Genomic DNA, 72,089 nt, shown 5'->3' on the forward strand with positions numbered 1-72,089 from the left:
TTCACAGGTGGTAGTTGAAGCCATGGGCATGGTCAAGATTGTCCTAGGGAAGACATATAGAGTAAGAAGGAAAGTGAGTCAAGGACTGACCTCTGAGTAACCCTAAAATCAAAGGGGCTAATGAAGGAAGAAGAGTTAATGAAAAAGATTAGGAGAAATTAGTCGAGGAGAGTCAGCAAGAGACATGGAAGCAAACTCTCTATTTAAGCCATGGGGTGTGTCTTCCATAAGTCACCATCACTTGCTCCAGAGTCAAATTCAAGTCCATGATTCCTTTAAGACCTCTCTTGACCTCATTAACCAGGGTCAGGTAAGGTCATAGAAAGTAATTAACTCTACATAGTAGACATTTTCAGAGAGGCTAGAATATTCATTTATCTCTCAATTTATGTCCCCCAAAGCAATCTGAGCTTTGTAAGAATTCCTATTAATGGTTCTAGATAAGACAACAAGAGATTTTAAGCCCCAGAGTTAAAAAGCCTGATCTCACACATTGTAAAATTAAAAATAGAATACAAACATTTCATTAAAATATGACCAGATGCAGATTTATCAACATTACAGAAACAACTGATATGATATGATCAAGAAATGCAACAAAAAAGTAACTTCGAAATAAATAAAAAATTGCTCCTTATCTATATACTTTCAATTTCTTGCATGAGTGAGACATCTGCTCAGCTGGGGAAAAAAAAAAAAACAGAATCAGCTGAGCCTAGCTTTCTTTATTCTTTTTCACTAAATCTGAAATTTAAAAGCTATCACTGGTTAACCTTGCCTGCCCCCAAAATAAAATAAAGCTTCTTAAAAAAATATCATACGATAGAACAGGAATAATGTTAATACAACATGTAGAGACTTAAACATCTTAAAACATCTTTTTTCTCAAGTGGGAGCAAAGCTTTCTTGGGTGAATGTTTTTAGTGACTAACAAGTCTTGATAAGATGTTTCTACAAGGTGTATTAACAACCGATAGGCTCTGAGAATAGTGAATAACAATTTAATAATACACAGTGTCATGCTTTCAACAATTCTATAAGATGCAGGATTTTCTGGAATTTTCAACATAAGGAGATCAGTCTCGCCTTTGGTAAATATTCCTTCTCTGGGGATTTTTTTTTCTTCGTCAGTTATTCTTCTGAAAGGAGAAACTGCTGGCGACACTTAAAGGAAGAAGCATGGAAATTTCTTTATTCTTGTCAGTTCAGGACAAGTGAAATTATTGCATGTGTTAGATTGCCCATATATGAGAATCAGCCATCATCCCCATTGTATAACACTTGACACAGTCAAGTTGTCTAGACAACAGGAAAAAAAAACATCTCAGACATGTAAGGGCTTAGAAAACACACTCGTATAATCTGCCTGGGGAAAAAATTACTTCAGGGTATAGTCCATCTGATTGGAAGATTAATTTAAGTTATGAGCACAGAAATAGGGCAGTCTAGTGGAAAAAAGCTGGAAGTATAGGAAGAAGTTAAAATGCTTCTATATAATATGATGAAAAACATGACCGTGAGATGAAACCAACAGAAATATTGATGAAAAGGGTGGCTGGATGGCTCAGGTGGTAAGGCATGCAACTCTCGATCTTGGAGTTGTGAGTTCGAGCTCCACAGTGGTTGTAGAGATTACTTAAATAAATAAATATATCTTAAAAAATATTCATGAAAGATAAAACATATACTATGAACAGTACAATCTAATAATGATTATCTGGGTCCTAAATCCCAAAATGATCTCAGATGAAAATTCTAATCCCCCCAAGAGGTTAGCTAGCCCTTTGTTCCTTCACCCATAGCTACCCAATATTTCCCAGATCTCCGAGTTATGCAACAGTGTTTGACCAATAAAATGGGTACAGAGATATGCACTCCACCTCCAGACCTGGTGCATAAAACCTACCCTTCAACTCTCTTCTATCTCTCTTCTGGCCTCCCTCCCTCCCTTGGGTTGTCTTTTCCTATCTTCCTCCATCTGTCTTTCTCCTATACCCAGGATGGAAGTGAACACCCATGGCGGCTTTGAAAGTCACATGTTGAGAAGAGCAGGGCCTTCGTTTGTCTGGATTTTTAAGTGACTTAATGTAGCAGAATCCACTCTACCCAAACCCTCCCCACCTCAACTCCATTCCCCATCTCTCAACAAACTCTACATGAGTGAAACATAAACTTCTTTTTGTGTTAAGCTACTCAGGCATTAGATTTCATTTGCTACAATAGCTAGCTTTACCTTAACTAATATAATATCCTACTCAAAACCTGCAAAAATAAGTCTCTTTGTTAAGAACACCACTACACTTGGGGAGTTTCAGGGAAAAATTCTGACCCATGGACCATGCAGATTTATGATCAGCTCTCCTACAGACTCTCAAAGGTTACATTAATATCACAATCCATAACTGTCCCCTCGTCCTTTATCCTCTGTATTACAGCATAGGCATGGGAGGGTGGGAGGAATGGCAAGAATCATATCAGGTTGATAAAAGAAAAAGAAAAGCAATTTATTAACTCCTTCCTAAAAAAAAATATCAGACATGTCTACATGGAGATTGAATCCACAAAGGGGTGGTAAAGAGGAGAAAGGAACATGATTTAATTTATTTTCAGCCAACAGGAAACTAAAATCCATATGGCTTTCATCTCTCCTGCAATCAAGATGGGTTGCAGTGCCACATCTGTGAGAAATATGCTTCATGTCAGACTGGTTAGGAGAGTCAATATTAGACATGACCTCCTTCTCTTTAAGGGTAAGCAAACTCCATCATCCATTTATTTCTCTGGTGGGGCTTAAAGGGAGGCCTTAATCAACTTGCCTTATAACCTGAAGGCATTTGGAAGAAAAATCTATATTTGTTTCCTTAGTCAGATTGCTGAAGCATGAAATGGGATGTCTTGTCCTGCTGCCTTTGATGGAAATGCCATATATTCTGTTTATTTATTTGGATGGGGGTAGGAAGAGACTTATTGAAAAGTTTTATATATTGCCCACTGACTTTGAGTGATGTGGTTCAAACTGTTAGAGAAAGATGGGCAGATGCTTTCAGTGGAGAAGACTTATAAAACAACTTTCTTCTAAAACTCAGGAAAACGTAATCATCATATTGCCATCAACCTGAGAATAATAAAAAAACTTCTTAAATTATTTCCTTTTCACCCAACTTTTTTGAGTTAACTGGCAATATTATAAACATAAATTCTAAACATCTCCTAAAAGGATCTGGTGGTGAGCCAACAAAGGGGAACGCAGGCTGGTGGAGGGGCTGTGCAGGACCCCAGTCCCCAGACTGGGGACCTACAGGCAATGTGATAGAGATGAAGAGGAAGGAGGAGGATGCTTCCCCTGACTTGGGTCTTAGATAGGCTGGACATGGAGGCAAAATTGCTCATCATGGTAGGACTTCTCCCTAAGCAAGCTCCCTCTCGAGGCAGGTACCTTTTCTCAGTGCCTTGTGTATAGCTCACAAACTGCCAGGATGACAGGAGAAGCAAGTTTGGAAAACAGATCAGAGCTTGCATTGAACCCAGGATGGCAAAGCCTGCCCTGATGCCTCTACTGATCATACATGCTGGACACTGACCCCGGTGGTACTACTGCCATTAGTAAAATGGGTTCTTTACTGTGTACCACTAACTAGGTTCCTATTAAAAGTTGTGGGTGAATGCATTTGACTAATGCAATCTGAGTCTCATGAGATGTCCTAACTACTTGCCAGGGATTGGAAAGTATCTGACCCTTGGACATTTACAGTGGAAGGAAACTGCCTCCAAATAAGATTCCAACTAGGGAATTTCCAACACATAAGAAGGAGGTCCTGAGCAACAGTCGAAAGAATGACAAGACCTCCCACAAGGGGAATATTCACTTTGTCCAACTAAACTGAGAGAAGCATGTGGCAGGAAAAAGGAAACAAAGTGAAGGTGACAGAGAAAGTTCTAGACTGACTCAGAAATAACTTTTTTTGGAGAGATTCAGAGAAAAGATGAACTTATAAATCATGTAATTTAAATTTTAACTGCAGGAATAAGTCATATTTGAACATAAATACTGATAATTAATAGAGGTTATTATGGGAATATAAATGTTTTTATTTTTAAAAGCATTTAAACTATTAGTGGAATACGAATTTCAAAATCCCTATTACAGAGTAAATTTGGGGATCTATGTTAGAAATCTATTGTAAGAATCCTTCGGAATCTGAACAAGTCATACAGCTCTCCAGACCTGCAAGTCTATATGCTTATATACAGGAATAGAAGATTATCTCAGCATGAGAAGAAATTCTAGATTCTAGATTCTCTCTTCCAATCACTGGAAGACAGCAGAAATCTGCCCATTATATACCAGTCTGGACCCACATTGAATCAGCATAAATCTAAGCCAATATTTGGGTATTCCCTTCATTCACCCAAGTAGAGCTAAAAATTGGAAATTGAAGATTAATAAATTAGGAAATAAACACAAAAGTCAAATGAGATTTCCAAGTCCACGAGAACAAGCTACATTTCTTTTGTATGTGGGACTATTCGGGGCAGGGGTATACTCTGATTGTTATCCACAAATTTTTCAAGGCAAATTGTTTTTTTTTTTTTAGTTTATCTTTTAATTATAAAAATGAAGCAGACTTGTTGGAATAATTCAAAAAAATACCAAAAAGAATGAGAAAGAAGCAAATGATCTGAATTATTCCCCCAAAGAAGGACAAAATACAAATAATAGTTGCTTCTTTCTTATTCTTCCATTTGCTTACATGGAAAATCACTCACCCTGCCAATTTGTCCTACCAGTGGAAGCTAAATGCCAGGTGCCAACACATTTCTGATCATCCTGGCTAATGGCAGCTCCAAACCTTCTATTGAACACCAGATTCAATTACTTCTGAGAGAATTGGGCAGGAGAATCATGTGGCTCTGCCAAGGAAGGGAGATAAATTACTACCGACCTTTACCAGACTATTGTGGTGGCCTAATATACCCCCAAGCAGCAGGTATATACTTCACAGTGCACGGGCTTCAATCTGGTAAGAGCTTTCCCATACTTGGAAAGACTTTGCAGGTTATACAGGAGCTGCCCAAGACAATAGCCCTCTCTGCCAGCTCATATACACTATGTAGGGCTGGTCTAAGTGCCCTGATTTGTAATTATTTGTTGTCTGCTATACGTCAGTATCCAGTGACTCCATGTGTTTCTTCATAACTACAGCATTTTTTTCTTTATCCTGGATTAGCAGAATATTAATGCATATTTACAATTTAAGATTTTTAACTGGTCCCAAGTTATGATATACTATACTTATATAGAAAAATTATGTGCTTTCTCCTACAAGATCACTTTAAAATCAATATCAATGTTATACTATAAAAATGACTTATGTATTTCCAAAAATAGTTCCTTATGTAATGGAGAGGGAATTCACCATTTCAACATTAAGACTAGGAACATACCAAAGACATTCTCTGTTATCACTCCCATTCAATATCTTATACAAAGTCCAAGACAGTGTGATAAGAATATAAAATGAAATACAGATTAGAAAAGAGGAAGTAAAACTATCTCTATTTAGGGGCACCTGGATGGCTCAGTTGGTTAAGTGTCTGCCTTTGGCGGAGGTCATGCATGATTCAAGGTCTTGGGATTGATTCCTGAGTTGGGCTCCCTGCTCAGCAAGGAGTCTCTTGTCCCTCTCCCTCCGCCAGCCACTCACCCCTGGGCTAGAGCTCTCTCTCTTGCTCTCTGTCTCTGTCTCTCTCTTTCAAATAAATAAAGAAATAAAATAGTTTTTAAAAAACTATATTTACAGAAAACATGATTGATTATCTTCCCAAATAATCTTCTAAAATGCTTCTGGTACTAATACATTAGTTTAACAAGGTTTAAGAATTATAAAAATCAATCATTTTCTAGATAACAGAAATTAACAATTGGATTTTGAAATTTAAGAGATGTGGCACCTGCTTGGCAACCACTGGGTGGCTCAGTGGTTGAGCGTCTACCTTCGGCTCAGGTCGTGATCCATCATGATCCCGAAGTCCTGGGATCAAGTCCCGCATCAGGCTCCCTGCAGAGAACCTGCTTCTCCCTCTGCCTGTGTCTCTGCCTCTCTCTCATGAAGAATAATTATATATAATATAAATAATATTTATAAATAAATAAAATCTTTAAAAAAAAGAAATATAAAAGACAATATCATTCATAATAGCATACTCCCACACAAACACCCCAATGAAATACTTATATTTAAATCTAACAAAATAAGCTCAGGAGCTATATTCAAAAACTATAAAATACTGATGAAATAAAGAAAGATCTAAAGTAACATATTCCTGGATTGGAATACTCAACATGGTAAAGATGTAAGTTTTTCTGAAAATCCTAGCAAGCTTTTTTGTGTAGGTATCAATAAGCTAACTCTAAAATTTATATGGCAAGGCAAAAAGTACTAGAACAACAAAACAATTCTGGAAGAGAACAAAATCAGAGGATTTATGCTACCCAGTTTCAAGACTTACTAAAAAGGTATAAAGACAGTGGCAAAAGGCTAGACATGAAGATCAATAGAACAGAATAGCCCCAAAATAGACCCACATGAATATAGTCAATTGATTTTTTTTTTGGGGGGGGCAGGGGCAGACAGATAGGGAGATAGTGAATTTTAAGCAGATTCCATGCCCAGTGAAGAGTCCCACACATCTCATTTGGGGCTTGATCTCACAACTCTGAGATCATGACCCGACCCAAAATCAAGAGTCAGGCACCTAACTGACTGAGCCACCCAGGTGCCCAGTCCTTGTTTATTATTAAGGGTGTAGAAAGATGAGTCTGTGCAGAGTTTTAGTGGTCAGCTCTATCCCACTCCTTCCCAAGTTGCAATGAGCTTCCACCAGAGCCCTATCTGCAAGTCTCAATAACCTTCCAGATGAATTCTTTTATTCTGGGGTAATGAGCCTGGGTGTCTTTCACAGTAGCTACTGCTTTTTCTCCTCCCCACAGTTGAGGAGGTAATAGGGAGCTTCCATCAACTTCTACTTTATCTTCCCTGTGAGTTCCTGGAGGAAAGGCCATTGAAAAGGTGAGAACACCTGTAGGTCTTTTGCCCCTAAGGGCTGCATACTTTTACTCTAGCCCATGCTAAGTATTTTTTTTTAAGATTTTATTTATTTATTTATTCATGAGAGACACAGAGAGAGAGGCAGAGATATAGGTAGAGCGAGAAGCAGGCTCCCTGTGGGGAGCCGATGCAGGACTTGATCCCACATGCCCTGAGCCAAAGGCAGACATTCAACCACCGAGCCACCTAGGCTTCCTCCATGCTAAAGATTTAATAGTTTGCTTAAAATTTCTAGTTTAATCTCCTTATCAGTTCATGTAGCAGCTGGCTTTCCAGGTAAAAGCTTTGCTCAGGGGGTATTTCTCTCTGTAGGCACCTGTATCTGTACGAAGTTCAATTTTAGTTGTCTACTTTGTGATCTCAGTTCTCTGATAGTTTCAAGAAAAAGTTGCTGATTTTTCGTTTGGCCATCTCTTTCTTGTTGTAGGATTGGAGCAATGTTCCTTCCAGCTGTGGATTCAGTTCTGACCATCTCTGAACTAAAACTGGATGCCTGGTCAACTGACTTTTGACACAGGCACAAAGGCAATTCAATGAAGAAAAGATAGGCTTTTCAATAAACAGGGCTGGGAGAATTGGATACTTATATGCAAAATTAGAGCCTTGAGGCATACCTCACACTTTTACAGAAATTCACTAAAAGTAGATCAAAGATATAAAGGTAAAACGTAAGACTATAAAATTTATATGAGAAAATACAGGTGAAAATCTACGTGTCTTTTGTTTTTGACAATGAGCACTTAGATAGGATGCCAAAAACATGATCTATACCTATATCTACACACATATATATATCTATGTGTGTGTATAAGTGTAAACATATATATATACACATATATACACACATATATACATCTATATATATATATAGAGAGAGAGAGAGAAATTGAACTTTATCAAAATAAAATACTTTGTGGGATGCCTGGGTGGCTCAGTCAGAGTCAGTTAAGTATCTGCCTTCAGCTCAGGTCAATGATTCTGGGGTCCTGGGATTGAGCCCCACGTTGGGCTCCCTGCTCAGTGGGGAGCCTGCTTCTCCCTCTCCCTCTGCTGCTCCCCCTGCTATGCTCTCTCTCTCTCTCTCTCTCTCTGTTGGATAAAGAGACAAAATCTTTAAAAAAAATAAATATTTTGCTCCACAAAAGATAGCATTATAAGAATGAAAAGACAACCCACACAATAGACAAAATATTTCCAAGTCACCTATCTGACAAATGACTGGCAAATCAACTATATATTAAGAACTCAAACTTTAACAGTAGGAAAACAGAGATCCCAGTTTAAAATGGGCAAAAGACCCAAACGGACACTTGACTGAAGACGTAACAGAAGACAAATACTTGAAAAGATGCCCAACATCTTAGGCACAAGAAAAGTGAAACTTAAAACAACAATGAGATAGCAATACAAACGTACCAGAAATACGAAGATAAAGATAATTGACACTAGCAAGTGTTAAGGAGGATACGGAGCCTCTCATTCATTGCTGAGGGAAACATCAAATAATACAGCCACACTGGAAAAGAATTTGGCAGTTTTCTATAAAGTTAAACATATACTTGCCATATAACCCAGCATTGGCTTTCCTAGGTATTTACTCAAGTGAAGTGAAAACATATTCGGACTATAATCTGCACACAAATATTTATAGTGAGTTTATTTATAATCACTAAAAATTGAATACAACCCAGATGCCCTTCAACAGGTTAGTGAATAAATAAATACTGGTACATCTATTGAATAATAAAAAAAGAATGAACTATTGATACACATAATAACTTGAAAGAACCATAAAAACAGGAATCCCTAGGTGGCTCAGTGGTTTAGCGCCTGCCTTCGGCCCAGGGCTCCCTGCATGGAGCCTGTTTTTCCCTCTGTCTGTGTCTCTGCCTCTCTCTCTATGTGTCTCTCATGAATAAATAAATAAAATCTTAAAAAAAAAAAAAACAACAACATAAAAACATTCTGCTAAGTCAAAGAAGCCAGATTCGGGTGCCTGGGTGGCTCAGTTGGTTAAGTGTCTACCTTCAGCTCAGATCATGGATCAAGTCCTGCACTGGGTTCCCCGCTCAGGGAGGAGTCTGTTTCTCCCTCTCCCATTGCCCCTCCTCTCTGCTTGTGCTCTCTTGTGCTCTCTCTTTCTTAAATAAATAAATAAAATCTAAAAAAAAACAAAAAGCCAGATTCAAAAGCGATTCCATTTATATGATACTGTGAAAAAGGCAGAATTATTGGTATGGGAAGCAGGACAGTGGTTGACAACCATGAAATGAGACACAAGTTGTCTACAAATGGCCCACACAAGGGAATTTTTAGGGAGATGGCACTGTTAACATTTGGGGAAGCTGGGTGATGAGTACATGGAGAAATCTCTGAACTATTCACAATTCTTTGGTAAATTGAAAATTTCTTTTTTTAAGATTTGAAAAGAAGTCTTAGATGTCAATGTAAGTCTTCACTGAGTAACTGATGAAAAATGAAATAGGAAAATTTTTTTCTCCTGCCAGACTGGGTTATAAGATGGAAAATCCAGAGGTTGGATAGCTTACCTAACTTATTATTATTATTATTTTTTACAAATTACAGAATACATACAGTATTAACTGCCAGCTTTTAAAATCTCATAATAATTGATGACCTATTCTAATAATAGGAGGAAATAGAGAATAAAATTTCCATCTTTTGAAAAATAGAATAAAAGGGAACATGGAAACGTGGATATTTATTCTATAGACAGAAAACTGTTGTTTTTCATTAAAAGGGAAAACTCAGGGCTCTTGTCGGGTTAAGCATCTGCCTTCGGCTCAGGTCATGATCCTGGGATCCTGGGATTGAGCCCTGCTCAGCGGGGAGTCTGCTTCTCTCTCTGCAGCTCCCTCTGCTGTTTCTCTGCTTGTGCTTTCTCTTTCATTCTCGCTCTCGCTCTCGCTCTCACTCTGTCAAGTAAATAAATACAATCTTTATAAAGGGGGAGGAAACTAATTTATATATAAGTTTACTTCAAATGGTATACAACTCTAAAGAATTTAAAACGACCTGATTTGTGTTTATAAATTAATAAAAATCATTGAGTGCTCTGAAAAAAATAAATTTATACACCTGTACCCATTGACAAATATGCTATTTTATTTTTTAGTCAGTGTATCTCATTCAACCAGTTTAAGAAACAAAATGAAGTCAGTTTATATTCTTTTTGAATTATTAATGATTTTTTTACTCAAATAATACAAGAATACAATTATCTTGTTTTCCAGTTTAATTGAGATATAACTTGACAAATAAACATTGCATTTGAGGCATGCAATATGATATTTTGATGTGCATAGACATTGTGAAATGGTTGTCATAATCAAGCTAATTAACATATCATAGTTACCTCATAGTTACAATTTTTTTTTTCATAGTTACAATTTTTAAGAACACACAACAGGGAGAAGATAGTCTCTTCAACAAATGGTGTTGAGAAAACAAGATATCCACCTGAAGAATGAGAAATTGGATTTATATCATATACAAAAAAATTCTTTGAACATTCAAATGACATACTCCCTGCAGCTTACTGGATCCCATCCAACTTGTTGAGAGAAAATCTTGACACTCTAGAGTCTTTACCAACATAATAACTCCCAGTCCTTTAGCCTTGCCCTATCTCAAGTCTTGGTTCCCACAACTTCAAGAAGACAGAACCAAACATCCTGCCCCATTAGACCAGGAGTTGCTTGATTTTCTGCCCTAGTTGCTCTTCTTGTCAATCAATGTCCTTCTTGAAGTAGGCAGCCCAACCACTCCCATGCCACTCTTGTCCTCTTATTAACAAATGAAATCAGCAGTTCTCAGTGTGTGGTCCCCTGACCAGCAGCATCACCACCTCCTGGAATTTTGTTGAACGCATTTTCTTAGGCCCCCTCCTAGACCTACTGAATCAAAAACTCCCTCACAGAGCCAATCAACTGTATTTCAACCAGCCCTCTAGTGATGCTGATGCAGGGCACACTAAAGTCTAAGAACCACTCATGTCTGGTGGTTCACACACAAAACATGAAAGATTCAGAAGCTAGGTGTGGTGTGATCCCTGCCCACTGAAGGAAAGGCCTTCATTGATCAGGGTTTCCCCTGAACTGCCGCTTTATCACTGCACTGTCTCTGGCTATGACGACAAAAGAGAAAACTGCTCTCTCCTTTCAAGTCGGGTTCAATCATGGCAGCTCCAAGTCATGGTAGCCATGTACTTGCCATTGGTTGGCTCTTTTGTTATATGCCCACACCAGTAACTTCCTGCAAGAATACTCATGGAGACAGGGTCAAGTAATTTAGAGGGGTTTTTATTTTAAAACACACTTTGTGGGCAGCCTAGGTGGCTCGGCGGTTTAGTACCACCTTCAGCCTGGGGCATGATCCTGGGGACCCGGGATCAAGTCCCACATCAGGCTCCCTGCATGAAGCCTGCTTCTCTCTCTGCCTGTGTCTCTGCCTCTCTCTGTGTGTCTCTCATGAATAAACAAATAAAATATTTAAAAATAAATAAAAAAAAAAAACACACTTTATATCTAGAGCTCTCTTCCTCAACCTCATCATCCAAGTTGCCAAGGTTAGATGCAGTAATTCTAAGTCCCAAGGCTCTAATTTTCTTTCCCAGACAAGGTAGTCCTAAGCTGAAAATTCTCATTTGCACATATGTATTTGTTTTAATACATATTTTTTCTTACAATTTAGAAAAATAGCAATAAGAAATTTGGCACTGTTCTATGGCCACTAAGATGTTGCTGTCTGGTGATGTTTGAGAAGATGCAACATGGGGACAGCTTTGTGATTTCATCCTGAAATTCTGAAATATGAATTCAGCTCATCACATGGAACCAGATGGGCCACCTGTGAACTGTGGCGTCACGGCTCATAACTCATCACCACTCCACAGCAAAGGCAAAGCAATCGGCCACAGCAGGTGTCCTCAGTTTTTTTTTGTGGCAAAAAGCTATGGGAGCCTCCCCTATGCCTCTGGTTCTGGGCAGATTGAGCACCCTGGAGGGGATTATGGGGAATGAATGGGAACTGGAGGGATACTGTGCTTCCAGGGAAGCTTCCTTGGCTAGCTCCCAAGAGCCCATCTTGTTACTTAGAACTATAGCCATTCAGACCTCAGCAGCTACACACCAAATTCCTATATTCTGGAATTTCAGGGAGTAGGACAGTACTGTGCCAGCTGCCTTCCAGCTCACTGTATTCTTTTGAATTGGGAATGTAGCACTGATCCACCACGGCACAGATCACATCTGTGTGGTTCATTGTTGCATCCCCAGCCTCTAGGCTGGCGACCAGCACACACCAGATTATAATTTGAATGGATGATTTAATGAGCTGAGCTCAGGTCCCCATCCACTCCTGTTTGGAATCAGCCAAATGTAAAAACATCTTGCACAGCCCAGCATGTTAAGACTTAGCACATCCCTTTGCCAAGTCCAGTCCAAAGGACAGTGAGCCAGAATGTCTGAGCTCAACACCTAGCTTCCTGCTTGTATTTGCTAACTCAAATCATTCAAATCTCTCTCACTGTTTCTTTGTTAAATGAGAGTGGTGACACCTACATGGCCAGGCCATGGTGAGGATAAATGAATACCATATAAGGATATCTGTTGGGAGCCGTGAGGGGCTATATAGATATAAGAATTGATTGCAGCTCCTCAAGAGCAAGAGGGGAGCTGGCTAGGTCCCCTCCTGCCCAGATTCCCATTGACTGGGGTGTTCAGAGGCCCTAACCCCATATTGTTCACATTTCCCTGGAGACTCTCCTATAATTTGGCCTCCTGGGAGGCTACTGCTCTCATCTGAAAGATCTGTGCTGAAATGGGTTCACTGATGCTTATTCTAGAATTGATTGCAATCTCCTCTCCTCTTTCAGTCTTTGAGCTGAAAGTATATTTATTTTCACTTCACCCCCAGCCCAGGACTCCTAGCACTGCCCCTCTCTAGCAATTATTTCACTGTCCTTCCCCCAGATGCTTACAGCCTCCATGTGCCAGAGCACAGCCTTCACTCTGCACCCATCAGAATTTAACAAGATGCAGGAGCAGAGAGCCACCACCTTGTTACTTGCTGGCCATTTGCTGTGAGATTGAGCAGAAGATGACAAGACAGTGGCTTAAACTGCCTCTCCCTGCATTTCCAACCCGGTCACCTTCTCCAAACTGTTCTTAGCTCTCTGAAGCCTGTGGAAAGCCAGGGAGCAGAATAGAGGATTAAACACTTAGAATTATACCTTCTAATCTCTGCATATCAGTTAAATCCCTCTGTGCCTCTCGACCACTGATGCAGCCTCTCTGTGTTTTGGTCTCCAAAACTGTGATTAGAGATAATGTCACCAACGGATGTTCTGGAGACTTTGTGAGATAGAACTTATAAAATGCATTCTTTAATGTCTAGAATCTTAGGAGATTTAGAAATTAGGCCCTTGGAATTTGTAACTTGCTGACTTAAAATTTACTGAGCATTTTACTTGTACAACAACAACAAAAAATGAAATGTTTTCACTCTTACATCAAAATCTTAAGCTTTCTTCCTTTTTAATTTTCTGAAAGCATTTGATTTGTAGGGTGAGATGATATTTACCTGATCATTTATGAAGATGAAGTCATATTTATCTGAACATATTTGTAAGGAGCCATGATGCCATATTTCTGTAAATATTCAATTATTTACATATCTCAGTGTGGCTACTCAGGGTTCAGAGATAAATAGGAAACATCCACAGTACATGAAGAACTGACCATATAGTGGTATGAACAGGTGAGTATAGACTGTGTCCTCCTCAAATTCATATTCGGGAGCCCTAACCCTCTTTGTGATTGTATTTGGAAGTGGGGTCATTGGGAGGTGATTTGGTTTAGATGAATTCCTGAAGATGAGGCCCTCATGATGGGAAGAGTCCAGAGGGAACTCCCTCTCTGCCATAGAGAGGCGATGGCTGCCTACAAGCCATGAAGGGTCCTCATCAGAACCCAATCATGCTGCCATCTTGATCTTGAACATCTAGCCTCCAGGACTCTCCAGAATGGTGAAAAATAACTCTCTGTTGATTGAGCCCCCTAGTCTATAGCATTTCATTTCAGCAGCCCAAGCAGCCTAAAAGTCAAGTATATAAAATTCCATATATTCAGGTATCATGGCTCTACCACTGATATAGCCAGGTACAGTGGGAACACAGGAGAAGGAGCAACTTTCTTGCCTGGAGGAGGTAGTTTCATCAAGAAGGCAATATTTCAACCGAAGCTCAAATTCATTTGTTTATTAAATATTTGTTCCTCCCATGTTTATGAAAAGTGAAGACATAATGCATTCAGTTATGCCAGCGATAAGACGACTCCGGTCACCTGGAGCATCAGACATCTAAGAGTATGCCAAGGGACAAGGTATTAGGGCAAGGAATGGCCGGACGGGTAATGGCCTTACTTCAGGCCCATGAGGTGTATTTCCCTGACTATCAATATACAAAGGATGCACTTGCTAGATGCTGTTTAGGTTTAAAACTCTATGGTTATGGCTGCAACAACCTTTTCCACATAGAAATTCCTTTGGGAAGGTAATTGTATCTGTAAGTCTGAAACTCTATGCCGGCTCCTTTTTATTCAGTAAGCCATTGTTAGAAATGTTACAGCTGTGGAGTTTATTAAGAGTGCATCAGCACAGAACAGGGTACATTGCTGTGTGCATGAATCTATCTGAGGGCTAAGCGAGCTGAGAGGCCTGCCAGTCATTCCCCAGCCTGTTTCCCTCCCAGACTGTGAGCCTGAGAGCAGAGATTATTTTCTAAGTTTATCACTGTATTCCAGGCGTGTGGCCTGATGCCTGGCATATAGTAGTTGCTCAACAATTAGCATGCCATATTAGAAAGTCTGACATTTCCATTGTAAATGCTAATTATTCACTTCAATAGAGCTACTTAATTGTATTAATTTTAAATACACTAAAGGGGTTCCATAAATCATTTAAAGAAGCCTTCTATTTTCAAGAGAATTACATAAAAACAAACCCTCTGATCTTCGGAGGATTTATTCATTTCATACATGGCCTTCTCTTCCCAGCATATAGGGAGATCTGTCCATGAGAACTATAGAGGTCCCAGGGGGGAGATTTTAAGCTGACAATCAAGATTTCAGAATCCAATTTTTTTTTTTAAAAGGTAAAACTGAATCTCAAATAATACACACTAAACAATTGTGTAAACTAAAGCACTCCTTTAAAAAGTGGTTTGTAATGCACATTTGCAACGCAGCCCCGGGCAGCTCAGACCTGACCATGGGTCACTTTTGCAGAAACACAGATCAACCATGAAAATGCTGCCAGACATTCCTTCCATCTTTGGGTGGATCTGTAAGGAGACCTGGAGAATGAGCACAGCAACTCCGCTCGCTCCGCTGCTGCCTGTTACATCTTACTCCTCATATCTGTATCTTCCATGGGTCATCTCCAAGTTTCCCTGCCTCTTTTTCCCAAGCTCCCCAGAGATTCCGTCTCTGGGCCCCCTCATTCATTCCTCTACAATTGTGTTGCCCTCCCCTTGCAGCTTTCCTCCCACTTTCATTTATTTTTTATTTTCCCACAAGTAATTGTCAGTTCTTTCCAGAGCAACTTCTAGCATTGCTTTTCTGACTTTAGGTTTTTTCCACCATTGTTCTGATTCAGCTCAACCAAAGCCCAGGGGCCAGGCTGCAGGTCTCCTCATCACCCAGGGCAGATGCAGAGGGACAGGAGCTCTGAAGCCAAAGCAGGATTCTCCCCATTGTGCAGGAAAGAGGGAAAGAGGTAAATGGTATGGCAAATGTTTTCCTTTATCTATATCGCATACTCAGAGTTGCTTTACTTGTTGAAACTGTTTTCAGTTTCTATAGCAAAAGGAGGGAAAAATCCAGAAATATCTTTAAAATTATATAAATATATTTACATATTTAATATATTTACATATATATTCAATATATATGTGTATATATAATATTACATATATATATATATATATAGTCACTCCATAAAGATACCTCCCCAAGTGAGACATAATGAAACAGAATCCAGAAACCAAAACTGAGGTGAGATCAAATGACCATGGTTAGGGAAATTCTGGGTTGGAGCAGGGAAGTCAGGGAAGAGAAAACAGATGGAATAAAACAGGGCCCCAAGGTGAGAAAGACCCAGGTTCAAATTCTGTACTAACTTAATAGCTGCGGGACTCTGGGCAGGTTATTTCATGCTTCTAAAGTTCTGTGTCCTTGCTGGAAAAATAATAAGACTGATTTTAAACTGTTAAAAGGTTAGCACTGAGTTCGATACAAAATAAATACTCTTTAAATGTCAGTTATTACAATGATTATTTTTATTACTGTCAAACCTCAACTCCTGGCCCATTTATTTTCAGGGCATTAGGTTTTGTGTGGATTAACTTCATAGAGTGTTTCATATTTTTTGTGAGATCCACAGTTTTTATAGAATTCTTTGCTTTCTCCATTCTTTTATACTTAAATATCATATATTATTCTACAACATGTCCTTGGGGTTTTCACTAAGCCTTAAAACACCTTAGAGAATTTCAAGATTCAGGCCTGATGGACTATCACAGGTGAAGTCACTGCGATATAAGCACACACACGTGTGTCCGTACACATGCAGAGATACATATATGTGTGGATGATGATGTACGGACGTATGCTTTTGTAACCTTACCTGGCATTATTATTTCAGTGGCCAACTATAGCCAGTTCTCTAATAGTGTCAGCAGGACAGGTAGGCTTGACTGAGAGCCTTCTAAACATGTGCTGAAGTTTTTCATATACATTTTCCCATTTATCAAATCATACCGAAATAATAATCTATACTCCGGGCAGCCTACAGCCACCTTATGAAATTGTTATGATTTGTTTCTGAGATACAGTACAAATTCCATGACAATCTTTCCTGAATTTTAATAAGGGTGAAAGGAAGACTTAAAGAGTTCTTTGTGGCTTTAAAAAAAGAGAAAAAACAACCATAGCCATCTGCAGGCACTTCCTCATGGCGTCTTATCACTATGGTGCAGAGTGACCAATGTAAAAGCTGTGTAAACTGAATGCTTAATGATAAAAAATTGGTTTTTTAAAATGAGGGTACATCTCAGTGAAGGAATGCTTGCCATGCAATTGTGAGAAATGATTTTGAAGAAGAACATATGTGACCGTGCAAATACATCCACAGTGTGTTAAGCGAAAAGAAAAAAGCCACAGGCATAGCATGATCTACGTTTGCTCAAAACACAGATAAAAAATGTTAATATTATGGGCCATTTTCAGTTCTTTTCCTTATCTGCATATCCTGCATTATCTACAACAAATAGGTATTACTTTGTAATTATGCAAAAAATCTTTAAGATATAAGCTATGGCCTGGTTGTAAAGAAGATGGAATAGAACACTACCCTGTCTCTCCTGTTGAATGAGCCTACAGAGTTTGAACAGCGCTCGAGGAGGAGGTTCCGAGAATTCTAACCATAGATGGTAACAGGTGGACAGAAAACAAGATCAGACTTTAAAGTCCCACTGAACCAGTGGTGAATTTATCATTTTCCCTCTAATATTCAGCCAGGAATCAAAGGCAGCCTGAACCCTGGAAATACATACCAGGGATGGACAGAAAGAGCATCAAGAGAACTCTTCCCTTTCTTGTATGTGGGGTGAAAAAAGGTCAAAGCAATTAAGGAGAATCCCTGAGTCTTTTTGTCTCTGCTTTCCATGGCAATCTCCAAGTAATTCCTTTGCAAGAGCTAGTTGGTAGCGTGGTGACAGCAATGGTAGTGGCCAGGCACCTAAAACTCTGAGGAAAGGAAACCATCTCTCTGATCAAAGAGACTGTGGTCCCAAGAGTGTGAGGTGAACACTTGCAGCTCTATATTCCTTGACCCTTTTTCTTCCCACCACTTGGCCTTGGACATTGGCATAGTTGCAGGAAGTTCATGGAACAGTAAGGAAACTGAAGCCCCAGATTTCTAGTCAGAGAACTGGGAAGAATAATCCCAGAAAAATAAAGTGTTAGTGGAATTGCAGAAAGGATCAGCAGAGCGATTCCATAAAGTTGAGTATGAACTGAGTACACTTCCAACCTGCGTAGGTGCACAGCTAGCATACCACAGGCTTTGAGAACTGAGCACAGGGTCACAAACCAGCCACCACAACTGATCTGAGTAGCACCAAAAATACTTTAAAAACAGAACTGTGTGGAAACCAGAACACAGAGAAAGCAAGTCAGAATTTATGTCCCAAACCTCATCTGGTGATTGCTTACCAAAGCAATGCCAACAATAACTACAAAGCCAACCTTCTCTATAGAATTTAAACAAGACCCAAGGCCTCAGAGCATCATAATTGAAATGTCCAGTCTATAATCCAAAATTAACCGGCATACAAAGAACTAGGAAAGCCTTAATTCACACTGGAAAAGATAATTAACAGATGTCAGTCCTGAGGTCACACAGATGTTGGAATTTAGAACTTAAGGCAGCTATTCTAACCATCCTCCCCAAAGTATATGGCCTAAACATGCCAAATAGTAGATGGCGAATGTCAGGATACCTAAAAAGAAAAAAAAAAAAAAACACTCAAATACTGTCTTCAAGAGACCCTCTTTATACAAGTAGGTTAAAGGTGAGTGGGTGGGCAAAGATATATCTTACATATATGAATCTAAAGAAAGCTGGAGTGTCTATTAATGTTAGACAAAGTAGATTTCAGAACAAGAGCAATTACCTGGGCTGAAGAGGACATAACATACTGGTGAAAAGGTCAATTCATTAAGACTTGTAATAATTGAAATATGTATGCACCTAACACCACAGCCTCAAGATATATGAAGCAAAAACTGATAAGCGTGGAAAGAAGAATGGACAAATTCACAATTATAAATGGAAAGTTTAACACTCCTTCAGTCATCAATCAAACAAGCAGATGGAACATCAGCATGGATATAGGAAAACTGAATATCCCCGTAAACTCAGTGCATCTAATTAAAATTACTAGAACATTCCACCCAAAGATAACATAACACACATTCTTTTCAAGTACACATGGAATATTCATCAAGAGAGACTATTATTGGGTCATAAAACAAATGTTGAAAAAATTTTTTTAAATTTAATAGAGTATATTCTCTGACCATAATAGAATTAAGCTAGAAATATCCAAGAGAAATATATTGATGGCTCAGGGATAGTATTTTCAACAAATGGTTTTGGAATCAATAAATGTTTATATGAAAAACCTAAAACTTTGCCTAAACTTCATGCCATAAAAAAGTTAATTCAGGATAGATTTTAAATCTAAATATAAAACATAATATAAATATAACATAAATCTAAGTGTGAAGTATAAAACATTTAGAAGAAAACATAGGACAAAATCTACATGACCTGGAGTTAAGCAGAGACACCTTAAAATACCTAGGTTAAAAGCATAACCTATAGAAGAAAAGTTATCAATAAGTTAGATTTTATCAAAAATAAGCATTTTATGGGGCACCTGGGTGGTGTGGTTGGTTAAGCTCCAGACTCTGGGTTTTGGCTCAGCTCCCATTGGATTCCTTGCTCAGCAGAGAGTCTGCTTGAGATTATCCTGTCCCTCCCCCAACCCCTTCTCTCCCCTAAAATAAATAAATCTTTAAAAAATAAAAACAAACAATGATAAACATTTTGCGCTATGTAAAATACCATAAAGAGAATAAAAAGATACCTACACAATAGCAAAAACATTTCCAAATCACACATCCAACAAAAGGCTCATAATCAGAATATTTTTTTTTCAAAACTCTCAAAACTCAACAGCAAGAATAGAAACAACCCAATATAAAACACAGGAAAAAGATGAACAGAGCTCTCACCAAAGAGCATTTAAGTATGATAAATAAACACATGAAGAGATGCTCAGCATCATTTGCCATTAGGATAATGCAAATTAAAAACATGATTAGAAATCACTACACTCACAAAAAAAAGAAAAAAGAAAAAAAGAAATCACTACACATCTTATAGAATGTATAACACATTTTTTAAAACACTGACAAAATCAAGTGCTGGTGAGGATATGGAGCAACCTGAACTCTCACTTGTTGCTCGTGAGGATACAAAATGGTACAGCCGCTCTGCAAAAATTGTTTGGCATTTTCTTATAAAGGGAGGAGAATTTGACATCCCAACAAAGGTCAATCTTCTGTATGATAATTTTTTAAAAAATCTTTTTAATATAAGCTCTACAGATGTCCAAAAGACAAATTTGGTAACACTGGGTTTTTTGTTTTTAAAGATTTTATTTATTTATTCATGAGAGACACAGATAGAGAGGCAGAGACATAGGCAGAGGGAGAAGCAGGCTTCCTGCTGAGTAGGGAGCCTGATGCATGACTCAATCTCAGGACCCTGGGATCACAACCTGGGCTGAAGGCAGATGCTCAACTGCTGAGTCACCTAGGTTCGCCAGTAACACTGTTTTTATTTCATTGACCACTCATAACATAAGACACTAGTTAATTCACATTTTTCCAATTTTTCTGAGAATGCCAATCAGGTGTTCTCACTTTTTGTTCTTTGGCTGAAATACTCAACGGCATCTTTTAGTATCAGATAGTTAGGTATAGACAAGATATATTTTTTGTGATTTATCAAAACAGCAGAAATATAAAAATAAAGGGCTAGTGACTTCCTATATTAGAAGTCTAAGCCCCAGAAAGTTGCTCTCCCATAGGAGACACAACATGCCCCTTATCATTGCAGACCAGACTTTTCACAGAAAGGAAGTTATCGACTGGTAGAACTGATTCATGATCATTGTTCTGTATAGCAACAGGCCATTACTATGTTATCAAGACATCACTATGTCTACGTGAAGGACATCTCAAGCAGAGGGGAGACTTTAAGTAGAAGGAAGCAAATCTAGTTGAGGTGGTTAAAAAGGCCAAAGGTTGGAGCAAAGAGATGAAGGGCAAGGTGGGGAAGATATGGACAGAGGTCAGATCATAGAAGGCCCGATCAACTCAGCTAATGATTCTTGTTTTGTTTTTTAAGATTTTATTTATTTATCCATAAGAGAGAGACAGAGACATAGGCAGAGAGAGAAGCAGCCTCCTCGCAGGGAGCCCGACTGGGGACCTGATCCCAGGTCACCAGGATCACATCCTGGGCCAAAGGCAGACACCAAATCACTGAGCCACCCAGGCATCACTTCTAGCTTTATTCTGAGAAGGAATACTTTGATGGACTTTCAAGTAACATGATCAAATCTGCACCCCCCCACACATGTTTTCTTTTAGTTGCAGTAAAATATGATATATAAAATTTACCATTTTAACCATTTTTACATGTACAGTTCAGCAGTAGTAGGCTCAGAGGCAGTATCACTACTATCCATCTCCAGAACTTTGTTCATCTTCCTAAAGTAAAATTCCATATCCAGTGAACACTAATTTCCCACTCTCCTCTTCCCGAAACCCCTGGCAACTGTTACTCTGCTTGTTGTCTCTATGCATTTGACTACTCTAGTAACTCATATAAATGGAATTATAAATATTTTTTCTTTTATAATTGGCTTATTATAGTTAGCATGTCTTCAGAGTTCATCCATGTTGAAGCACATGTCAGAATTTCCTTATTTAAGACAGAATAATATTGCATGGTATGTACTATAACACATTGTTTATCTATCCATCAATGGATAGTTGGATTACTTCCACTTTTTGACTGTTGTAAAAAATGCCACTACAAACATGGTTGTACAAATATTTGTCCAAATTCCTGCTTTTGATTCTTTTGGATATCTACCCAGAAGTGGAATTGCTGGATCATATGGTAACTCTGTGTTTAATTTTTGGGGACATCTCAACACTGTTTTCCGTTGTGGCCAGATTTGTTTTTCAGAGATCATTCTGCCTATAGTTCAACAGAGATGAATGGGTCTAGAATATTTATGAGGGGATCAGTTAGGAAGTGATTGCAGGAACCCAGATGAGAGTTGACAGTGGCTTGAACAAGGGTGTTGGTGATAAATTAGACAGAAGAAGACAGACATGAGAGATATTCAGGTACAATTGACAAGAGTTTGCAAAGGATGCATTTTAACTGCCTGGAGATAAAGATGCAGGTGTCTGCCTCATGGAAGTCACTAACCTAGACATCATAAGCCACATGTCTTCATCTGGGTCAAAGAGTGAGGCCCGGTGACCATGTGGGTAGGGCATACATGATATTGGGAGAGTCCCTGGTTGCTGGGTGACCATCTAGTCTATGGTTAGCAGCCTGGCATTTACAATAAATGGAGTTTTCTTCTTTGGAAGATTATAATTCAGTTCAAAAGGTAAAAAAAAATGGTCTTTGCAAAAGTGCTGTGATATGAGCAAAAGGCAAAATAAGAAGGAACTGACTTTCTTTTAGAAAACCTACAAATAGTTTCCACTTCACCTTGCACTGCTGCAGCTACTCTGTGTTATAAGATGGGGTTGGACCCTGTCCATAGCTATTCTCTGTTTCAGGGGCCTCAGACCCACATACCACAGACCACTTCTCAGAAAGAGGTTCCAACCACAAAGAAAAATAATTCTCAGAAAGGTATGAGGATATACATATTACTGATAAAGTGGGCTGGGTTGCCAAATATGGTCAGTTCCACGTTTTTGTTCCCCATTTCGGTGTGTAAGAACATCACCATCTTGCTGCAGCTAGGATGGAGAAAGCGGAACACCTGCCACAGAGTGTGGCTCCCTGCTGCCTTCCTGCACACAGACTCTTGATAACAAACAAACCTGAGAGTGCAGCCAGATAGCCACACAAGGCCAGGCCAAGCCCTGCAAGGTGTATGCATATTAGTTTATTAATCTCCACAAAAACCATGCGACATTCCGATAGCTCACTTCCATCATTATACATGTGAGACGAGTAGAAATTTGGAGATACTGAGTTATGGTTCCAAGTCACATACCCAGTAGGCAAAGAACCAGGTCTCCATTCCTCTCTTCATTATGCTACTCTGCCAGATGTGTGATACTGTGAATAGACACTCTGAAGGTGAGTATGTTAAAAGACTACCTGGATAGGCAGTGTCCTGGGATATAACAGGAGTAGGATTTGGATAATATCTTGAATGAAAGGATTTTCACTGGGAGGGCTAAGGAATTGAATGAGTAGAAGACAGGGTTGGGAGTACCCAGTGATGGAGGGGAGTGAAGGACAAAGAATGCCTGAGCAGTGCCTCCACACATCCCAGGTTAGGTGGGGAATTCAGAATGAATTCTCAACAGTGGGGGGGGGCCACTGAAGGGTTTTGAGCAGGGGAGTGAAATGAACCAAATACTTATAACCTTAAGAAATACAACAAGGATGATAGTCTTTGTTTCAGCTCAGGCCTAATGATATCAGATGCCACAACCCAAAGTGAAGTGTAAGAGCACCTACCTATTTTTTAAAAATCTCTTTATATATCTTTTTTCAGCTTTATTAAGATATAATTGACATACAAAAGAGTGTAAGTTTAAAGTGTACAACATGATGATTTGATACACATATAAATTGCAAGAAGATTACGACAATCAGGAGAGAACGGTTTCATCATCTTACATAATTATCACTTATGTGTGTGTGTGTGTTGAGAACATTAAGGCTCTACCATCTTACCACTTTCAAGAATAAAATTCAGTATTATTAAATATAGTCACTAGGCTGTACATTAGAGCCCCCCAAATTATTCGTCTTATAACTGGAAGTTTGTACACTTAACCACCATTTCCTCATTTCCTCCATTCCCCAGCCCTGACAACAGCCATTTTACTGAAAACACCTCTTTGCATGATTTACAAAGATAGTGGTCAAAACTAGGTTTGTGCCTATTAATGCCTATCCCCCTACCTGGGTCATAATGGGGTCAGGAGAGGATTGCTATTTTTAGGAAAGAGTTGTCAGCCCTTAAAATGAGGTTGAGGTGTGAGGTTGTCAGGGCCAGTGAGCCGGATGTGGCTTCGGGAAGACATCTAACTGGGTCCTCTTAATTCTACCCAAGAGAGCTGCCTTCAGTGGAAAAAGGACTCCTGGAAGCCCAGATGCCCAGAGGCTGAGGAAGGGATCATGGCCCAATGCCTAGAAGCTGGAGGCTGCATCAGGGAATTACATACGAGACATCTCATTGATGGGGATTCTCTGAGGATCAACAGCCAGTTTTAACCACTTGCCAAGCCCAGAAAATATTAGTCAAGTAAGAATTTATGCCCCTTATCTTCCCCTCCCTTCCTCACACTGAGTCAGAAACAGCCTAGTGAGTTGGGGAGAAGGTATAACAGATCAACCTCTTCCTAATGCAGCCGAACAGCTTGCAGTGGCTTCAGATCAGGAGAGGAAAAAAATTTCAGTTTTGTATGAAGATCGATATTTTGTTACTGTGACAGTTAATTTTATGCGTCAACTTGGCTAGGTCACAGTACCCAGATATTTGGTATGACACCAGTCCAGATGTCATTGTGAAGGTGTTTGTTTTTTTTTAGATGAAATTAGCGTTTAAATCAGTAGACTTTGAGTAAAGCAGATTAGCCTTTATGATGTGGGTGGGTCTTATCCAATCAGTTGAAGGTCTTAAAAGAACAAGATTGCTTCAGAGTCAGCTGTAGCATCAACTCCTCTGAGGGTCTCTAATCTGCTGGCCTACCATGTATATTTTGGATTTGCCATCCTCCACTATCACAATTACATGAGCCAATTCCAGATAGATAGTAGATAAAGAGAAAGACATTTATGTATATAACTAAAGTTATTAGAGTTGTCTGTGCAATAATTATATAAAAGAGACTATTTGTGACAGGAAGTGACGTAAGGGTCTTTAATTATCCAAGAATATGATGACAGGCTATGAAGTCTGCCTGAAATTTCATCCAAGGGGTGGGGAAGAATGAACACCATGGGCTAGATTTGAATGGATAGAGAAATGGGTTTTTCTGAATCCCAACAATTGATATACCAATCACACAAGCAAAATACAATCCAATAAAATGAACTATAGAGGATAGGAGGGAAAGATCCCATTTAGGGGGCTGCTATACTAGTCCATATAGAGGGCAATTGAGATTTTAGCTCACAAGTGATAGCAAAAACGTAAAAGGGTATTAAATGGGGGAAGTGTCAGGAAGAATACTTGCGAGGGTAAGACGGATTAGGTGAAAGTCAGGCAGTAAAAAAAGTTGGGTAGAGAGAGAGAAGTGGTGGTATCTAAGAGGTAAACTGAAGCCAAAAGGCTCTAATGAGCCAGAGAGATAAGAAAGTAATCAGTCAGGGGACGACCAGGAGACAATATTTAACTGGCCTTCATGAACTCAAAACTAAAGGCTTGCAAAGGAAAAGCAAGCCTCAGAATTATGAGGAAGGTGTTACAGGGGGAGAGCCACAAACTGTTGAGCAACGCAGAAGGGAAGGGACGAAGGATATAGATCCAGAGCTCAAGGGGCTCACAGCTTTTAAAATTGAGGATGCCATCTTTAAGAAAAAGAATACATGCAAACACAAAATTGACTACAAATATGAACATTTACTTAAAACCAAAACAAGTTATATATTTTTAAAGAGTTGACGAGTACTATCTATGCCACTATATACTAAAAAAAAAAAAAGGCATAATATATTAGGTTGAACTTTCTTTCTTCTTTTCAAGATTTTTTTTTTTTAATTTGAGAGAGAGAGAGGGAATGGGAGAGAGGAGAGGTAGAGGGGAAGCAGACTCCACTGAGTAGGGAGCCCAACGTGGGGCTCTATTCCAGGACCCCGGGATCACGACTTGAGCCGGAGGCAGCTGCTTAACTGACTGAGCCACCCTGGGAGCCCTAGGTTGAACTTTCTGATACACTTTTTTCCTACAGCCTTGGCTACACAATCGCAGATCACCTCTCCATGAAATGACAATTTCATAAAAATATCATTTTCTGTTGGTAGAATAAAAAGCTAATTCAGTCTTGGAAGATGGTTGATAAATATTTGTTTAGCTATTGATAGTTTAGCTTCATCACTGGTTGTCATTGTGGTAATGTCAAGCTCAGTCATTGACATGCACGAAACCTTGACTTATACCTCAGAGGTTGTCTCTAGTGGCAGAACCACTGCAGGGGTACGCCCTGCAAATACAGGGATTCTGAGAAATTCTCTTCTGCTCCACTCCCATCAAAAACATTTAAAACAATAGTATGCTTCATGTTTTAAGTATATCCTCAAGAGGCAAGAGTATCTCTTTGACTAGTCAAATTGTACACATCTGATGATAAGGATTTTCCACAAATAAGCTCCTAATATAGTAAATTACAAACCATGCTTCTTCTCTGGTATCCACATGACTTATATACCAGGTGCCTTGGGATACACTCATGTCGCCATAGGACATCCAGTGAGACAGCTTTGTGTCATGAGACCAGATGAATCAGAGTGGGTGGGAATTGCCGTCCCCTTATCGGGTCGGCTAACCACAACTTAACTGTCCATAGAAATGACTGCAAACCCTACAAATCAACCCTTCCACACTCAACTACTCAACTTTCCATTCATTGAATCCCAAAAGTGCCCATGCTCACTCTACCATCAGCCAACAAGAGAGAAAGTGGAAGGGAAGAGGTCTGTATTTTGCAAATATTACAACATCATATGACCAAGTGAACATGTTTCCAGGCTCCTCTTAGGGTCTGGGAAGGAGTATACACAATGAGGGGCCCTGAAGTTTAAGCTCCATTAGTTTCATGGTAAATCTGTATCTCATTAGGATAGAACCTGGAGGGGCAGCCATCCTTGGGAAATGAGAGGCATAAAAATTACCACAATTAAATTCTAATTTAGGATAATTGGGGTTTTTTTCATGTGGGTTTACAAGGCAGTTTTTCCATTTATTTATTTCGTTTAATTTATTTTTATTTACATATCAGCCATTCATTGACCTTTTGCTAGGCATGGAGGGTATACAAATAAATGTGACTCTTGGATCTGGTTAAAACTAGCTGTGTGAACAACCGCACTACAGTGTATTCAATGATGAGAGCCCCAAGCAGAGAGCAACCGGCTTGCTGGGGCTGGGGGTGCCTTGGAGGCCCAAAGCAGGGTTCCTAAGCCGGTGCCCACCTTGAGCATTGAAGGGCCACGCAAGTTTGCCAGGTGAATGAGGAGGGCAGATGTTTTCCAAGAAGAGGAAGCTGGGTGCACATGAACCAAGGCAAAATACAGCAGAGAGTCCAGAGAAAAGCAGTTGGTGGGCTGAGGGTGAATGGCAGGGTGGAACTAGAAAGAATGCCAGTGCAGAAGGAAAATCATGGCAGAAAGTTCTGGGCAGAGGACAGGCAGCAGCAGTGAGCCCACAAGCTAAATGTCCAGAGAAGACAAGAGAACTGGCTGAAACTGTGTATGTTTTAATGGCTATGTTGGGAGTTGATGGTAATTGACTGGATATTGAATTTGAGAAAGAAAGAGAATTTCTAATATGAAGATTCAGACTTTGTGCGACTATAACAAACTGATGTTTTAAAAGATTTTATTTATTTATTTGAGAGAGAGTGTGCACAAGTGGGATGGGGGAGGGTCTGGAGGAGAGGGAGAAGCAGGCTCCCCAGGGCTCATCCCAGGACTGGAGATCATGACCTGAGCTGAACCTTTAACAGACTGAGCCACCCAGGTGCCCCTTAATACCCAGTTTTAAATCCCACCCATCCCACAGGAGCCAGGGCGCACATAGAGCTTTCCTGGGCACTGCAATAGAAAGGACCTTCTCTCTGCAGGAAGCTCCAAGGCTATTCCCTGTCTTGCTTAGTTCGATTCATATCTAAAATGGATTTTCTTTTCTTTTTCTTTTTCTTTTTAAGGATTACATTTATTTATTTGAGAGAGAGAAAGGGAGAACACAAGCAGTAGGGAGGGGGAGAGCAAGAGGGAGAAGCAGACTCCCCGCTGAGTAGGGAGCCCAATTCTGGACTCCGTCCCAAGACCTCGAGATCATGACCTGAGCCAAAGGCAAATGCTTAACCGACTAAGTCACCCAGGTGCCCCTAAACTCATTTTATTAGAGAAACTTTTAAGTACAAAGTAGAAGCTGGAGAGCCCCCATGGTAAACCCTCACATACATATTACCCGGCTTCAATTAAAATAATCAGTATTTTGCCAATCTTGTATAAATACCATTCAAGAGATTAATTCATAACATTTATTATAGAACTCCAGTAATTATAAAAGTACAGCAATAATGTATGAATTGATACATTTTGGGTGGTATCTCAGATAAGTGAGGAGAAAAGAATACTCAGTAAATGGTATGAGGCAGCTAATTAACCATTTGGGAAAATAAATAAGTTGCATTCAAGCTTCACACTGTATATAAAAGATGTGATGTGTGAAAAATTTTTAAATGCCATAAAAATGAGAATAAAACATAGCTGTATATTTATCTAATTGTAAGGTTGGAAAGAAAGTTCTAAGCATAAATTTAACAGAAAAATAATTACAAAAGGAAAGATACTTAGTTTTCACCAAAAGTGTTTCTGGAACACCTCCTGCAAGTCAATGAGGGTGAAAAATAGATTGAAAAAAAGAATGATGAGATCAAAAAAAGACAAACATTACAAAGAGTTCACATTTCTTTACATTCTGAAGTGCCCTTACAAGTTAACAGGAGAGAAACAAATGTCAATAAAAAAATTAGCAGAGAATTTGAACAGACAATCCTGAACAGAAAAGAAGTTAAATCACATAACCATATAAAGGAAGAAAATAATTCTTGCTAATCAAATAAATTACAGTGAAACTGAAAGTACACTTTGGCTTATCAAAAGTGGCAACATTAATTTTTAAAGAACATGTTTTGTATTTATGGAAGTACTGGAAATTGTATGCCTTCTGTACCCATAATGGAATGTAAACCACTACAATCTTTCTAGAGAGTTGACAGTTTCTTTTCTTTTCTTTTTTTTTTTTTGTAATTTATGTATTTATGAGAGAGAGAGTGAGAGCAGAGGGAGGGGTACAGGGAGACAAGCAGACTTCCTGCCTACTTGGGAGCCCAGTGCAGGGCTCAATCCCATGACCCCAAGATCATGACCTGAGCTGAAATCAAGAGTCAGACCCCTAACTGACTGAATCACCCAGGCACCCCTGACAGACAATTTCTATTAAGAAGTTCACAAATGAAAGAAAGAAAGAAAGAAAGAAAGAAAGAAAGAAAGAAAGAAAGAAAGAAAGAAAGAAATTCACAAATTAGAGGCATTGACCCACTAATTTCACTCTTTGTAATAATCTTAAATCATCAAAGACGCATACAGAGGTATTTGCACAAGGATGTTGATTATAGCACTGGATAATGTTGGCAATGTTATAAATATTCAATGGGCAAATATTGAACTTTATTGTGATTGTGGTAAATTCATGCATGGAATATGATGTGGCCATTAAAAAATCACATTTTCAAGTTCTTTAATTACATAGAGCATTGCTCTTAATGTATTATCTATTGTGAAAATTGTATGACCCGATTTTAATTAATTTATTTTTTAATAAAAGATTTTATTTATTTATTCATGAGAAACAGAGTGACAGAAAGGTAGAGACATAGGCAGAGGGAGAAGCAGGCTCCATGCAGAGGGAGCCCAACGTGGGATTCGACGAGGGACTCGACCTGGGACTCAACCCTGCGTCTTCAGGATCATGCCCTGGGCCGAAGGTGGCGCTAAACCGCTGAGCCACCCAGGCTGCCCCCAATTTTAATTTAAAAAGAGATGTGTGTATGCATAGTTGTTATATATGTAAACTACATAGACATATATATACATGCATATGATAATACATAGCAAAAAGCCTAGCATTAAATACACTAAAACGTTAGCATGATTGTCTCTTAGAAATAGGAATCTGGGTGACTGTTTTTATTTTACATACTCTTCTGTATTTTCTACCATGAACATGCATTACATTTATAATCATAAAAAGAATGTACTTTTGTTTATGGAAGTTCATTTGTTTGCATTCTGTTCCTAAAATGATTTCAATATTGAAAAAGGAATAGACTCATTACTGCACAGATATGAAGAGCAACATCAAAATCCATAATGTGAATATTTGTTTGCCTGTGGGGCAAACTTTCCAAATTAAGAACTGCACAAATGAATAAAGAATGCAGCATATTTGGAGACTGGCAGTGCACTTTGATTTCATGCATAATATTGAGACATGTATAGCTATCTCCAAAATATGATGTTAGTGCCCAGTTTCATGAAACAGTGTGCTTTTCTAGTTTATGTTTTGCCTTGCATATGTATTGAAGCATGTCTGACTCCTCAGAAAGGGAAACCCACTGTGCTGGGCAAACTTACATATTTCTAGCCTGAAATGGTCACTTTTAGAGACAGGAAACATTTCTTTCTGGGCTAATGTTTCCCAGTTTTAAATAATTGTGCAAGAGATCATAGGTAAAATCTGACTGCCTGAAAATTTCTCTCCTTGGTGCTACCCTTCCGAAACTGAAGGTGAGCGCGTTTCCATTTACCTCCAAGCTTCTTCTCTCCATTTGGGACAACCTTAGTTCCTTAAACTTTACCTAGAGTGCAATTTCTCAAACTCTTCCCTCTGCTGATATGGTTATAGTGCCCTCCTCCATCGTCTGGAAAGGTGATATCAATGAGTGCATGGTGTTCAGATGTGGTTTGACCTGCGCAGAGTGCAGGGGCCCTGTCCTCTGCCTGGGTGGAAATAAACAAGAGCAATGCAGGCCAAAGTTGCTCTAGTTGTTCTGGAGTTCCACCTGGCAGTACTCATGCATTAAAGTAGGGTCAACAAAATAAAACAAATTTAAAAAATCACCCCAAGTGCTTTTCATATAAAGCTTTTGTATTATAAGCTCAGGTGCCATAGCAAAATATCAGAAAACAGGTGGCTTACCCAATACAGATTTATTTTCTCACAGTTCTGGAGGCTGAAAGCCCAAGGTTAAGGTACTACCCCACTCAGTTCCTTGTAAGAGCCCTCTTCCAGGCTTGCATATGGCCACGTTCCTACTGTGTCCTCACATGGCTTTTTCTCTATGTGTGTGAGGAAAGGGAGTGTGTACTCTTTTTCTTCTTAAAAGGACAATAATCCTATCAGATTAGGGCCCTAATCTTAATTACTAAGTTAAAGGCTCCATCGCCAAACACAATCACATTGGAGGTCAGGACTTCAACCTATGAATTTGAGGGGGACACAATTTAGTCCATAGCCCTTTTGTACAAAAGTCAAGAGAAATTCATCTAAATGCTTCCACTCTTGTCCACCCACAATTAAGGCCCCACAGAGCAACCAGAATGATCATCTTTTAAAAACACAAGTCAAATCAAGTCACTGCTATGCTCCAAACTCCCCCCAAGATATTCCCTTTATACCAAAATAAAATCCAGATTCCTTACAGTCCCCTACCTGGTTTATATAATTTAGTCTTGCTCATCTTCTCTAGTACCCCTTTTCCCTCCAACTCTATCTCACTGCACTTCCCAGACTGGCCTTCCATCCATCCTGCATCCCCATCCACCCTGTCCCAGGCTCTGATGCTTCCTTCAGTCTTCCCCCAGAGACTCTTGCTTGCCTTGCTCCCTACATCCACTTTAGACCTCCACTCAATTATCACTTCCCTGGCCCCTCCATGTAGCCAAGCCTTTTATCTTGCTTTACTTGTTTTAACACAGAGATACATATCACTACCTGAAATTATAGTTCACATTAATTTGCTTACTGTGTGTCTCTTCCACCTTTTTTCTTTGTTTGTGGGGTTTTTGTTTTGTTTTGTTTTCATCTTATTTAGCATTGTACTTCCACAGTCTGCAAAAGTGCCTGGCACATGAAAGGTGCTTGAACAATGGGTTGGATAAATGGATCCTTGTGAAGAATTTTGAATTTTTTTCCCTCCTACGTATAGGATTTTATTTTCATCTAGTTAAGTTTTATTCCTAATTGTTTATTGTTCTGCTCACCATTTTACCTGCCAATATTGTTTTAAATGTGATTCTGTCATTCATCATATTAGATATTTCTCTCAGATATTTCAACTCATGTAAAATATCAAGTATTTTTTCTATTCTTCCCTATAGTTATATCAAAAATTTTAAAATACATGCAAGTTCCTTACAGGCTATAACATATCAAGCAAGGATTAGTTACAAAGTTTATGTAATTTGTATGATATATGTGGTTATTATGTACATACTATGTACAACTATGTGATTATTATGTATTATGGACTATATATGATCTCAGCAGTCCTCCCCTTATCCAAGGGGCATGTTCTAAGATTCCCAGTGGATGCCCGACACCTCAAAGCCATCTAATTTGTCACAGAAGAGTAGATGATGTTACACCCAGTCCAGGGGTGTGGCAAATGACACTCATAGGAGCTAAATGCCTTTATCCTTCCAACCAAAAGGAAGGATGAAAATAGGGGAAAAAATTGATTTAACACAAGGGACTTTACTTTTGTTAGCTTCTTTAATCTTCAAAACAACACTCAATTTTACTGAATTTTACCAAAAAAAAGTAAAGCTCAGAGGAGTTTTGTCACATACCAAGCTAGAATGTGACAAAGCCACAAATCCATCTGACTCTTAAACTCTTGCTCTTTCCAATATACCCATTGTCTCCTCCTATTTTTTTAGATGAGTACTTTTACTCTAGCACCCATAAGTGATCCACCTGGAGGACTTTTAAAGGAGTAAGAGGCAATTCTCACTGAGCATGTTTGTGAAGACATTCTGCTCAGTGCTGTGAATAACACAGACATAAACATCTCAAGGAGCTTAGAATTTAATGCAAGAAAACCCTTTTCAAAGTTGGATTGCACTTATGTTTTTGAAAGGCTGATTTGTCATACTACTATTTATCTCTGAAATATTTCCCTTCAACTTCTCTCTCTCTCTCTCTCCCTCTCCACACACACACACACACACACACACACACACACACACATACACACACACACACACCGTATACCTCTCTCACTTCCCTCACACAATGGCACTCACTGGCCAGAGGCTCATCTGCTAGGATAGATTTAATAGCAATTAAAACATAAATAGTGTTAATATATGTTTCTCTCATGTTTTAACTGCTATTAAACCTATCCAAGCAGATGAGCCCCTGGCCAATGACTGCCATTTCCCTAACTTGAGAGATTGCTAAAACCATTTAGTTTATTGTGCAGTGGCCTCTCTTTCTGATATTTATTTGGGGTTCTGATAAAGAGTCTTGACCCCTAATGGCTGATAGAATGTGATTAAAAATGATAGAACCTGGGAAGGAATGAGTGGGGGAAATATATATGTATATTATTTATATATGTATATAAAGCATATCATACAGCATGTCAAAATATTCATTTCATAGTGATTCAAGATACCTCCAAAAATTGATTTACAGGGACACCTAAGTGGCTCAGTGGTTGAGCATCTACCTGTGGCTCAGGTTGTGATCCTGAGGTCCTGGGATCGAGTTCCACTTCAGGATCTCCATGGGGAACCTGCTTCTCCCTCTGCCTATGTCTCTGCCTCTCTGTGTATCTCTCATGAATAAATAAATAAATAAAATTTTTCTAAAAAGGAATTGATTTACAAAAGATTATAGGAAATTAAGAGTTGGTGAGGGTCCTTTGCCTTTATAAAGCACAGTGTTATACATCACTGGTGCCCATTAAGATTAAACAAAATTCAGATGAATGGCAACCAGAATAAATCTTGGTAGGAGGCATATTAAGAGTCCAGGAGAAGATGTGAAGAGAATGGAAGGGCACTTTCCAGCATTAGCTGCCAGAAAACACAACTCCATAGAGGCCTATTGTTTAAGGACTTCATGTAGCACTAAATGTTCAGCACTCCCAATTCAGGTAGAATGCATCACACAGACTAAACATGGGTAGTGTGTGTGTGTGTGTGTGTGTGTGTGTGTAACCATACAGGCAATATTTGGAAAAACACTCATTATAATATCAGGAAAAACACAAATCTGGAGATATTTGACTCTATAGTATGATCTTAACTATCAAAAACGAAAGTACAAAACTATGCAAATAAAACAGACAAAGAAGAAATACACAAATCTGTTAACAGTTATTGTCTTGGCTGCTACAACTGGAGTAGAGTTTTCTTCCTTCTCTCCTTTTTCCAAATTTTCTGGACTCATTATGTGCTTCTACAATAGAAAAAATATTTTTTACAAGATGGAATTTACTTTGTTTTCTTTCTTTTTTTCTGGAAAGGGCACTATTTTTTCTTATGAGCTGCCTCAGCTGCTGTTTTTCCTGGCACCCTATTAACCATCACCCAGATTGGCACACAAGGTTGAGCAGATGAAGAAAATATGATATTGCAAGGTGATGCTTAGATTTAGGGAATCTGAATGACTAGAAAGCAATTAATACTCAATCGCTTACTCTGCCCTGACAAACTCTAGGAGACCCAGCAACTGCCAACATAATGCCTACTTTTAACATTATTTCAAATTTTTACAACTGAGAAGCATCACGGAAACCATTCTCTTCAACATGAAACTCAGGGCACTCTAACCAACAAAGGATTTGTTCCCAGGGAATCCCAGGATTCCCTCTGGGAATAAGTGCTCTCTGGAATTTACATATACCTAATGAGTGACATTTAGGGAACATGTGGATGGTTCATGGGGAAATAGGACAAGTGTAGAAATCAAAATGGTTATAGAACACTATTGTATTTTATAATTGTACTTAAAAGGCTAGACTGACACTGAATGTAGCTGTTCGTTGATTTAATTTTTTTTTATCTACATTACTTGCAAAAATAACAGGTATCAATAGCAGTTGCAGCAAAATGGCATTGAGCTTGAGCGTGTGATGCAGGAATCAGAGTGCCTAAACTCAAATCCAAATTCCCTGAAGTCTATGACCATGTGCAACTTATTAAACTCTTCAAGTCACATTTCGGATGTTTGGAATGATTAAATAACATAATTAATGTAAAGCACTTACGTATTATCTGGCCCATATGAATATTAATAAATGTTAGTCATCATTGTTATCATCCATAATATCAAAAAATACCAACAGAACCTAGTCCTAAGCTTTTAAATCAGTCCCTGGCTATGAGAGCCACAAGATATTTTCATCTGACCTTACCTGAGATGTACTGCCAGGAAGCCATGTTTATCTGCAGGAAGCCAGCATGTGTTGTAGCAGGCAGATAAAACTTAGAATTCTAAGATGCTAACCATATTTAAGAACGTCTTGTGCACTCAGTTTTCAATGAAGGGAAAAGCAGCTTGAACATTTTGGGAATGTTAAGTACAGAACATGAATTTTCCAGCTCTGTGTCCTTTGGAATACAAGCTGCTACTTGCTGTCAGTGTTGGAAGGGAGATTCATTTTGGCCAGGATAAGATTATCTCCCTTTTGGATTTTTCAGAATTTAACATGCTGGACACTAAGGAGCTCAGTTGTCCATGCAAAAGCACTAGAAATGCATCTGGTGGATCTCCATATCTTTTCCAAGTGACTCATCTACCCTCCCTCACTAGCTAAAATTCTTTTCTAGAATAGAGTCTAAATGAAATTTTTTGGCTCTTCCAAAGATTTTAGTCTCCATGGTGTGCAAACACCAATGTTGAGAGCTCAACATAAAAAGTGCTTATGTAATGGGAAACTCCCATGGTATCTGGAACAAGCAAGTGTAGAACCATACTTTAGCAAAACTTCCTCAAATAAGATTGCCTTTAATTTCCACAGAATTAATAATTCTTCCCACTGAAAGTAAACTTATAATGAAAAATTAGAAAACACATAAGAAAACAAACCACCAAGAAGATTATAGGCACAATATTAGAAAAATAGGCACCCCAAGAATCCAAATTCATAGAACAATAAGAGATTACTTAAATATGTGTGTTTAAAATTATTAAAGAGATAAAAGAAGGAAAAATCACAATGAAAGAAAATAAAAATGGTGAGGCATATTTGAGAATGAAACAAGTGTAGTTTCTAGAAATGAAATCATAGTTACTGAGATTATTTAGCTCAGTAGAGAATCACATATTAGACACAGCTGAAGAGAAGATTATAGCACTGGAAGCTAGATTTGGGAAGAAAATAAAAAGAACAGGACATGTGAAAGTTTTAGAAAGACATGAAAGATAGAATGAAAATTTTCATTTCCATAGAATGTAAAATATCTTAAAATAGTAACAGAAAGCAAGAAAATATAGAAAAGATAAAAGTAATGTTGGACGGTCATACCTTAAAATTTTCCACAGTAGATGAAAGATATGAACTCAGTTTGATAAAGCACATTGACTCCCACAAAGGATGAAAAAAATTAAAAATCATTATCTAGACACAGAATAGTGAAATTGCAGAGCCTCAACATAACAGTATAATCTTAAAATAACCAAAGGGAAAGACAGTTTCTCCAAAAGTGCTACAATTAGAATAGCAACTCTCAACAGTGATAATAAAGGCCAGAAGCCAAAATAATAATAATAATAATAATCTTTTTAAGATGCTGAAAGTCAAAGAGCAATCTTTTATCACCTAAGAATTCTATGCTCAAAATTCCACACTCTGTTAAATAATTTTTTAATAATTAAGATGAAATGAAAATATCTCCAGGCACATTTTAATAAAGCTTACCATTGACAGGTCCTTACTGACAGAACTCTAACTTAAGTATATATTGGGGGCAGAAAAAGTTAAACTAAGTTAGGAGTAGTATGCAGGAAACAGTAATAAACAACAACAAAAATAAATATATAAGTACATCTAAGTAAGTATGGGAAGTTAATAATACTAATAACAATATTGTGATGAATTTGGATGAGGTTTTATTAAAAAAAAAATTTACTAAACTATGAGAAAGGTCATGACCTTGGTTCTGGGGCTAGTTTTACCTACTACATGAACTTTGAACAAATCGTTTCTCCCATTTCTAAAATGGATTTCAGATAAGGTGAATATTAAGCTTTCTTGAAATCTAACATTCTTTGCTTTTACTATACTGCCTGCTGATCACGGTCCCCTCAAGAAAAGAATACAAGAATCATTTCAATGGAACCAAGGAAATATGCCCCTTTGGAGCAAATGTCTAGCTATTGAGCTACACACATATGTGATGCTTTCCACAGAACATGTGTAGTTTAAGTGAACATCCCTTGATATCCCTACACTGATCTATAAGATTTCTATCAAAATTATGACAGAGGAAAATGCCCTTTTGATGTTGTTTGTATTGAACATGTAGTGAACACTGCAGCATGCTGATGTTGCACAGAGTACAAGCTGCCCTCCCATCATTTAACATGGTACATTAATCAATCCTGGGGTGAAATTCTCCTGGGGCCTGGTGAGAGCCAGAGATGTTTCCTACACTCTCTAGAAAATCTTCAAAATGAAAAAGAAGTTGGAAACAAAGTCTAGTCATCCTACTTATACTGTATTAGCAGGGGAGAGGGGAGCCCAATGGAGGACTCGATCCCAGGACCCCAGGATCATGTTCTGGGCTGAAGACATTCAACTACTGAGCCACCCAGGCATACCCTGACAGTTACTATCATTAAAGAGGTACTACATTTTCTCAAATATTTTTTTCTGGATCTATTGGAATTATTATTTGGGGTTGTCGTTTTTTTTCTAAGGTTAATATGGTAAATTATGTGGATTAATTTTTTAATTAAAAAAAACTTACATTCCTTGGACATATCCTCCTCTTTAATCATGATGTTTTATCCATTCTGTATTCTATAAGATTTGATTTGCTTATATTTCCATCAGAATTTTTGTGCATATATCCATAAAGGATATTGGTCTGCAATTTTCTTATTTTGTAATGTCCTTGTCTGCTTTTGGTATAAAAGTTTTGCAGGCTTCATCAAATGAGTTGGGAAATGTTCTCTCCTCTTCTGTTTATATATATGTTTTAAGTTTCTGAAACTTTGGTATTATTTCTTCCTTAAATGTTTGCTACAACACATCAGCTTAAAACATTTGGCATGAATTTTTCTTTCTGGGAAGGTTTTTTATTAAAACTTTAATTTCTGGGGCAGCCCGGGTAGCTCAGTGATTTAATGCCTACTTTAGTCCAGGGCATGATCATGGAGACCCTGGATCAAGTCCCACGTCGGGGTCCCTGCATGGAGCCTGCTTCTACCTCTGCCTGTGTCTCTGCCCCTCTCTCTCTCTCTCTCCGTGTGTCTCTAATGAATAAATAAATAAAATCTTCAAAAAATTTTTAATTTCTATAATAATAGTTGTTATGGAGCTATTCAAATTCTCTGTTAACACTTGTATCTGTTCTGGTAATTTTCGTTTTTTAAAAAGTTTGTCAATTTCACCTGTGTTTAATTTACTGGTTTAAATCAATTCTTGTTACATGCTTAATATCTGTGGAATCTGTAGTGGTATCCTCACCCTCACTGGTGTTTTTTCAATTTTTCGCTAGGATTTATCAATTTTCTTAATCTTTACAAAGAAATAACTTGTGCCTTTGTTAGTTTTTTTCTATTGTTTATTTCTTATTTTGTTTATTTCTGTTTATCTTCTTTTTAATCTCTTTCTTTCTTTGGGTTTGACTTGCTCATTTTTTCAAAGTTTCTTAAATGAAAATTAGGTCATTTATTTTAAAACTTTCTTAGTTTCTAACATAAGCATTTAAAACTATAAACTTCCTTCTTAGTGCTGCTTTGTCCCCATCCTTCAATTACATATATTTTATCTTCATTCTCATTCCATACAAATGGAATGTTTTTAATGTTCTTTTTACTTTAATCTATAAGTTATTTTAAAATACAGTATTTAATTTCCAAACATCAATTTCATTCTTGGTTTTTATAGTTTTGCTTTTTCTGCTGAAGTTCCCCATCTATGCACTCATTATAACAGTCTTACCCTTTAGGTCCTTAAATATATTTATACAACCTATAATAATGTACATCACCTTGATTTCTGTTCTTTTTGGCTGCTTTGACTCTTGACTATGAGTCACAATTTTCAGTTTCTTTGAATAGATAGCTTTCTCTAATTATTATTGTCCACTGTATATTATGGAAGATATGTCCATCTAGCCAGAAGTTACTGTGTGATAACTTTGAACTTGTGAGGTTTAGTATTATATTTTCTATGGTGAATCCACTTAGGATTCATCCTCATTCTTAGAATCCTTAGAGCTGGGAAATAGCATTCACTCTTAGAGAATTTTTCTTCTGGGTTTCAGTGGGAACAGTTAAGTGCTTACCAACTCCTTTACTTAGAGGGATCCAAACTTCAAAATGTCTCCTCAACAATGGGCAGCAGTTGAAATCTCTCCTCTGGTTTTAAACTTCCAGCTTTTTCTTTCCTTTCTGCTATGTGAAGCTTCCCCATACATATACAGGTAAAGATTTGGTGGAAATTTATATACTTAGGGATTTTACTCTCTAAAGATCTCTCCTTTTGCCTCCTAATTTATAGCTGTCCTCTCAGTTTTGAATTTGATTCCTTCAAACAGCAAATCCATAAAACTATACCTTTCTACTTGAGTTCTAGCTACCCCCATGCCATAAGGATTGGTGTGTGCCTTCCTGGAAAAACTATGTAATGGAGATTTCATCTAGTTTTGTTTACTTCTTCCAAGTGTTTGATTCCCTCAAGTTTCTGCCTCCTTTTGGTTGTCTTAGCACTTTCAAATATTTTGGGGCTTTTTAATTTTATCCAGAGTTTCTCATCGTTTTGGGGATTGTAAGGGGATTGATCCACTCAAGTTACCCTGCCATTACTGCTGCTGAAAAGCCTGCAATATCCTTTTTGTTTTCTGTTTAAATGAGATGCATTGATTCAATACAAAATATTGTAACTAGCACCAGTACTGATAATTAAGATCGATACAAACTATCTAGTTATATCCAAGTGTTTATATCTTTAAAATCCAATTCTGCTAAGTATTACCTTTTGAAAATACTTAGACCTTTTAAACACCACTTTTTTAAAACATTTTTTGAAAATGCATGAGCAAATGTTATTTCATGGCAACTTATCCTTTTTTGTGTGTGCCAGTATTGTCAAACTGATTTTAAAATGATAACAGGAACACTATTTTTCTGATGGGGTTGCATTAGTTAGGATTTTTGGTGACAAGTTGCAGAAAATCATCTTGGGCTCAGATTGACAAAAAAGATCACTTGGCTCTCAAGATCCCAGGTATAATGGAAGAATTAAATTGTGGTATGGGTGCTGAGGTGTCCCTGGATGAATCAGTTGGTTGGGCAGCTGCTTTCCGCTCAGGTCATGATCTCAGGGTCCTGGGATTGAGCCCTGTGCCTGGCCCCCTGCTCAGCAGGGAGCCTGCTTTTCCCTCTCCCTCTGCCATTGCTACTACCATCCCCACTCATTCTTTTGCTCTCCCCCTCCGTCTCTCAAATAAATAAATAAAATCTTTAAAAAATTAAAATTAAAAACATAAGTTGTGGTAAGAGGAGGGATGAATTGGGCCTTCAACACAATTGAAGCCTGGATAATCAAGAGTTTGGGACTCTGCTATTTCCCTGTATCTGCTTCTGACCATTGCCTTCATTCATTCTCTTACCATCTGAACAAAGTTGGCTACCAATAGCTGCTGACTTTTACATAACAAAAGTTCAAGAAGAAAAGAGACATTCTCTTTCTTTGATGTAGTTACAAAAATCCTGTGGGTAGACTCTGATTAACTCACTTAGATCTTCCCTGTATCATTCACTGAGACAAAAAGGAAAGTTGATGCAAAACCATCTCAAACAGACATGTAACAGTAGTGGTTGGGGAGGATTCCTTCCAGGAAAGGGAGGAGGCAAGAAAAATCCCTTAAATTTTCCCCTCAGATATCATTTATAAAGGTGGAGTAAATGTAGGAAAAAAGAACTTGGAGTGAAAAATGATTTGGAAAATTAGGTCAATTTTCTATTTTTAAAAAAGTACTTTTTGAGTGGTTAGTATAAGGGCTGTATTATCTATGCTTAAAAATCTCTAATGAACAAAACCTGCCTGAGTAAATATGAAGTAAAATAAATAGCATGGGCTTTCAGTACAAAAGACTGGGTTTAAATTAGAGCTGGTAGATTATAATTATTAACTCTTTTAACTGTGAGCAATCTATGTAATCTCTATCCCTCCATTTCCTTCATTCTCTAAAGAAGTCTAACAAAAATTACTTAGTAAGTTTGTGGGGACTAAATAAAAAGACAATATACTAGAGGTACTAAAAATTCCTAACTATTTTAACACATCAAGAGTCAAAGCCTGTTTCCTTTTATAATACTGACAACTTTATTTTCTTTCTGAGGCTTTAAAAAATAAAACCCATATATATGATTTATTTGTACTCAAGAGAGAATAACATAGAATGAGAACCAAAAAAAAGTAAATCTCTGCTGGCTATTTTGCAATTACAAATCCAGGGCAAATGCATTAAAATAGATTCCAATAAACATTCAGAAAAGGGCTTTGATAGCACTTTTATTACATTATTTATTAAGCATTTAATGGTAGGGTTTCACATAATTCTCAATCTCCTCCCTTCTTCTCTTCTTCTGCTTTTCCTCCAGCTACTTCCCCTCCTTTCTCCCCTACTCATCCAACCTAAAAGTCACCTAAAGGCAAAATTAACTTGGGATACTCACCATAATGGTTTGAGAATGTTGCAACAAAAGCCCCGCTCCTGGACCTTTAAGCAAATTCATTTCAGGGCACCTGGGTGGCTCAGTCAATTAAGCGTCTGTCTGTCTTCGACTCAGGTCATGGAATCAAGCTCTACCTTGGGCTTCTTGATCAGTGGGGAGCCTGCTTCTCCCTCTCCCTCTGCCCTGCCACTCTCCCCGCTTGTGTTCTATCTGTCAAATAAATGAATAAAATATTTTTTAAAAAAACATCAGACTTTTGGTTTCAGCTCAGGTCATGATCTCAGAGTTGTGAGTTTGAGCCCTGCATCAGGCTCCATACTCAGCACAGAGTTGGCTTGGAGTTCTTTCCCCTCTACCCCCTAATCTGCTCATATTCTTTCTAAAATAAATAAAATAAAACAAATAAAATATTCTAAAAATTTTTGGCTTCATCATAATACATTATTTATCCCAAGCTTAGGAGAATATTTTGACTTATCCTGTTTAGGAGAAAAATGTGCTTTACAACATTCAAAGGAAGTAAGTTGAAATACATAATGCAAAGAAAAAGATAGATTGTTAGTCCTGACTGGTATGAACACTACAGTTGTATTAGAAATGGAACAAGCACACTCATGTTAGTGCATATTTTTCTAGGGCATGCCGTCAGTAATGTGAGAGTGGGTGGCAAATGAATGACATCATTCATTCCATCAAGGCCCTTTATTTCACCTTTATTTCTTTTCAAATTTTTATTGAAGTATAATTGACAAATAACATTATATTGATTTCAAAGTACAAAATAGTGATTCCATATTTGTATACATTGTGAAGTGATCACCACAATAAATCTAGTTACTATTTGTTTCCTGTACAATGTTAATTTTTAGGATTTACTTTCCTGACAACTTCCAAGTATGCACTACTATATTATTGACTATAGTCATCATGCTGTATAATACATCTCCATGACTAATTTATTTTATAATATTAATTTTATAACTTTTGAACCCCTTCACCTATTTCATCCATTCCCCACCCCCTTTTTCCTCTGGCAACCACCATTCTGTTCTCTATTTTTACCAGTTTTGTTTTGTTTTGTAGTATTTTGTTGTTCATTTGTTTGTATTTTGGATTCCACATGTAAGTAAAATGAATTGGTATTTGTCTTTCTCTGACTTATTTCATTAGCATAATTCCCTGAAGTTTGATCCATGTTGTCCCAATTTTTTTAGTTTTTTGAAAGATTGAGGATTTCATTAAAGATTAAGATTTCATTTATATGTACACATATACACATATTTATATATAGAATATAATTCAATACAGTGCCATACAAATTTAAAGAATGTTCTATTTCTGTGAAAACTGCCACTGGAGTTTTGACAAGGGTTGCACTGAATCTGTATAATGCTCTGGGTAATATAGACATTTTAACAATAATAAATTTAACAATCAATGAGCATACATAGCTTTCCATTTATTTGTGTCTTTTTCAATTTTTTCCATCACTATCTATTAGCTTTCAGTATACAGATCTTTTATCTCCTTGGTTAAATTTATTCCTTGATATTTTATTCTTTTTGATGCAATTGTAACTGGGGCTGTTTTCTTAATTTCTTTTTTGATAGTTCCTTGTTAGTGTTTAGAAATGCAACCAATTTTTGTATATTTGCTTTGTTCCTTGTACTTTATTTAATGTGTTATATTTTTTCATCCCCCTCCTTTCAATTTGTGTGTATATGTACATCGTAAGTGAGTCTCTTTTAGGCAGCATATAGATGAGTCTTTTATTTTAATCCATTTAGCCACTATACATTTTTTTATTGGAAATTTAGTCCATTTACATTTACAGTGATTATTGATAGGTATGAACTTAACGACATTCTGTTCATTCTTTTCTGGCTGTTTTGTAGTTGCTTTCTGTTCCTTTCTTCTCTTCTTCTCTTCCCATATGGCTTGATGATTTTCTTTAGTGTTATGTTTAGATTTCCTTCTTTTTATCTTTGTGAATTTATTTTATGGTTACAATGAGGTTCACATACATCATAATATATATAACATCTATTTGAAGTTGGTAGCAACTTAAATTTCAATGCAATCTAAAACTACATTTTTACACCCCCCCATTTTTTTTATTCTTGATTTCTCATTTTAAATATTTTCATTGTGTATGCTCTTTAATTATTTTAGATAATTTTACTACTTTTGTATTTTAATCTTCAACTAATTTATAAGTGATTAATCTGCTCCTTTTACTATATAGTTAATTAAGCATTAAGATTTTTACTTTCATATATTTTCTTGTTACTAATCAGTGCCCCTCCTCCTTTTTCAACTTAAAAATGTCCCTTTAACATTTCTTGTAATGGTGATTTGGTAGTAATGAACTCCTTTATCTTTTGCGTATCTGAAAAACTAATTTCACCTTCAATTCTAAATGATAACCTTATCAGGTAGCATATCCTTAGTTGGAAATTTTTTCCTTTCAGCTCTTTAAATGTATCCTGCCATTCTTCCCTTGGCTTGCAAGGTTTCTGCTGAAAAATTTGCTGACTGTCTTATTAGAGTTCCAATATATATGAAACTTTGATTTTCTCTTGCTGATTTTAACATTTTAATTTTATTTTTAACTTTTGACATTTAATTATAAAGTGTCTTGGTGTAGAATTCTTTGAGTTCATTTGATATGGAATTCTCTGGGTCTCCTGGACCTGGATGTCTGTTCCTTTTCCAGGTTAGGGAAGTTTTCTGTAATTGTTTCTTCAAATAAATTTTCCACCCTTTTCTTTCTCTCTTCTCCTTCTAGGATCCTTATACTGTGAATATTATTGCTCTTGATGTTGAGCTATGGGTTCTTTAAGCTATTTTCACTGTTTAAATTTTTTTTTTTGCTGCTCTGTTTTGGTGAGCTCCACTGTTCTGTATTCTAGATTCTGAATTTGCTCTTCTACTTCATCTAGTCTGTGGAGTTTTTCAGTTCATTATTGTATTCTTCAGCTCTGTGACTTATGTTTGGTACTTTCTTATATTTTCTATTTCTTTGTTTAAGTTCTCACTGTGTTCTTCCATTCTTATCCTGAGTTTGGTGAGCATCTTTAGGTCTATTATTTTAAATTCTTTACCTGGTAGCTTGCTTATCTCTATTTCATTGAGCTATTTTTCTGAGGTTTTTATCTTATTTTTGTTGTTGTTGTTGTTGTTTGGAACATATTCCTTTGATTCCTTATTTTGCTTGACTCTGTGTTTCTATGTATCAGGCAAAACAGCTACTTTTCCAGTCTTGAGGAATTTGCCTTGTGTAGGTGATGAACTTTATTGTTTAACCTTATCCCGGCTCTTCAGATAGATCTCAAACCTTTATGATTGTCTAAGCAATCTAATTTATTCTTGATAGGTCTCTGTTGTTGAAGATGTACCATGGTCTGTCTCTGTTCCAACGGGAATGATCTCAGTTAGCACCTAGTTGCAAGCTGATTGGAAGCCAGACCTTTAGAAGACAGATTTTAAAGTATATAAATATATATATAATCCTGTGGGGCCACAATCATAAACCCTGCAGGCTTCCAGACCAGGATATCTGGAGATGTCCCCTAGGGGATTCTTGCAAAACCCAGGGCTCCAGAGGGTGTACAGGTTCTTCTCTGTGAGGTATCAGTGAGCTGTAACAAGGCCAGGGAAGAGTGCAAGGATGGTGTCTCCCTGCCTATGTTCTCTGAGAGCTCCTTCCTAGTCTTTAGATGTGTGGCAGACCTGAGCCTGTCTCTAAGGATGAAACTCCAGGACAAGTAAATAGGCCTTTTTAACAGGAAAACTGTGGATATGTTTCAGTCTACTGTCTGTGCAGTGCCATGAGGGTGATCATCTGCCAAGAACTGTCTTTCTGATTGTTGCAGTCCCATGAAGCCCATGAATGCAACCCCCCATGCCTACTAGGGCCAGACAATCAAGGGGCATCCTTTGTGTGGAGTGCACATACCTGCAGGCTTTAGCTATGCAAATGGAGAATGCAAGAGGCAGCCATGCCCACCAGCCTTAGCAAGTTGAGAATGCCTTGGCTGTGTGCATTCATTAGCTCTTGCAAGGTAGTAGAAAAGTGCCATATCTGCATGCACCCATCAGCTCCACAAAGTCAGCAAGAGAATGCTGTATTATTTGTACACTTCAGCCCCAGCAAATCAGTGGGAGACTGCTGTGTCTGCACATGCCTTTTTGCACTAGAAGGAGAGTGCACAAATGCTACTAGCCAATGCCTCCATCTCTGGAGAGAGTTCTAACTGCCCTCTGCCCCTTCAGCAGATGCTTTAAGATTAGCCAATGAATCTCCTACATATAGTCTAAATACTCTTCAAATGGGTTGAACTGCTTTTGCTCTAGGTTTTATGGCAAGTAAGACCACACACAAGTCCTTTAAAAAGTGTATTTAAATTCCCTACCACTTTTTAGATCCTTTGGATGTAAATATTATTGGTTTTCTAAGCCAGGCATTTGAGAGCTTATTGATCCTCCATAGGTCCCAAGGGATGGGGTACCTAATGTAGGGCACAAACCCCTTGCTCCTTTAGGACAAAGTTCAGACTTGTGAGGTCTCTCTCTATTATGGGTCACCACACCAGGGATGGGGTTTTTGGTGAGACCACATCTCTACTTTTCCTACTCATCTCAGTGTGGTCGTTTTATTCATTGTTGTAGAGGAGCATCAGGTATTTCAAGTTCTTTTTCAGAGGATATTGTTCCACATATAGCTATAGATTTGGTATGCCTATGGGAGGAGGTGAGCTCAAGATCTTCCTATGCTACCATCTCCCTATCTCCCCTCCCACACTGGTGACTAGATTTGTGAATCATAAATCTTACTGACAAAATTGGGCCTCCTCCAAAACTGGGACTAATATTGTTTATATATTCATTGGTCCTACTGTTCTTCTTGTCTTACATCTTCAAAATGTGGCATACAAGCCCTTCACCATCTGGCATCTAAATGCATCTCCAGCCCTTTCTTAAACTGCATTACTTTAGAACCCTACACTTCACCAATCATCCCTCTCTAGAGCTTTCCCTGATTCCTCCAAACAGAAGGCATTCCTGAATGGGCCTGCCTCTACACATTGCCAAAGTACTCTATAACTGAGCTGAATATGTGCATGATAATAAGATATTTATCTCTCTATTGCTTTACAATGAGTAACTTGAGAGCAGAGCCTTTTATGTAATTTTTTTTCTTTTTTAAAGATTTTATTTATTTATTCCTGAGAGACACAGAGAGAGGCAGAGACACAGGTAGAGGGAGAAGCAGGCTCCATGCAGGGAGCCCAATGTGGGACTCGATCCCGGTACTCAGAGATCATACCCTGAGCCAAAGGCAGACGTGCTTAACTGCTGAGCCACCCAAGTGTCCCTTTTTAATTGTTTTCATTGTGATATACTTAACATACCTACATAGTTAAAGCATACAGTAAGATAAGCAGAAAAGAAGAATAAAAGACTATGTTACATCTTCAGTGGATCATCCCACCACAAATGACATTGGATAAGACTACATTCCTAAGTCATACCTGGTTCTATTCGGATTTTATCTGTGTAACTGGTAGCATCAAGGAACGCTTACAACTAAGCCAGTGACAAAATAAAGACAGGAGCATCCACCCTCCAGGGAACGGTCTTCACTACTTAGATTCACCAACAGTTCCCACTAGAATCAGTTTCACTTACCAGAAAACAGAAACTCAGAGCCCATGGCAAACAAAATATACATAAGCCCCCAGAATGAGCAGCAAATTAAATTCTTCAACTGTCACTGACTAGGAACTTAATTTGTGTCTGGAGCTAAGGCATGGAGAGATTAGTGACTGGTAAAGTTGAGAAGGACGTGCCTTCTTAACATAAAACCATGCACTCGGAAAAGAAGGAGAATAAAATATACATTAATTCTTTGTCTCTCCTCTGGCATCTAGTGATAGATGTTCTTTTCAGGTGTCCATCTCAGCTCCACAGCCAGCTCTGTATGTACCTGCTCATCAATTTTGATAGTTACCTGGAACTATGGGATTTCTTAATAGCAAGACAGTGTATTGACTGTTAAGTTAATAATGCTTAGGATTGTTTTAGGCTTCTTTTCCAGCGATTTCATTGTAAATTGAGGGTTTAGAAGCTCCATTTCTGTCAGTACACCCCTGATTAAACACAGTCAGCCCATAGCATACCAGGTCATGGCTAGTACATAAAAACAGCCCAATGGTCCCCAATCAGTCCTGCTTACACTAGACGTACTGCTTTTTCTCAAAAATCATCAATTTCATTCCTCTGATTTTGGTACTTGTACACTCAGTTTTGGAGAGCTTTTCAGGCTTTATTTTTTTAGGGAAGACAATTCTGATTCCAATTCAACCACTGTTCAGTTGAGTATACTTTTGAAAGTCACTTTACCACCTTTTATGCCAGCATTTCTCAACACAAGCTGCTCATTAGAGTACCAGTATCTGGGATCTGCTCTCAGAAATTCCAATTCAGTTGCTCCCCAGTTAGGACATCATCCTTAAATGATTAAGAAACACAAAACCAATGGTTCTTAATCACCTGGAAGGTGGTTAAAATGCATTTTTCTAGCCCTGCCCCTGACTCACCCACACATACCTGCTGCCTTTAGAGAGTCTGATTTAGAATGCTTGATCAGAGACTAAGGATTTTCAATTTTAATGAAACTAAAACTCTCCCTGGTGGTCCAGGGAGAAATATTTGAGAAACACTGATTTAAAAAAAAAGGGCTATACTATATGACCTTTGGGTCTGTCTCAGGGCTAATGTTCTATAATTTGGAATTGCTGCCTTTCAGAAGGAGTGAATGATCCCAACACTTTGTTCTGTAGAGTCTTAGGAATTGCTATCTTTTTTAAAAATATTTTATTTATTTATTAATAAGAGACACAGGGAGAGAGGCAGAGACATAGGCAGAGGGAGAAGCAGGCTCTCTGCGAGGAGCCTGATGTGGGACTTGATCCCAGGACCCCAGGATCACAACCTGAGCCAAAGGCAAGTGCTCAACTACTGAACCACCCACATGCTGCAAGAATGATTATCTTAAGATAAAGAATCTATCTGTCCCTTCTCAGACTGTCTTTCTTGACCCAAAACTGGGCAATTGATCTCAATATGTGCCTCATGTTCCTACACTCTTCTGCTCTCAAGGTTTTGAAACAAGCACTATTGACGATAAGATTTAAGAAACACAGAACATTCTGGACTAATTCCCAGATCTGATTACTAGATTTCTATCCTTACCACATGAAATCAAGCCTTGCCACCTTGGACCTTAATCCCGTAACAGACCACTATGTTGCAGCCTGTGCCTGAAACATTGTCTTGAAAACTAAGATGAAAGCCAGGCCATCTTGCTCCCTTCCCTATCCTTTTTGCCATATAAAGTAACATTCATAGATTCTAGGGATTAGGTCATGAACATCTTTGGGGGTCATTATTGTGTCTATTACAAACAATGACTAAAATGTAGGACAATCAAAGACAGAGAAGAAGGATGAAAAGTATTAGGACAGGTTCAGATGACAGTGACAGAAAGTCAACTGAAATTAACTTAAGCCACTGAGGGAAATTTGAAATTAACTTAGGGCACACATAAGCAAATTTCCAAAAGGGAAGGACTGGGGACAATTAACCCCAGGATAACTGGATCCAGACTCCAGTACTAATAATTCTTTGACTTTCATCTTTTGTCTCATTTTCCTGCATATTATTGCCAGTCAGGTGATAAAGAGTTAGTTACCAAAATATATAAGAAACTCAACCTTAAAAATGAAGGAAAACCCATCATTTGCAACATATACATAGATTTGGAGAGCATCGTGGTAAGTAAAATAAGGCAGACACAGAGAGACAAATATTTTATGATCCCACTTCTATGTGGAATCTAAAACAGCAAATTCCAAGAAGCAGAGAGTAGAATGGCCGTTGCCAGGGGCTGTGGGGAGGGGAAATGGGAAAGTTTCAGTTATGCAAGGTAAATAAAATCTGGAGATCTGCTGTAGAGCATGGCTTAGAATGGTATTTCTCTGAATTTCCAATTAATGAGAAGAGGGCATTGGAATTTTTATCTCGACAGCCCCTCTGCTCACAAACCCTATGACACTGGGATTTTTTTCACTGTATGAATTGGCTCTACATTTCAAGTCCATGTTCTTAGATCTTAGGTGATAGTTTGTCGATGTTGTTTGATTCTTTAAAATTAATGCCAACGGAATTGCTTGACTTTTCTCTTTATATGTCATAAATGAAGATGCCAGGAACTGCTCATAGATTTCTCACCTTCTGGCTGAGCAGAGAGTGCTATGGCCAGAGAGATTAAGCCAAAAAGAATCTTGAAAGTGTAAATTCTCAGTTTTTCATTTCCAGTTAAAATGAAAACAGGCCAGTGTCACTGTTTTGTCAATATTAGGCAAGTAGCTCCCATATCCACTTCTTTGGAACATTCTCTCCGTCAACAGTGATAAGAAAGGAATCTTTACTTCCAGATTACTGAGAGCTGCTGTTTGATCATGCATTTATAACAGCTGCTGGAATAATTTCCCATTCACATGAACTTTAAAAGAGAAGTAAAATTAAAGTACCTAATTTTTAAACCTAATCTTCCAAACTAGCCACTTTTCTGATGCCAACTATGGCAATATGCTGATGAAAAGTTAAACCTGGTGAGAAGGAATTATTTTTCCCATCTTTAGTCCTCTCTTGAGACAAAATAACAGCTAAAACTCTGGCAATACTAAATCCTAAAAGTTATGTACCGGGAAGGTCAATCTGGGAAGATAGGACACTTTTGACCTAGAGCTCCTAAAGTACTCCCACATGGTTTTCTTTTTATTCATACACATTTTATACTCCTTTCTGCAATTTTTTTCAAGACCACATCAAAGGGAAGGAAAGAGAAAGGGATTTAAGAAGCAGGATTGTTACTAAAAAAAAAAAAAAAATACTTCTCACTCTTAACTATAGAGAACAAAGTGAGGGTTGCTGGAGGGAAGAAGGGTGCAGGATGCGCTAAATGGGTGATGGGTATTAAGGAATGCACTTGTTGGGATGAGCACTGGGTGTTGTATATAAATGATGAATCACTAAATTCTACTCCTGAAAGCAATACTATATTAACTAATTTGAATTTAAATTTTTTTAAAAAGAGTATTTCTCTGCTTCTGCCTTTCTTCCATATTGAAGAAACAAAATCTCCCAAATAATTTGGGGAATCCTGGAATGTCTGGCTTGAGTTCAATCACCCTGTATCCATCATTTTTCTCCTTTCCTCTGCCTATGTGGCCCTGCTCTCTTTCTCTCTCTCTTCCTCTCTTTCCCCCTCCTTCCCCCCAACCCCCAGGTTTAGGTTCATCTGGCTTTCTGGCTAGGCCAATATCTCTATCAACATGTGTTTCAACAGTATCACTCCAAGTGTGAAAATTACATTTCTACCCCTACCAGGAACCCTTTTTGCCAGAAAATGCCTCTGAATGTCCCACATGGATCCCACTAAATTCTCTCTTTTATTACTTACTCCATATAATTATGTTCCTTTCTCCAAGGATTTGAGGTTTGGCTCATGAGGACTAGGTCACACAGTTTTTGAAATAATAAGCACTGAGCTGTGCTCAGAATCACTCTTCCTCTCTGACTTAGCCAGTTTTCCTCAGAATAAATGTGTAATTCTTCTTTTGTCATACTTTCTTTTCCAGAAATATCTAGTATCTACTTATTTGGTGTTCTAGACATACCCTGGTTGGTCTGAATCTTAGGGTGAACACAATAAACGTACTCCTGATACATAAATATCTCCCAAAGTTCCTGGAACTTGCTGTTTCATAAAGAAAATTAAAATCCCCTAATTATTGGCTCACAGTTGCTATATTTTCATCACCAATATATATAGAACACCTTCTAGGTGCCAGATACTAGGCAAGAAATGGGAACATGGTATTGAACAGACAATAAACCATGCTTTCACTCAATGATCTACGGTCCACTAGAAGAAACAGACCACACTTACAAACTAATCATTGCAAGAGTGTAATAAATGATACATACATTTATGTTCTAGGTACATTGGTAGCTCAAAGCCTGGAGATCAACTCTGCTTAGGGGTGGAGAATTAGATGAAACATTGTGAAGAAGCTCCACCTGTAGCCTGAAAAATCATTCGCTTGTCAAGAGATGTTTGTGGAGTAAGTGGCATGAGCCAAGCAAAGCCCAAGAAAGCTTATTCAGGGGTAGGTAGGAGGTTATAGCTCAAATGTAGGGCATGAAAAATGTGGAGTGGAAAAAGATCAATCTAAAGAGGTGAGAATAGGGTACATCATTAGGGCTACTGTTCCTTACAAAGGAACTGAACCTCATCTTTTTAGCAATGGAGAACCATTGAAATATTTCAAGAAAGGGAAAAGTGGATGTAGCAGATGAGTGGAAGTGAACTTGGAGAGAATTTTCCATGGAGGCAAGAGTATGATAGCAACTTGGGATATAACCAAGTCACTAAGGTTGATGTGAAAGCGTGGAAGTGTTCAAAAATGAATACTTAGGCTCATGTGCTAATTTCTACAACCTCCTTCCTAGCACTATACCCACCACATTGGGGTCTTCCCTGGATCTATCTTCCAAAAGTCTTTGTTTATTTGGTGACAAGTCCCAAACTGAACCTCAGAGAGAAGGTTTTTTCCCAGGACCCTTTGTAAAATGGCTAATTAGTATGGACCTCTACCCCTTGCTTGCATGACACCAATGTGGGAAAGTCAATGTTGAGAAATGCTTGTATTTCACCACTTGTTTTGTATACCTTTGTCTTTATCATTATGTTTTTCTCTCATTGTTGACCTCAGCCTACACAAAGAAGAAAAAAAATGGTACCAGATGGTGTTGCTATGTGCAAGGGTCTCAATGTCCCAAGAAGAATTCCAGAAACCTCTTTCAGCTTATTTGTAGATCACTAGGAACTCACATGACAGGTCACTCACAGCTCTACCTGCCAATCCCAGCGGGTAGCAACTGAAATGCAACCATACATAGTGTGACAACCTTGCAATGCATAACAAAACTCACCCAATTTCTACACGATACCGAAGAATCAGAGCTTAAAAAATGATCCAATATGTAGGTGGCTGCCAAAGCTTATCTGAGATTCCAACTGGTTTTCATGTGAAACATAAAATCTCAGAGTTGGATACTTGTATTTTTAACAGCTCAATAACTGACTTTGATATGCTGCCAAGTTTGGGAGCTTCAGGTCATCCTGACAATGTTTGAGTCCTATCTCAAATACCCCTTCTGATTAGTTGATCAACATCTGCTTAAAACACATTCAGCACCAAGACCTCACTTCCTCCCTCCCATTTAAACAAGTTAAACCATTATGAAATACTTTTTCATATAACCAGAGTACAGCAGGGCCCCCTTCCTGGCCCTAGGTGGAGAGGTTATCAGGGGAATATAGGAAATCCACCCCATAGTCTGCATTGTCCAGCAGAACACCTAATGATGGGTGGTTTTCTCAGCACAGTAACTCCAAGGACAGGTCAACACTCTCCTTTCCACTTGCCACACCTCCCTGAGAGCATCACCAGGTACTATCTGGAACAGCTTCATTTGTGAATAATCCCACACCATCTCCTTTAAAGAAACAGACACAGAACTCAAATGGAGGTGTAAGGAACTCTTTTACTAAATAATGATTCAGGCAAGCACCAAAATAATAGAGACAGAAGGTTATAACTTGGCCAGAATCACTTATGACTTTTGGAGGAGGTGTCAGAGGACTTATCGTTGGGGCCTTTGCTGGCTGTACATCTAAATGTTATGCATCTCTTCATCTCTCTTCTCCTCAGTGACCCTCTTGCTGCTCCAAGTTCATATCTTCCTTCTATAGTCACACCTCAGGAGTACCTGTATAAGAAAACTCCAGCCTCTTTACTTAAAAAAGGAAGCCAAATCTCCAAGGGACTTCCCCCATATGCTAGTGGAGGCCGCTTTCTGCCCAGTCTTCACAAACTTTCAGGGAGCTGTGAAGGCTTGGACACTAAGAATGTGAAAAAAAAGATGAGGACTCCTATTCCATTTCATTCTGTTCTTCAATAAAGGTTGAAACCTGTATTTAGTGGTATTTCCTAAAGGCAAGCACATCTCCCCTTAGCAATTATTCATTTTCTTCCTATATCAACATAGTCTCCTAAGTCTCCTATTAACACAACTTTGACTAAATCTCTTCCAAAAGGTAACATTGTGGCCATTATTGAACCAAGGAGCATTTTAGCATCTTCCTGCATCTTTTTTTTTTTACAAGAGCTACAACATTGGCTGAAATATGGACAGGCTACTAGAGAGATAGGCAGCACCTTTCCCAAAGATATTATTTTTTTTTATCCTCAACTTGTTCTCCTGATGGAAAGCAGTGCTTTTGGTTCACTCATACCTGAGTTAACTTCAAATCTCTCTGCCCAGTGCTGTGTGCCTTTTGTTTAGTCAGGAGATCAATAAAGCATCATCCATCATAGAAATACAAATAATTTATCAAAGGCATGTTTCTTTGAGAAAATAGTGAACAAAGGTCAGCTTCTATACCCTTCTTTGGCACAATCATCATTCTCAGAGACAGAATACAAAACTGTACAGACAATTATTTTCGATGTGATAATTTTTCATACTCTACCATTCACTAAAAAAGCACTAGGCTTTATTTTTCAGTTCCATATGTTTCTGAGGCTTTTTCCATTACACCAAGAGCTTCGAGAGCAGAAATACACTTTTTTGCATAATAGTAATGTCCTGGGTCATAAAGAGCCTCACACATATGAGAGGTTCAAGCAATGTTTACTAGAGTGGAATCGATGGAAGTAAGCATGAATATGGATGGGTATATGGATGGATGAATGGACGGATGGACACCATGAGCCTAATGGGGCTCCAGCAGTGCAAATATCCCACACATTTTTCTGTAGATTTGAAATTGTGATTTCCCAGCAAAGATTTGAGGTGAAGAGGGGCCCTCATTCTTACCTTAGGAGATGTGATTGCCTCGTTCTGTTGATTTTAGGTATTGCCCAAGACAAGCAAAAGCAGATCCTGCTCATAAACATGATTACACCAGATGGGAAACTGATTAGACAAGCCAGCTGACAATATCTGTTCATCTTAATTAGGGCATAGCTTGAAGATGACTGCCTGAAATTCAATCTGATCACAACCAGAAGCAATGGAAATTGCCAAATGTACTGTTTCTTCCTTAAGAACATGAGTCTGGGATGACTGTAATTTCTTAAAAAAAAAATTATTTCATAGGAAAATTGATCTCATTTGTTAGGACATCATTTGAGGGAGGTCCAAGTCATAGGAGATAAATATGGAAAATGACAAAATTAATCAAAAGTTGATGATAAACAAAGAAACTAGAGTCTACCCTTTATTTCCACAAGCTTAGATTTTTTTAAAAGAGAAATGAAAGCCCACAGAACGGTTATGTTTTATTGCCTCCCCCAGGGTGTCAAAATCCATGATTTTCTAAAATAAACAGTAGATTTTGCAAGTTGGTCCTGAACAAACACAACTACTTGCAAACACAACACTGGGTGTGACCTAGGGCAGAGCAATTAATCACTTTGAAACTCAATTTCCTTGTGTAAAAAATAAAATAAATAATAAATAAATAAATAATAAATAAATAAATAAAAAATAAAATAAAAATGAGAAAGTTCAACCTATCTATCCCATGTGCACATTAAAGAGGTATTCAAGCCATCTGTCCCAAGCACTGTTCTAAGTCATCTGCATACGGTAATTTCTCTACTCTGGTTGGAGTAGGTGCTATTATAGGGGAGGGCACTGCAGCACTAGGAAGTGAAATAACTTCCCCAAGGTCACAAGCCTAATGAGCAGATCTTCTCATTATAAGTTGACCTTTTTCTGTAGATCAGCCTCTGAGGGAAATCCTTATGTAATTGGGCCAGTTCATATGGTATCCTCCACCTGAAGCAAGAATGCTCGAGACAAATTAACAATTCAGATTAATGTTTATTTGTCAGTCTCTAAACTTGGTTAATGTGAGTCAGTCTATATGAGAGAGTCCACATCATTTGGCTGACAAGGAACCTTTAAGGGCCTATAAGATCAGACTGTAGGCCATTGGGAATCTACCTAGGAAATGCCAGCTTGCAAGCTCTCTACAGAGCCTGCCCATCAGCCTTAGGCAGGAAAGGTACTCTGGGAGCAAATAGGCTTTTCTCCCAATGTCTTTAGGTCCAGTGGCTTATTTCTGTATTTCCTGCCTCTCCTGCAGTGAACACTAGTCCTATGAGACTTTCTGTGAAGAGATACACAGTTGACCCTTGAATGATACAAGGGTTAGGAGCACTGACCCCTACACACCCAAACAGTCAAAAATCTGTGTGTAGCTTTTGATTCCCCCAAAATTTAACTACTGTCAACCAGAGCCTTATCATTAACATCAACAACTAACATATATTTTGCATATTATATGTACTATTTACTGTATTCTTACAAAAAAGCAAGCTAGTGAAAAGAAAATGTTATTATGAAAATCATAAGAAAGACAAATACCTTTACAGTATTGTATTACATTGTATTTATTGAAAAAAAAAAGCCACATATAAGCAGACCAGCACAGTTCAAACCGTGCTGTTCAAAGGTTAACTGTATAGCCAAATAATGCATATTAAAATCTCAAAAGGTTTTAAAAATTCTTTTAAAAAAATGTATTCAGGGGCACCTGGGTGGCTTTGTGGTTGGGTATCTGCCTTTGGCTCAGGTCATGATCCCAGAATCCTGGGATCAAGGCCCACATCGGGGTCCCCACAAGGAGCCTGCTTTTCCCTCTGCCTATGTCTCTGCCTCTCTCTGTGTGTCTCTCATGAATAAATAAATAAAATCTTTTTAAAAGTAAAAAATGCATTCAGATACAACTTGATTTTTCCAATCTTACCAATGAAGCCTTTTTTCCCACATAACTCTCATTAACATTTTCTGGAAAATTCAATTCAGCAAGCAAACAAAAAATTGAGTGTCTACTTCACACAGAAGAGTGTCCAAGGTTCTGAGGAAGTTTCAAAGATGAATCTAGGAGAAGGGTCTTATAATTTTGAATACTCAATGTTGGTAAGTTACTTTGATCTTATTGAATGTAATCTTCACAAAAAACAAAACAAAACAAAGAAACAGTGTCTAAAGGAGACATTAGCAGCCTCATTTTTTAGTGAGGAAACTGAGATTCAAAGACATCAAGTCTTTTGCCCCCCAGATATTAATGGTATGGCTGCCTCTGAAGCCTGTTTGCTGCACTACAGATTTGATACCCTTACATTTTTCTAAAACATGGATCTTTTCTTAAGTAACTTACACTTGTGCAGAATAGGCATGTATGTGGCTGTATAATATATGACAGAAAGCCCAGAGTCCTCAGAGAGGGATAGAAACTGTGCTTGCTGTTGGACATTCAAGGAATTCAACATAACTTTAATCTAGGTAGATTCAAGAAAGGTTTTATTTATGATATGCCATTTGAGCAGAGACTAGATGGGAAAGAAGTCATTCCATACAATAAAAACAGGGAGACAAATTTGGAAAATTTTGATCTGTCTATAAAGAGAATCATCAATAACCTATATAAGGAGAAATGTTCTCCTTTCTATAAAGTAATTAAATCATCGACATCTCATATGGGCAGGACATGATAAAGATACCAAGGTGGGCAAAAGTCCCTGACTTCATGGCAGTTTTGCAACAGGGGCAACCTTCTCTATAAACAACCAACAAACTTGTGGAAACACACAAGCACTATGGGAAAGCAGAGGTGGTCTAGATTGGTTTTAAGTGGGGCAAATCATAAAGAGCTTCCTGAAAGAGGTGGAATTTAGGCTGGAGATCTATTTGAACAAGAAGTGCTAGCATGCCAAGCAAAAACATCCCATAGTACTAGAGTATTGTGATGGTCCTGAGTTATAGAACTCAGTCTCCTTTACTATCTTCTGATGGTCACAGACATGATCCTTGTGTGGCAGCAACAACGAATGAAACCAGGCCATAGTATTCCTGATTGTCCTTCCATTATCAGATAATAGGTACTCTCAAGGTAAAGTCATTTCTCAGCCATTATTGCTCTGGCAGAGACATAGAGGACCAATGTTACAGGTTATAGGACCTCTAGCCAAAAATCTGGCTAGCCTGGCAACCATCCCAAGAATGTGATTTGATAGAAAATTTACCCTTCTTAATGCCTTTCCTTGGCCTTTGATTCCTTGGATTGAGGTAGAGAATTGGTATCTTTAAGAAGAAAATAAAATATACAGCTTCCGTTGAAATATTTCCCTCAGAGAAAAGTGTTTGCTGGGAACTAATAAAAACTACCCCTGTTTAGTCAAATATTAGGGTATGAGCCCCCAATTAACAGAAATTTTATCTCATCTATTCTATTTTCCTCAGTACCTAATTCAGTGGTATTTATTTAATAAATGGCCATTGAAAGAACACCAGAAATGTAAAAATCCAATGCCATTTGGCTCTATTTTAAGAATGTTAAGAATTGCTACCAAATCACTGAGATAATGCAAATAGTGATATAAATTCTCATTTTAGTTTTAAACATGCTTTCTGGCACATGAGATAACATCATAGTGAGTAGCTGCAAAAGATCACAGCAGGGTTCCAGAATGCTACGATTTCAACCCATGGGTGCCAATGCCAATATTCATAAACTCACCAATATGGAAAAATTTTCCTCTCTTTCGAAATATCCATTTCAAAGTTGAATAAAGAGCAGGAATCAGAGGACAAATGAACCAGTTTTGAGTCCTCAGAAATGTGAATTTTAAAGCAAAGCAAATTAAATTAGCTCAGACATGAGTTTTCAAGCAAAGTAAGATTAACTCAATAGTATCACTTTTCCATTAAACATAAACATTGTACAGACAAGCAGCATAAGGACAGCCTCGCCATGTGCCTTTCCAGCTGTACATATGTCCTGGGCATTTGCCTGTCATCTCTCCAATCCATCCCCACCCTCCTCTAATATGCTCTGCAGGCCTGGGAGTCTGCAGATTCTTCTACTTGGTCTCCCTCATCTGCTGATTTCCTGTTCAGATTCTAGTAATAGGAGGAATGGGCAAAAGATCAGAAGGCAGGAAGACAAGAGAGGCCTTCACTTCTGAACCCAATAGGGTGGCAGTTGCTGGACACTGATAGGTGTCATCATCTGGATTTTTCCAGATCTGCCAGCTTGAGCTGATTCCAGACCTAGATGCCCGGCACCTCTCTGGGGTATTCCCAGCTGGTTTCTATAGGGTCCAGAGCTCAACTCCAGAGAAGGAACTAATGCAGCTTCTCATTTAAGTATCATTTCTTTTTTTTTTTTTTTTTTCCCTATTCCTCTAGCAACCCTAACTGATTCAGGAGCTGTCCAACTCTTGAGTTTTAATTTCCTCATTTCTAAAATTGGGCAATCATATCTGCAAGGGGAAAGGGGGATGCAATTAAGATTTTTAGAAATCCTGTGCATCAAGATAATAGTGACCCCCGTGTGTAATGCAAAATTTTAAAAAATAATAACAAAATAAGTGTAAAGAAATTCACAAAGTTCTGATTTCTAGCATAATGAACTTAAGAAGATATTTATTTTTTATTTTTTTAAGGAGGCTCCATGCTAACACGGGCTTGAACTCATCATCTGACATCAAGACCTGAGCTGAGATCAAGAATCAGTTGCTTAACCGAATGAGCCACCAAGGTATCCCAATATTTTTAGTAGTAAAAAAAAAATAGTGGTACCCCTGCATTTCTGGCTTCCTAATTACATACCTTGCCCACCTCTTGTGCACTAGCGCTTACAATTAATTCCTAGCATATAGGGTCATTCTGAGGGTCAGCAATAAGGTATATAAAGTACCTAGCATAGTGTCTAGCCTATAATAGGATTAATATCTATGGCTGTGACGGCTATTTGCATTGTAAACCATTTTCATGGTGCCCATATTTTCTTCATATTCCTACACTTTTTAATATTCCTACACTTTTTAATGCCATTGCTATTATAATATCCCAGATTATATTCCCATTATGCCTCCTCACAGCTAAAGGTGATGATATCAGAAAGCCCCAGGTAGAGACTGCACAAGTAATAAAAATGAAAATTTCTCTTGATTCATTTGAATTTGTTACAAGCCATAAACCAGAAAGTTGACACGCTTCCTAATAAAATATATTACATAGCCTACTTAATTCCAAAGGGAAATAAGCTAACACTTATTGTTGCCTGTTCTATGTATCAGAGGGTTTGCTAGGTGCCTTTATCTGGATTATCTCATTTAGTCTTGTTAAACCAACTAGTTAGAAGATGATTTACTTTATCAATTCGGTGAACATAAACAAAGACAATGGATATTGCCTGTCTTAATTAACAAGCAAGTATATATTATATTAGGAAGAGAATCATTCATGTAACCAAGATTTATTGCACGCTTGCTGAGTGCCAGGAATTGTATTAGCAACTAAGGAAACAGAGATTAAAATAAAAAGACACAACGGAGCTGACTCCCACTCCCAGCTGCCTGAGCACTGGCTGCCTAGGGCTCACAGGTGGCCTCTCAAGAGAAGCAGCCTCATCCAGAAAAGCCTGAGGGGCTGTGCCTCCCCCTATGGCAACCCAGACCAATGACTGATGAGAGGGTACAAAAAGCTCAGTCCTTTGCCTTCTGGTGGGACAATTCTATGGTGTCTGTCCTCTCTAGAGCTCTCCACGGGATCAGGGTGAGGTCAGACTCTGGTGCGACCACTTCATCTTTGCCTATCTACTTTATCCTCCCTAGCCTGTCTCCCTCCCTTTATTACCAGTTCTTCCTGGTAGCTTCAATAACTGCCTTAAATGGAATCCCCATCCCAGACTCTGCTTCTAGGGAGCCTGGTCTCATCCTGTCCACAGGGAGCTTTTTGCCCAGATAGAGAAACATACCTATAGACATACAAACAAAAAATAAATCATAGCATAAAGGCATCCATACAAATGTAGCAAAGTCTGCAGGTGGACAGACATAAAGATGGGAAATCTGTGCCAATCCTCCTTTCAGGTGGCATTTGGGTGAAAGCAAGATAAAAAACCACCCAGAATTCAAGTACAGGAAGGCATATCCTCTAGATTGGGGTCAGCAAACTTCTTTTTTTCTTAATATGCTTTTTAAAGATTTTGTTTATTTATTTGACACACAGAGAGAGGACAAGCAGGGGGAGCAGCAGGTAGAGGGAGAGGGAGAAGCAGGCTCTCCTCAGAGCAGGGAGCCCAACCAACACAGGACTTGATCCCAGGACCCTGGGATCATGACCTGAGCCAAAAACAGATGCTTAACTGACTGAGCCACCCAGGCGCCCCTCAGCAAACTTTATCTTAAACAATCAGATAGTAGGGGGGGTCCCTGGGTGGCTCAGCAGTTTAGCACCTGCCTTCGGCCCAGGGCATGATCCTGGGGCCCCGGGATCAAGTCCCGCATCAGGCTCCCTTCATGGAGCCTGCTTCTCCCTCTGCCTGTGTCTCTGCCTCTCTCTGTGTGTGTCTCTGTCTCTCATGAATAAATAAAAATCTTAAAAAAAAAAAAAAAAGAACAGATAGTAGATATTGTAGGCCTTTCAGGCCAAGAGGAGAAATTGAGTACATCATATGGGTACTTACATAACTGTGTCAAGTGTGATCACGGGCAGCTGGCTAGATTTGGCCCACCGGCATATCTAGAACAGTGCTCTTCAAACACTGTTGTGCGTAGCAACCACCAGAGTCTCTTGTGAAAACACAGATTCTGATTCAGTATGTCTGGGTGGTGCCTGAGAATCTGCATTTATAACTAGGCTCAAAGGCATGCTGATGCCACTGGTCCACAGGCCTCTAGCAAGGAAGGATCTAGAGAGACAAGAATAGTAAGAGGAGAAATTCTAAAAGGAAAAAGCAATGGTTAACTCTGCAGCAGTTAGGAGCAGAGGAAACAATGGAGAGGCTTCAGGCGGAGGTCAGAGAGAGTCCAGATAATTTAATTAACAGTCAACTCATTGCAAATCACTGCTGTAAGCACCAGGAGGAAATAATCCAAGCTCTCGCAATCCTCAGCATAGATTTTCAAAGAATCAGCTAGAAGGTAGTGCAGCAGAGGAAGAAGAACCTGTGTGGTCAACTGTGGCAGGTAGAGCAAACTGCCAGGCAGAAGTGTAATAGATGGAGGGCTGGCATACCAGGACTGCAGCTCAGCGATAGGTGCTTCCGGAGGCCGATAAACCAACACTCAGAGATTCAGCTTCCAGCTCAACCGTTTACTACCTCCTCACTAGCCTAACGTGTGTCATCTAATTACTCTGAGCTTCCGGCTTTCCAACCTGAACATGCAAATACTATCTACCTTGGAGAGTCATGATGAGGGTTAAATGAGATAGTGTGTGGAGGCACCTGGCTCAGACTCCCTGAGTCAAGGCTAATTGCCCTTCCTCTTCCCTTGGTAAAGACTTTGGCATGGTCACATGCTTGTGGAAGTGTGCAAGGACAGAGCCAGCTATTGTAAGAGAGGATTGCATTTCTTTTTTTTTTAAGATTTTATTTATTTATTCATGAAATACAGAGAGAGAGGGGGAGAGAGAGAGAGAGAAACACAGGCAGAGGGAGAAGCAGGCTGCATGCAAGGAGCCTGATATGGGACTCGAACCCAGGAATCCGGAATCATGCCCTGAGCCAAAGGCAGGCGCCCAACTGCTGAGCCACCCAGGCGTCCTGAGGATTGCATTTCATAAATAGTTTTGCTTATGAATACATGAACTCTCTGGAAAGATCTCCAAAGCTTTCTGGAAAGATCTCCAATGTTGACAACATTGATGGCATCTGGTTTGGGAAACTGAATGCGTGAAGTTGAGAGGTAAACTTGTATGTATCTTGACTCTGTGGAATGTAAGTATATTGCCCGTTTTAAAATGGAATTATACACACACACACTGGATTGCTGAGTGGATCATGATACAGATTTGTGAATGAGGTCTATTGGCACAGGTGTGAGTGAGGGCAGGTTTCAGAGTGTGCCTGAATTTCTGTCCAGGAGACCAAAAAACTAGACTGGGGAGCCAAATTGGGGTTTTATTTTTAAACACTTTTATACCCAAGAAGATGCATTAAGATTGTTTTGGAAGGCCATGGAAGTTAGTCAATTGCTTCACTCAGCACCTATCCCAACCCTATTCTTTCTTACTTTTTTCGCTTAAGAAATTAATCTTCCAGGGGTCCCTAGGTGGCTCAGTGGTTGACCGTCTGCCTTTGGCTCAGGTCATGATCCCAGGGTCCTGGGATGGAGCCCTGCATTGGGTTCCCTGCTCAATAGGGAACCTGCTTGTCCCTCTCCCCACCCCCCCACCCCCCGCTCATGCTCTCTCTCGCTCTCTCAAATAAATAAATAAAATATTTTTTAAAAAAGAAATTAATTTTCCGGCCTTCAATATAGCTAGAGGGGCCATACAAGAGACTTCTAGTCACTGAAACATCAGCAAAAATCTGTTGGTGCCACCTCTTACCTTTCATCCTTCTTGTCAGTCATGCAGACCTGATGGCTAGAGCCCCAGCAGTCATCTTGTAACCATGGGGATAAGAGCCACAGGCATAGGTCAGTGTGGCAGGAAGACAGATGTCTGAGCTCCTACAGTTCCCAGCAAACTGCCACCTGAGGTCTCCCTTTGCAGTTCTTCTAAGAAAAAACTAATCCCCTACTTGCTTATGCTATTTTATTTTCTCTCATCTCATTTGATTTGTTTTCTTTTGTTTTACTTTTGGTTAAGTCAATTCTCAGTGACATAAAGAAGAGCCAACTTTCAAGAACTGGTGTTCAGTAAAGAAGAGGAGGGTCCATGAGCAAAGTGGATAATAGAGACAGAATCTATTTCCAGGTGGTATCAGACCCGTTGCATCTGAAATACATACCTCCCTAGCATATCTCCCTCTTCTTTCTTTCTGTGATACAGGAACACAGCCCTCTAAAGAAATACATACATTTATATCTGCCCTCTTGGTTCTGTTTAAAGATCAATCACCTTGCCCTATTTTTTCCTTTTTTTTATTTCAAGAGAAGGATGTATTACCAAGATATTGGAGATGGTCCTCGAAGAAAGGAAGACCTTTGGGAATTCCTTTGGAGATTCAGCTTTGGGAACAAGGAAACAGAGAAGTTCTGGGACCTCCTGCAACTAGGGACAAAACATGGAGATGTTTATAAGGCTTTGTGAGGATTACACAGCTCCAGACACTTTCTATTCCCACATGTCTCAATGAAGGTTTCAAATTGCTAGGAGAGAGGATCTAATTCACTCAGCTTGGGTCAGGTATCTCTATTCTTGGAACAAATAGCCATGCCCAGGGGACAGAGTATATCATACAGCATGGCATTGGGGAAATCATTAAGAGCTGGGCAAACGTCCCAGTTTGTGTTTCTACATTGCACCTCTTGGCTGCCTAGGGTGTGTGTGTGTGTGTAAGTGTGTGTGTGTGTACCCACTCTCTTTCTCCCACACATCCATAGATGCTTCTTTCTATACAGCCAGAAGTAATTATTCCATATATAATAATAACCAGAACACTCTCTGCTCCAGTGGGAAACAGGCCAAGTTATATCCAGCTACTAAGCAAGAGCCAATATCAGGAGACCACATTGTTCTGAATCCAGATCCTCTGGGTGATACCCATTTGTATTTTAGATTTATAGCAATTCTGTCTTGATATTCTCTAGCTACATATCCTATGAAGGGAGGGAAAGTTCAAGAAATCTAACTAAAGGTTAATAGATATACTTTATAGACAAACTGTAAACAGAAATGCCAGTAGATTTTTGCCTTTGTGGCTGAAACTGATTTAGTGAGAGTCTAGCTGACATTTCTGACTTTGTTGCAGACTCCTGCCTCCTGCTGACTCCTACCTATAGCCAGAATCTCAGATAATAAGGATTCCTGGCCCCAGGACGTTACCTGATATTTTATTCCTAAATGGTCTAGGCCCTTACTGTGTCAGATTACCTGGCATTGTAGCAGCTTCTAGCAACATTTGCTATCAAGCATGCTAGTTGAAAGTGGTTCTTTTCTCTATAAAAGGTTGTCATCCATACAATTCAGTTCTGCTAGTGATGTAGTTTTGGAATATAGGTGAGGCTTGGTGGGGTGACATCCGGAGCTGAGGATCACGAAAGAATTTTTGAGACAGGGATCCCTGGGTGGCACAGCGGTTTGGCGCCTGCCTTTGGCCCAGGGCGCGATCCTGGAGACCCGGGATTGGATCCCACGTCGGGCTCCTGGTGTATGGAGCCTGCTTCTCCCTCTGCCTGTGTCTCTGCCTCTCTCTCTCTCTCTCTCTCTCTCTCTCTGTGACTATCATAAATAAATAAAAATTTTAAAAAAAAAGAATTTTTGAGACACCTTTGGTGCAAAATGTTTTTTTTTTCTGTTAAAGAATCACTTTATTAATACAAAATATACACACAAACTATTAAATACTAATATATATGTATATATCATAGCAAACAGGTGGCAATTCAGCATCCAGGGTCAACAGAACGCTTGGAGATCGCAACAGATTAAACTCCTAGGGTAGAGAGGGCATCTTCAAGGGTAAAGGGGGGCCCAGGTACAGCAGCTTTTCAAGTTCCCTCTCCTCATCAAGGATCATGAGAGGCACTCCATTCAAGGGGAGGTGTGCATGGGGACAGATCCATGGGCAGGAAGAGCAGCTGCCCTGGGGTTGTGAGGGGTGGCTGATTATATACTTGGTAGTTGGGGGAGGTAAGGAAAAGGGAGCTTTCAAAAGGATTTTCATATGTTAAAGAAGATTCACATGATCCTGGAAGCCTTGCAGTTGTCAAGTTAAGGTTGTTTCCACTTGAAGCAAGGGATTCACATGAAGACAGTCGGGAGCTTCCTGGAGGAGCATTACAGTCCACCCCCTTCAAGTCTCTGTCAATGAGCTGCAGGTTATAAGTACATTTAATTGTATCTACATTTCCTTGTGAAAGCTAGGTTATGGATAAAAATGCTTTGTTCTTGGGACCCCTGGGTGGCTCCGTGGTCAAGTGAACATCTGCCTTCAGCTGAAGGCATGATCCCTTAGGGAACCTACTTCTCCCTCTGCCTATGTTTCTGCTTCTCTTTCTGTGTCTCTCATGATTAAATAAATAAAATCTTTTTTAAAAAAATGCTTTGTTCTTGTAAATTACTAAGACATCTGTAAACTGAGGGAGATTCCTGTCTTGTACAATTGTGATCTCTATAAGTCAACATTTGTTTTTCCTTTCCTTAGCTTTAGGGCAGCCAGGAGTGCCCGAGGAACGTCCCACACATTCCACCTGGGGCCTGGGGGCTGGGGGCTACGGCGTGTCAGCTTATGCTTTGTCCTCAGCTAGCCTTCTGTTCGCTCAGCACTAGTGTTGATCTCTGCACCCTTGCATGTTCTGAATGCCTGTAAAAGAGAGTATTTTTGAGATCAGATATCTTCATCCCTGGAGGCAGGTGACCAAGGCCAAAGGCCCAGGATAAAATGGACATTTCACCTCCAGCAATGGCTGTCATTGGGTCACCACCATTAATTTTTCTAGGCAAATAGGTCTTTTCTTTTCCAAGGTTATATATGAAGAATTGAACATCTTTTATGCAATGACATTTTTATGTCAGTATTAATTTTTTTCCTCATATTCATTTTTAAACACCAACAGAATACTCTGACCGTGTGTCAAATATTTTAATTTAATCTTTTCCTCACATTCTTTCTCAGCTACGTAGTCCTACTCATTTGATTAGATTGTCTCATGGATAAATCAAGCAGGTAGTAAAATAGCCTCAACAAATGGAATAATTTTGTGTATGTGATCAGCTTGGCCATATAGTAGAAAGAGCAAGGGTTCAAGACTCAGGTTGACCGGGGTTTTATCTAATCTTGGCAATTTATTGATTTCTTTCAGTTCCATTGTCTTCATCGATAAAATGATCATCATAATATCTAATTGATAGGCACGTTGGGGAAATATAATTAAGTAGCTCATACGAAGTTTCTGGTACAGTTTCTGGGGAGCAACAGACATCCAGCAAGTGATAACCATGATCATCAGAGTTTATTCTTCACCCTGACTTTAGCAGGGAATACTTGTGAAGAAGTGCCCCAAAATTCACAAGCAGGTGTTCCAGTTACTTTTATACAGAGAGAATGTTCCATTTTTATCTCATTCATTGTGTGCAACACAATCCTTCCCAGACTCCTCCCCATAATGAGGAAGCAGGAGGCTAGCTGAGGACAAAGTACAAGCTGACACCCGGAAACCTCCCCCTAACCCCACTCCAGGGTGGGATATGTTTGACACTCCTTCGGGAAGCTCCCAACTATCTTAACGTTAATACCTGGCTACAAGGAAAAACAACCTTAACTTGACAATAGCAAGGCCTCCAGGATCTTGTAGGTCCTCTTTAGCATATGAAAGTTATTTTGAAAACCTTCCATTTTCCCTACCCCAATCCCAAGTGTATAATATAATCAGCCACCCCTGACAACCTTGGTGCAGCAGCTCTTCTTGCCCACAGATCTGTCCTCTGTGCTTTAATAAAACCAGCATTTTGCACCAAGGATGTCTCAAGAATTCTTTCATGGCTATCAGCCCCAAATGTTACCCCACTGAACCTCACCTTCATTCCAAAACTCCCAGACTCCCTCCAAGGTGGAGCTCATTGGATCATGCAGGATTGTGCCTCTTCTGGTTATTTTTGCAAGATTTTTCTCATCTGAGTACCATCAGCAGAAGTGTGCCATTATGAAAGTAAGCAGGGATACTGCAGCCTCTGCTCACCCTCGGCTGGAACTCCTGATGGTCAGATCTTCAGCTCCAACTGCAGAGCCCCTGGCTTCCCTTACTCTTGTCATCCCAAGAATATAAACATGCTGCCATTTCCTCTCCCTTATTTTGTCTTTCTCCATGAGGTCTCATTGAACCAGAAATTTTTCCCTTAAATTTAAACTCATTTTATTTCTTCCAAATAACCTTGTTACAAGGTTATTATATCAATAAGTTTCTTATCAATTCTTTTTTAAAAGATTTTATTTGAGAGAGAAAGAGCACAAGCAGGGGTAGTGGCAGAGGGAGGGAAACAGGGAAGCAGGCTCCCCACAGAGCAAGGACCCAGGACCCTGGAATCATGACCTGAGCTGAAGGCAGACGCTCAACTGATGAGCCACCCAGGGCCCCTTTACAATTCTTCTTATCAACCTTCTTATCAATACTGCTCACTAAACAGTTTGTGTGCCTGTGCATGTGTGTGTGTGTCTGTTGTGGTGGAGGAGTGCTGTTAATCATAATATATGTGCTTTCATTCTACTCTCAAAACACTATTTCCACAAAAATTTTACAACTATAATCTATCTTTCAAGGAGGAACCTGCACAGATTTTCAACTATATTTTATTCAAGAAAATGGGGCAGAAATATTTTTTAAGTCAATAGAAACACAAAATATTGGCTGATAGGCTTCATACTGTATTTTTTCTACTGGCCAAACATAAATCATGCAACATTAAATTGACATTATTTCTATGCTTTATACACAGTAGAGCCGGATCTTACTCGACATTGGTGAAAGGCAGAGCCTTAGCTTTTCCACACATTTCTCTGAATCACAATGCTTCCCCTCCTGTGTTCCAGGCAACTACCTCCCCAAAACTCCCCTCAAATCTCCAGTGCTTTGTTAGTCCTTTAGAGATTAGTCTAGATGTTACCACTTCCAGGAATCTTCCTTCCTTGGATTTGTTTGCTTGTTTGTTTTGCTTCACCCCAAAGAAGAGATTAGGCACCCTTCCATTGTGCCTCCAGGGGACACCGTGCTTATCCTTTTCTTACCAATGATCACACTGCTCTGTAATTGTGTTTTTCAGTATTTTACCCACTGGGCTATGAGAAATTTGAAGGCTGTGCCAGATAGTTCAAAGGAGGGAATTTGAAACAGGAACCAGCCTCAAAGTTGTTAGAATTGCTGAAAGAGCAAACAGGAAAAGGGGAGGCAAATCAGAAATTAGCACCTGCGAAACCACCTCCATCCCAGGGCTGGGAAGAGGAAAGGAAAGGAAGCTGCCTGAGCCCAGGTGCCAGGCTACCTGGAGGGAAGGGTAACTACCATAGGATTCTCTCAAAATAGGGAGAAGGGATAGAGAAATATCCTTGCTCCTCCTTCTACTACCCTCCAACCTACCACCAATGAGCCTACTTCGTCAAGTCCAATCTATGGGTCCTACGTGTCCAAGTGTAACTAGAAGATACTTGGCAGGAAGCCTGAGAAGGGCAGGAGCTGAATCTGAAAGCAAACCAGTAAAAATGACTGGGATAGTCACCAGTTCAGCTACTCAGCATTTATTCTCATCCTGGTCCCTAGGATGACAACAGGTCCAGGCCTTCATATAAACCAAGGCATTGTCACCTCTTTCTGCAAAGGGATCTACAATCTCCATCTCTGGGGATTCCAAACACAGTCCTCCCTGCCCCCACTGTGTAGCCCCAACCCAATGTCTCCTGGGTGAAATCTGAATTCTCTTCTTCACTGGCCAGTTCAGTAGAACAAGGTGCCCAAAAACATCTCGGTGTCATTTTCAACTTCTAGTTCAATGGAACCGTTATAGTATCTGCTGATAGAAGCATCCCTCCTTTGAGAATTAAGATCTCTAAACCATAGTTGCTGATACAAGGGGGACTATGTTGTAAGTGGGGCTATTTAATGTAATAGTAAGAAGACATGTCTCCATTTCCACCTTTAATTCCCAGACCCATGTATTCTAGCTAAGGCAGAAAGAACACCATACCTCTACCATAGTTCAAAGCATATGCCTTGTCCTACAGGCAGCAGGGTTATGTAGTTAAGACACTGAAGTCTATGCTGAGACTGATGTCAACCCCTCTCACTATAAAATGAATCCCTTGTTCGGCAGTGATGTAGGAAAAGACATTAAGGTTCAAAGCCGACGGCTGAGAGAGAATGCTTGAGACATCTTTGGTGCAAAAAGGTGATTTTATTAAAGCAGAGGGACAGGACCCGTGGGCAGAAGGAGCAACACTGGGGTCATGAGGAATGGCCCATTATGTACTTTCAAGGTGGGAGGGGGTTAGGAATAGTGTAAGTCTCTAAGGAATTTTGGAAGCAAGGTCTCCAGAACATTAAGGGAGTTAGCTATTGTTGGAAAAAGATGATTTATTACACTCTAATAAAACTTTAGTCATGAGACCCTTCAGGTATAGATCAGTGGGCCATATGCTTGGGTGATGACTGCCAACATGTATCTTCGTGGAGTGCTTAAAAATAAAGGAAATTTCTAAAGGAATTTTTTTTCATGTCTAAAGGAATTTTTATATGTTAAAGTAGACTCACAGGATCCTGGGGTTGGATTGCCTTTTGCCCTTAGCAAAGCATTAACATGGAGGCAGTTGAGTCCCCAGAGGAATGTCACTCTGCTTGTTTTAAGGACTTGTCAGTGGACTGTAAGTACTAAGGAAATTTAATAATTTTTCTTCTGCCTTTGTTTCTCACCACAGCATGATTAAATGGAATGCTGTGATGGTGAATTTGGCATTTGACAGAAACTCTGGGAGAAGGGAAGATAAATCAGTTCCCTTTATGGATCCCTTTATGTAGAAAGAGTTCCATGTCATAAGCTTGGTATGATACTGCATAGCACTGACCCTACAGCTCCTACAGCTGCAGCTCGGGCACTTACTAGTGGCAGCAGCCAGTTCAGCCTTGGTGAGGGAAGTCCACTTAGTTGAGCCTAAGAATGGCCTTTATCACTGCTGCTCTAGCCACTCTGAAGTGGCTTTGAAGAAGAGACAAACTGATATGCATAGTACAGGCCACTCTGTTCTCCTGATTATTAGGGACTTACACTTCAGGAGCTGCTCTAAGGGGACCATAGTCATGAGGTAAATATATTCACACTCTGTGCCCTTTCCATGAAGTCCATCCTCTTCATTCCTCTTCTCCAGACTTCCTTGCCACGAATATTCCAGTCTGATTCATTCCCAGTCCCTGACTACTGTGAATTAGTACAGACATAAACTTATGGCCATTGCTCCCTCCTTATGAAACAGATGACTAGATATATTACCAGGGGTTCTACCCACTTGGAAGTTTCCCATCATCAGTCCTAAAAGGAGCTATAAAGCAGAAACAGCCCAATTCCAGCTATTGTTGGGTATCATGTAGACCCATCAATTCACAGGTGCAAGTTCTACTTCCTCCATCAACCAGTCATAGGAAACTCTCCTTTAGGCATAGAAGTAGCTAGAAAGAGGAGTGGAAAAGCCACAGAAGTAAATGCCTTGGGGATCTGAGTCACTTGCTCATACACCTTACTTGTGTCTTCTTGAACTTCTAGAGCCTGGTCTCACGTTTACTATTTCCACTTGATGATATACCATTGTTACACACACACAAGCTCACGTCTTGACAGATCAGATGATAACCAGCTCACAAATGCCAAGTCAAGCCACATGGTCTACCTAAGACTGTATCTCAGAATACAAATAATTCTCAAAAGAAGAGAGTTAATGAGAAATACCCAGGCTTTCTGCTCCTCTCACCACTGATTTCCTCCCATTGGTTGAAACCTAACCAAGAGCCAGTTGGCAAAGAAACCTGAAAAATGTTGTTTGCAGCAGAGTTGGGAAACATCAGACAATGGGTCAGTAATCAAAATGGCAAATGACTGCATGCTGTTGTTTTCCAAATTCCGGGACAGTGTCTGGCACATCATGGGCCCTCAGTAAAATTTTATGGAGTGAATAAGGAACCATTCATGAACTTAAATGGATCCCAATGGCAGCAGCAGATAAATAGTGGTGCTTCTGCCTTGGGCAAACTTTGTCCTATTGTTAGCAGTTTTGAAACAATAAAGGAGTCTAGAGATGAGTCCCATTTTTCAGTTTTTGAGCTCTGTTGCCCACTGAGTGGACAAGCTGGGAGTCCTGTTTGTGAATTTCTTATCAGAGCTGTGGGGGGAGGGCAGCAAGAGCCACTAACCCGAACACCCATGTTCTAAACTGCCCTAGATTTAATCATTCCTTCCTCTGGACTCTGGTACATTGCAAGGCTATTATTTTAGACCAAAATATATTTCAAGAGCCCATTTTCCCATTGGAGAGCTGTTACTATTATTTCATAAAAACCCTGCAAGTTGAATTTTATAATTTTTCTCTTTTCAAAACAGAATGTCATATGTCTAAAGATAAACAGGCAATTTAAGAGAGAAAGTGATTAAGATAATAATCTTAATATAGCTTTAATAATATTAATAAAGATTTTAAGAAC

The sequence above is a fragment of the Canis lupus genome, chromosome 3, assembly GCF_011100685.1.
Source record: "Canis lupus familiaris isolate Mischka breed German Shepherd chromosome 3, alternate assembly UU_Cfam_GSD_1.0, whole genome shotgun sequence".
NCBI lineage: Eukaryota > Metazoa > Chordata > Mammalia > Carnivora > Canidae > Canis > Canis lupus.